The following is a 66515-nucleotide window of genomic DNA, read 5'->3' on the forward strand; positions in this document are numbered from 1 at the left end:
TCTGAAACGGTGCATGTGGCCCCCACTGGGAATGGAACCGGAACCTCTCAGTCCATGGGACCACACTCAATCCACTGAGCTGCACTGGGTGGACCACCCTGGGTTTCTAAAAGATGGGAACTGAGTGTCAGAGTTGAGGGTGGGGTGCGGATTTCTTTGACACAGAATGATGGGCTTCGCACCCGGAGATGCAGTGCGTGGTGGGTGGGGAGGAAGACCTCTGCATCAAAGCCCACTGGCCCAGTTGAATTCCTCCCCTGTCCCTGGAAAGGCCCCACTTCCAAACGGCTGGTGTTCTGCCTGCCTTACTGCACGGCAGGCTGGGGTTCTGGGAACGTGCGGCGCCACACCCTTCCCCGGAAAGGGGCGGGCCTGCGGCTCCACGGAGGGCGGGAGGCAGCGGTACCGCGCCACACCCTTCCCCGGAAAGGGGCGGGCCTGCGGCTCCACGGAGGGCGGGAGGCAGCGGTACCGCGCCACACCCTTCCCCGGAAAGGGGCGGGCCTGCGGCTCCACCGGCGGGAGGCAGCTGGTACCGCAGCAGCTATTCGTCAGCGGGGAGCTTCCGGGTGGCGGGGCAGCGACCAGGTAACCTCCCGCAGCTACAGCCGTGGTCTCCCGCGTCTGCCTTGGCACCTTACGGCGCTGGTGCCGTCCCTGCGCTCTGCTTGTCCCATCCCAGGCGTGGTCGGTTAGGGACTCGAGCTGCTGAGAGCCGGCTCGTGCCCTCCAACCGCCCTCCATCTTTCCCCCAGGTTCCCTCTGACTGCGCCACACCATGCCCTTCAGCCTCTTCCGGCGCCTTCTCCTTGCCGCCCTGCTGCTGGTGATTGTCTGGACCCTCTTTGGGCCCTCGGGCCTCTGGGAGGAGCTGCTGAGCCTCTCGCTAGCCTCCCTGCTCCCAGCACCAGCCTCGCCAGGGCCGCCCCTGGACCTGCCCCGTCTCTTGATACCCAACGAGGACGCCTGTGGTGGCCCCGGCGCCCCTCCCTTCCTGCTCATCCTGGTGTGCACGGCCCCGGAGAACCTGAACCAAAGAAATGCCATTCGGGTCTCGTGGGGCGGGCAGCGCCAGGCCCATGGGCTTAGGGTGCAGACTCTCTTTCTTTTGGGCGAGCCAAGCGGGCAGCACCCTGAAAACGACCTGGCACAGGAGGCAGCGGCCCAGGGGGACATATTGCAGGCGGCTTTCCAGGACTCCTACCGCAACCTTACTCTCAAGACGCTCAGTGGGCTGAACTGGGCGGAAAAACACTGCCCCAAGGCCCGCTACATCCTCAAGACTGACGATGATGTGTTTGTCAACGTCCCAGAACTGGTATCAGAGCTAGTCCGGCGAGGGGGCCGTTGGGAGCAATGGGAGAGGGGCATGGAGCCCCAGAGAGAGGCTGAGGCTGGAGATGAAGAGTGGGAAGGAGACAGCCCCACCTTGGAGAGTCAGCCCATGCCTCTTTTGTACCTGGGCCGTGTGCACTGGCGGGTGAACCCCTCTCGGACACCAGGGGGCAAGCACCAAATATCAGAGGAGCAGTGGCCTCCCACCTGGGGCCCTTTTCCACCCTATGCCTCAGGCACAGGGTATGTGCTATCAGCCTCTGCTGTGCAGCTCATCCTTAAAGTGGCTAGCGGGGTACCCCCTCTGCCACTGGAAGATGTCTTTGTGGGGGTAAGTGCCCGACGAGGAGGTCTCACCCCAACCCACTGTGTCAAGCTGGCTGGTGCCACCCACTACCCCTTGGACCGGTGCTGCTATGGGAAATTCCTGCTGACATCCCATAGATTGGACCCCTGGCAGATGCAGAAAGCCTGGAAGCTGGTGGGCGGCCCTGATGGGGAAAGGACTGCACCCTTCTGCTCGTGGCTCCAGGGAGTCCTGGGCATCCTGCGGTGTCGGGTAATAGCCTGGCTTCACAGCTGAGGATCTGGGCCACCGGAGGCGTGAGGAGCCGGGGTCCAGCAAACACCCCCACAACCTTTCTCCCAGGCCCAAGGCAACTGGCTGTAACTGAACAGTTCCCTCATACCAGATGCTCAGTCACTGAAGACTGAAGGATACCTAGGACCCGGCCGGCCAGCCCCAAAGATGGTCGTGAGGAAAGTAAAACAATGCTGGGGTCATCCTCCTGATCCATGGTAGGAGAGGGGCAGGAGCCCCTCAATAAATTTGTCTCTCTACCTCCTTGAGTACGGTGTGGTCCTCACCAGGAGTCCTGGCACACAAACCTGGGGAGCCCGGACGATGCCAGACCTTGCTGGATGGGAAGCACACCTCCAGGACTTGGAAGAGAGGGACAGCCTCTCTGTGGAGAAAGGCCCTAAAGAGCAAAGCTAAGGCCACAGTGAGCATTAGATATGGGGTGGGGGTAGAGGCCTGTCACTATGACCTCTTGGAGCCTAGAGTAACCCCATTCTGGACAAAAGAACAGGACAGGCCCTCAGGATGATCCAGACACATTGTCCAAAAACCTCACCTTCCTCTTTAATACCAACCCACCCCAGGAACCAGTTGTCCACCCCCAGTTGGAGAAGGGGCACCTGCCCCCTTATTCCAAGGAACAGGGTAATTCCCCCACAGGTGATCTTAGGGAGAGATTGTTCTCAGGCCTGGAGCCTGGCTCAGCGCACAAATCTGTCCAGGGCAGATGGCCGGGCCCCCACAGGCTTCGCTGCCTTCGCTTGCTTCTGTGACTGCTGCTCAAGGCTCTGCCGGACTTTGTCCTGAGATGATGAGACAGGGGCTAAGTGAGAAGTGGCAGGCTGGCAAGGCCAGAGGCACAAGCAGAAAGAGGGTACATCCCAAGGGAGACCTGGCCCATCCCAATGCTCCTTTACCCTGTGTTCCTCGTCCATGACCTTCCTCTTCCTCTTCACTAGGCTTGCTGTCGAGCTTCGGCCCTTCTGCTTTGGCTTTGGCTGGAAGGGAGCCTTGGACTCTGGGTCGTAGCCCTAAGGGAGAGGACGGGAGTAAAGTCTGTGACAGCCTCAGAGACGGAACTGTGGCAGCACCCACCTGCTGTGCCATTTCTGGGGACATGGTCAGGGAGGGTGTGCCTGGGCACTCGGGTCGGCTCCCTACCAGCCTCTCTATCCGTTCCTTCTTTTCCTGCTCCAAAGAGATGACGTCAACTTCTGCCAGGGCTCGTGGATCCAGACAAATGAGCTCTGCAGGTACCTGGAGGTGTCACAGAGGGACAGGAATGGGTAAAGAGGGTGACCCTAAAAAGGACTAAAGCCAAGGAGGCTGCTCAATGCTACTCTTCCCAAGATCCCCAGCATGGGAGCTTTCCCCACCCCAACCCCAGTCCCTAAGCCTCACATCCTCACCTTCTCCAGCAGGGCCTTCACCTCCCACTCCTGCCTCTGCTTCCGGCTCCTGTACGGGTTACTCTCCAGGCCATCAAAGTTGGGCTCAGCAGCCCCTGGAGGGAAGGAAGAGCATGGAGCATAAATAGAAATCCAGTTCAGCACTCCAGCCTGACCAGGCCCATTGCTCCTGGCTGTCTCAGGCCCATCCCTTGGCCTACTCACCAGGGACCAGCATGCTGGTGATGCCCCCACTGTGCCCCACCCCCAGCACATCTTCAAAGGGGCAGAACTGAAGGCCATGCACATGGCCTGAGAGCCGGTGGGTGAGGTAGGGCTTCTCCAGGGAGGGTGGGCTGGCCTTGCCCTGCCCTGTCCATATGTTGACTACATCACCCATTCCTGCAGCCAGCAGGCCCCGCTGGGAGAAGGCTAGGTGCCCTGCTCCCAGGGGGAGGGTCCTAGCACTCAGAGGCTGGAACGTCCCTCGCAAGTCAAAGATCTTCAGCTGGTGGTCCAAGCCAGACGTGGCCATCAACCTAGAGGAAGAGGGGGGACCAATTAATCTGTGGCAAGGGGTTACTGAAGTAGGCCTGTGGTCAAGTCCAGGCATCAAGTCTGACTGGGGAGAAAAAGACTGCATGACCATCACATCAAACACTGCAGACAGCCTCTTGGTTAGGCGTCACACAACTCTGTACTGTTTATTTCCCTTTTACAGATGAGGAAACTGAAGCTCACAGGAAGGAAAGCCGGGTGAGAGGTAGAGTTGGAATTCAAGGCAGGCCTATTTCTTCAGCATCTGCTCTCTTACCGACTCAAGACATGAACCAAAGGGAAAGCGCACATGACAGGTGTACCTAAATGTGACGTCCCACTGCACAGGCAGCACGGCGGCTTGGCAAAGGGAAGGATCAGGAAGGGTCAACTGCAATGATCAGGGAGGACTTCCTGAGAAAACTGGGATATGAGCCATTCTCGGTAATCCTCAAGAAAGCAGAAGAAGAAGTACAGCAGGTACAAATGAATGATCAGTGAAGAGATGGAGAAGCGGAGGCGGAGGTGTGTTTTCAGGACTGGAGATTCCAGGAACATCTGGAGGGGACAAGTTGCAGGGACTCTTTCAAGTCAGACTAAGGCCCTAACCCCCAGACATGCCCTCTGGCAATAACAAGCCACTGCATGGACCTGAGAAAACCTTAGGAGGTAACACGTCATGTGCCAGAGGGCCCTACCCCAGCCCCTTTCCCTGGAGGGCCAGGCTGCTGATCAGATCCTCTCAAGGAATCGGGCAGTGCACAACTTGTTTCTTCCCAGAGGTTGGAGTTTCTGCCTGTGTTCAAGTTGTTCCTCAGAGAGGGAGGCTGAGGAGGAACCAGCCACACCAGGAGGAAGGGGCAGAAGAGTTCCTAAGAGCAAAGATGCCCTATGATGGGGCCAAACAGAGGCCCACCTGGATACTTCTCCTGACAAGACCATCAGGGCCCCAGGTCCACCCAAAGGAAAGGCTGTCGGTGCAAACCAGGAATTACTGAGGGCTCCTGGGACACAGGGCTACACCCCTCAGTGAACCAACAACTCTGGCTCCTCACCCACTGTGCAAATAGCAGCCCACTGGCCAGATGGGCACCCAGGCCACACTACCATGTTACTAAACTTGTAGGAACAGTTCAGCTTGGAGAATATAATCCTAATGCAAGCTTCCAGAAAGCCTCTCAAGGAAGTTGGTAAGGCTCATCTCTGGAGCCCCTGTGGCTTGTCTGAGGCTCTTTGGGTGGACCAGAGATAAGTGGAGTTGGGCCTAAGATCAAAGACCAGAGCTGTTCAGCATCTAAGTGTTGAGCATACCTCAGTGAGTGAGCTGATTAAGCCCTGAGAACAGGAGCAGCTGACCCAGGCAGCCCCAGAAGGCAGAAAGCCTCAGGGCAGGCCTCTGCACTCTCCTACAGCCAAGCTGGCAGGGCTAGGGAGCCAAAAGGGTGGAACCAAATCACTTGACCGCAAAGACACAACTCTGGGAGTCTAAGGGGTCTGAATCTCTGGAAGGCTTTCATAAGCTGGTGGCCACTGCACTTTTCCTTTTCCAGATTTCCTTTAAAACAATTTAAAAATAAAGTTATATAGTTTATATTTAGTGTAGAAGATTCCTGAGCAGCAGTGTCAATGGAAGAAAGCAGCTTGTGGGAAAGATTATTCTGACACCCGTGGGACAAGGCAGGAGGAAACACTGGAGGCTGGAAACTGGCTACAAGCACCACACAAGCCTAAGCAAGCCCACCGAGACAGCAGGATCAGAGAGAAGCAGACCTGGAGGGACCTTTGAGGGGAAAGGCAGTCCAGACTTCACAGGGGATCATGACTAGCAGAGCCTGGGCACCCAGAAAGCACTCGGGAAACAGTGCTTTTGATTCCTGCTTTTCCCATTGCTAAGAAACATGGGCTGTGTAGCTAGCTAAAGTGTCCAAGAAGTTAAATGGTGCATGACAGGATAATGTGGCAGAAAAGGAGCAGGCAAGGAGGAACCCTGGGAGTGGGTGTCCCATCCAGTGATGGACACATCAATTCTGGCGTGACAGAAAACAACTGAATAGCAACTAAATGTCCCACCTAGCCCATCATTCCAGTAAAGAAAATGTAACTGGATCACTGCACCAGGGCAGCCTCAATGGCTGATTCATCCTTATACCCCAGAACCTTAGCACAGAGCCCAGCACGCAGCAGGTGCCCAAATGAAGGCCTGATGAATGAAAGGAATTAGAGGAAATACACAGGAATTTGTGTGAAAAGCTGTCTACCAGATCCAGACATATATACAGTCAGAAAGGATAGCTATGAAATGCAAATACTCTCTCAGGAAGAACAGAAATGCAAAGCAGACCCACCACCCTACCCCTGACACCACTAGCCAGACCCAAAGAGAACGACTGTCTCTAACCGTGACAATGAAGCACAGCGCTCCCTGTTCCCGGGGCACCATGCTAAACTCTATGTGCCTTAAGTCATTTTACTGTCTACAACAGTTTAAGCCAGGCCTTGGCAAACAAATCCAACCCGCCACCCATTTCTGCACCGCCCACAGCTAAGAATGACTTTTACATTAAGTGGTTGGGGAAAAGTCAAAAGAAGAATATTTCCATATGAGAAAATCATATGAAATTGTATCTACAAATAAAGTTTTATTAGAACACAACCACATTCATTCATCTACTGCTTTTGTACTACATTAGCACAGTAGAGGGATCAAGAGAGACACTATGTCATTGGATCACTTCACACTGCTGCTGGAGTCACAGTGACATGGTTATAACTTGACAGCACTTTGAGCACCTCCCAGACACCTATCTCATTACCTGCCTGTGTGGAAGATGTTTTCAAAGGTAAAATATGCCAAGTCTCTCTATAGATCAGTATTAACACATAAACATTTGCAGTAGAGTTGGATGACTTGGAACACTAACTTTGAATATCAGTTAAGTAAAATATCCTCAAAAAGAGGAATCCAACTGTTCCCATTAGTAGACCTGTATTTGAAAAATATTGTATTCAATTATTACATCTTGAATTTCATTGCTTAAGTTTGTGATATTGCCCTGGCCGGTATGGCTCAGCAGACCAAAGAGTCTCGGTCCACAGACCAAAGAGTCACAGGTTTGGTTTGATTCTGGTCAAGAGCACATACCTCGGTTGTGGTTCGGTCCCCGGCCCTGGTTGGGGTTGTGTGGGAGGTAACCAATGGATATGTCTCTCTCACATCGATGATTCTCTCTCTCTCTCTCCTCCTCCCTCCCTGCCTCCCACTCTTGTCTGAAAATAAGTGGAAAAATATTCTTAGATGAGGATGAAAAAAAAAATTTGTGATACTGTTTTCTCTCTTATTATTTAAGTAATAATAAATCATTACTGGCATATCTTTGCTGTGTCTTCCCCGTCCTCTCCTTCCAGAAACCTGCAAGTGAGTGTTGGGGCTGCAGTAAAGTTTCCTAATATGAAATAAGTGTACCAACATAAAAATGAGAAAGGACAGTCCCATAAAGCAGGGGCTGAAGAGGCCCAGATTAGGGCCCACTCACCCAGGTTCCTCAGCAAGCAGCAACTCAGAACGAGCAGCCTTGACACTTATCTCCTCTTCCTCAGCTTCAGCCACTTCAAGCCGGCTTCGGGTTTTGGATTTAGAATGTGGCAGCTATAACATCGATTTTTGCCTCTTGGCCAGCAAAGATTAAAATATTTACTATCTGGCTCTTTATAGAAAAACTGTGCTGACCCTTGAGCCAGACACTCATGCCTCCACTAGCAGTGTGAGGAAAGCGTGGCACACGGAGGTAAACCCAGGCAACCTGAATGCAGAGTCTGCTCCTAAAGGCACAATGCTTTCCATACCCTTGTGCCCAGCTGTGACCATCAGCACCTTATCCCAAACAAGTGACTTACATGCCTGTAGAATCTACTGCCACGGCCCGAACCCCACCACGGTGACAGAGAATCTTTGCCAGCGGCTCCTTCATGGCTGGACTCCATAAGGACACAGTACCTAGAGGTCAGAGGAGAAGAGCTAAAGTTACTAATGGGCCTTGAGGAGATTAGACTTGGGGTAGATGGAGACTCAAGACAGAAAGGTAAAAGGGCAAATTCAAGGGAACTCGTGAATTACAAATATAGAAGAAAAGCAGGTTAGGACAATCAGTGAGTCAAAGCTCAGCCAGGGACCAACCATTGCTGTGTCCGAGATGGATGACGGCATTGTACGGATTCTGGGTCATGACGTCCAGCCGTCCAGCGCGGGCATTCAGAGCTACCACGATCTTTCCCACTGACACGTCCAGGTAGGTCAGAAACCCTGTCTCTGACTGTGAGAGAGCGAGAATGAGTCCTGATTGCCCTGTCCTCCCTCTACTGGGGCCCCAGGAGAGGAACAGTCTTCTCAGGGGCTTCCACCCAGCCCCTGTGCTGCACAGCCACTCACAGATGTAGCCAGGAGGAAGTGGAAAGGCAGGAACTCAAGCCTTGTGATGCGGTCACAGCGGCGGATGCAGTGGAGTTCAATTCCCTGGTTGTCATAGATGTGAAGCCAGCGGTTCTGAGCAACAGCAAGCAGTGCCTCTGAATGCAGAAACCTGGGAGAAGGGGAGGAATGGCTCAGTGGGCAAGGGATCACAGCTGTCATTCAATCAAAAATGGGCTTCCTCACCACCACTGACCGCTGACAGAGTGGCCACTGACCGGATGTCCCGCACCGCCTCCATGACGTTGATCTCACACGTGAGCCTCTTTGTCACCCAGTCAAGGGCAGCCACATGACCGCGGCGCCCTCCAAAAGCCAAATGTCTGTTGGAGGCAGGTAACACAAGCAGGGTGTCAATGCAGGGGAGCACTCTCAGATCATTTGAGGTCTGATGCACACCAGCCCTTTCTCTCCAGGTGAGAAGAGAGATGTCACTATAGATGCTCACCCTCACATGCAAGCAAATCACAGGACACTCCCCACAGCAACAACCCAAACACACTGGTATGGCTGAGATGAACATGACCTCATCCCAGTTCAAGAATCACTAGAATTCAACCTTACCTCCCAGTCTGAGAGTAATTCAGCCTGTACGGTCCAAACTGCCTCAAGTTCAAGTCAAAGTGCTGGGAAAGGGAAGAGTTAAAAAAATGAATCAGAAATAATTGGTTCACTTCAGTAATTCCCTCTTCTAGTCCCCCTTCGTCCTTGTTCCCATCCTCGGGCTCACCTTAGCTGCACTTGCAATGTCCACAGCCTCCACGATGTCAGCCTGGCATATCTTTGCTGTGTCTTCCCCGTCCTCTCCTTCCAGAAACCTGCAAGTGAGTGTTGGGGCTGCAGTAAAGTTTCCTAATATGAAATAAGTGTACCAACATAAAAATGAGAAAGGAAAGTCCCATAAAGCAGGGGCTGAAGAGGTCCAGATTAGGGCCCACTCACCCAGGTTCCTCAGCAAGCAGCAACTCAGAACGAGCAGCCTTGACACTTATCTCCTCTTCCTCAGCTTCAGCCACTTCAAGCCGGCTTCGGGTTTTGGATTTAGAATGTGGCAGCTATAACATCGTCGATAAGGAAGGAATGGGGGGTGAGGGGAACAGACACTATGTGGGTCTCCAGGGAGCCACCTGGTCCCACCTCCATCCATCTCAACCAGATACTCCATACCTGCAACCCCAGTCTCAGGCTGGTCCTCACCTTTTTGGATTTGTCAATGCGACGGAACTTCTGAGCCACCTCTACGGGGACAGGGGCGGGGCCTGGGAATGGATCTTGGGCCTGGGGCAGAGAGGAGGCAATTCGGTGACAGGCTCGGATTGACCCCAACCTTCGCACCCTCAAACGACAGGGCGACATACCCCGCCACCCTATCAGGTCCAATGCTCACCCCAGACAAGCTCCTCTGAGGCTCCGGATTCCTCTGTTCTCGGGGTTTCTTCAGGATCTGGGGCTTCTTGGAGATGCGAGACTTCTTTGGGGTGTGAGTGTTCTTTGGCTTCTGGGGGCGGAGCTCTCGATTCCTCTTCTTGTTACGATGGAGCCCTGGAGAGGCTGCAGCACCGGTCGGAGTGGTCTCTTCCTCCCAGTATCGCCGCGGTTTCTACGGGCAGATCAGGAGCCCTGATGTTCCGCTGCCCGTGCCCCCGCCCCTCCGACCCCGAATCTGAAAACTCCCCTTCCACCCCAGGAAGATTTCTACCTTCTTCTTGGTCTGGAGTTTGTCTTTCTTGGGAGGGTCATCCCTGCCGGGCTTGGGGGCAGTCTCCATCTAGCCCACCCTGAAGAGGATCCACGTGCAAACTCCTCTCAGTTGTCCCACTATCGACATGGGACCTCTCGGAAGTCCTCCAGCCGTCATCCAATCAGCGCTGTACCAGGTATGAAGCCTTTAGTCGCCATCTTGAATGAGGGCGCGCTCGCCCTTAAAGGGCGAGGCCGACCTCAGCCCTGCCTCCCGAGTGGCAGCTTCTGTACGAGTAACGAAAAAAAGGCAAGTCCGGGACCAGGTCCCAAGAAACAGTGCGGTTGGTTTTCCATCTTCGTTTCCCCATTCTGCCTAAAACCTTCACAGTTTCTTTTTTTTAGAAGAACGCCGCTTATTAAACGCGTCTGAACTACAATTCCCGGCTTGCGTCGGAGGCTAGCATCCGGCACAATCTTTTCCCGGCATTCTTTGTTTACTTCCGGGTTTATGAATACCGGAGAGAGAACGTGTGTCCAGGGTTTCGGTTGAGAGGTTTGTGGTCCTGTTTCAACTGCCATCCGCTGCGGACCGGGTCGCAGCGACACGCGGACGGGGAGAAGCCGCTGTGCGCCGAGAGACTGCCTCTCGAGAGCGCTGTCGTTTCCGCAGGCCAGACCATTAAAGGGAGCTCGGCTACCTTCCACAGTGTGAGACCCAGCGCCCAGCGCCCGCTCCTGCAGCTTTCGTCTCCGCCATGGCTGAGCTGATCCAGAAGAAGCTACAGGGAGAAGTGGAGAAATATCAACAGCTACAGAAGGGTAAGGGAGCAGGGTCGCTGTAGCCTCGCCCTAATCCCTTTACTCACTCCGAATCCAAAGCCATCCCAAGATCATGTTTTCTTCCCCACCCCCTGACCCGCCACCCCATCCTGACTGCTTCCTCAGCTCCATTTCCTTCGGACTAGGCTTGGGGAGGGGGAGGTCAGGTAGCACATTTAATGTCTCTAATAAAGTCTTTCCTCCCACCCACACTCCCCCACCCCCAGACTTGAGTAAATCCATGTCAGGGCGGCAGAAGCTTGAAGCACAACTAACAGAAAATAATATCGTGAAGGAGGTGAGACTGGGATTTGTGGGGCAAGGAGGGACCCGTACTGGCAAGGATTCTGATGTTGTGTGTACCACACCTCCATCAGGAACTGGCCTTGCTGGATGGGTCCAACGTGGTCTTTAAACTTCTGGGTCCCGTGCTGGTCAAACAGGAGCTGGGGGAGGCTCGGGCCACAGTGGGGAAGAGACTGGACTATATCACAGCTGAAATGTGAGTCTTTGTCCCACCACCCTGTGATGTGCCTGACACTACCCGAGTAGAGGTGTTGAGGAACCACTGTGGAGTAGCTCTCTAGAGTAGCCCCTGGTTGTCCATTTCCTCCAACTCCTTCTCCTTCAACCTTTCTTCCCCTCCCTCCCCTAGATTTCAAGTTGTCCACTAATCTTTCTTGCTTTCAGCACCCTCAGTAAGTCTCACTATTTTCTTAGTTGCTTCTTTGTCTCTCTCGCCTCTCCTCAGTAAGCGATACGAATCCCAGCTCCGGGACCTCGAGCGGCAGTCAGAGCAACAGAGAGAGACCCTTGCTCAGCTGCAGCAGGAGTTCCAGCGGGCCCAGGCGGCAAAGGCAGGGGCTCCTGGGAAGGCCTGACCCCATGGTGGGGGGCAAGGGGGTAACCCAGGTAGCTCTAGGGTCTATACTGCAGTTAATAAAATGTGAAAACACCTGGCTGTTTTCTGATCAGCCATTTGTTATAATCGTCTCCATCCATCCCCCCCAGCACTTCCACCTAATATATACACCACCTGTTACCCAGGTCCAAATTCACCTCTGTGACAGAGTAATCTGTCCTTCTTTCTTGAGACTAAAATCTCAACTATCTCAAACCTCCTTGTCTGTATATAAAACCCTTAACTTAGTTAGCCCCTTCAGGGAAACTTAGTTTCTCTTCAGGAAACATGAGGGCATTCACAATGCAGCAGTTGTCGGGAAGATCAGTTTAAGAACTCAGTTCTCCAACCTGAGACCCCAGGATGAAAGGTAGTGACCCCCAGTGCTGATTTTTGGTCATCCTCCAAACAGCCTTGGTATCTCTTAGTTCTTTTTAGTATTTCTTTTCCTAGAATTCATTTGAATGTAGCTTGGACTGATTTAAATTCTAACACATACTTTGTGATGTTGTACATACTTTGTGATGTTGTAAGTCCTCCAAGTTTGTACATTGCCCACAAAATTATTTTTCCACATTTGTCTTAAAATTGTTTCTTACAAATTTGCAGCCAGGAGAGTTCTTTATACTGATCACTTTAACTAGGTGGCTAGTATTTGACATGGGTCTGTGACAACTAAGGAGAAAAAAATTAAGAGCTAATAAAGGGACCATGGATGCTGAGGTTCCTAGGGAGAAATAAACCATTCTGAGGAAACCATTTTTCAGAAACACTTCACTTTCAGATCTTCATGGGGACAGAAAACACTGGGTCCCTTCATGTTCCATGGCATCTAAATTTCAGCCAGCTCCCCACCCCCACTCCCAGCAGTTAGTTCATACACACTGTAGGGACAGGGATAGAATTCAGGTAGTGTTTTATTTTAGTGTCGTCACAGGAACAGGAACTCCTACTAGAACCTACTTCTTGCCATCCCCTCTCCCTGGGACTCAGAACCTCTAGGTCTGTCTTCTCCCCCTATCTAGGTCTTCTCCTGGCCCTTGGCATGCTAGGACATGACCAGGAATCTGACCCCTTTTCCAGCACTAGCCACATGCTACATTGATGGAAAGTGGGGAGCTGCTATATACGGGTATACAACTTGGTTACCAAGATTACCAGTTCCCACAGGGCGGGACCTCTTGGCTGTCTGACAGACCAGCAGCACTTCACTGCCCAGGGTGGTTGGCCACCTTTCTGTATTTCTTCCCAATGCAACATAACTGCCACGATTCAGCATGGCTACCCACATCTGGTGTGGTCACCAAGAGTTCTGTGAGCCAAGACAGTTTCCTCCTCAGAACAGTGCCCGGGCAATCTTCCTTCCTGTGGCCTTGATCCTGGGAAAGGAACCCCCTCCTCCTTCGCTTGGGGGAGTTCCTGAGGCAGAGGGGCCGCTGGCAAGGCCGGGTGTGGCAGCAGAGGGCCTTCGCCGCTGCCGCAGGAGGAAGTCATGTGAAGCTCTGTCCATAGCATAGAAGACATTGGCCGAGGGTGGGATGGTCAGCTCTGTAGGTTCAGAGAGGGGGTGTCAAGCACAAACACAGCGTTCCCCCAACAACCACCTGGATGTAGAATTCCCACCGAAGGGCACCATTCTCCTTCCAAGTCTGCCTCTGACCTCGCTCCCCTGGTAGCAGCTGCACCAGCTCATACTCCGAAGCCACCGCAGAATCGCGATTGTTTTTCTTAAGAACACGACTGATGACACTTGGAGCCTTGTCCTGGCTTGTCACCTGGCAGGACAGGACACCAAAAGAGCAGTAAGTTGGTCAGAATGACCTCTGCTTCCCAGCCTTCCAACCCCAGCCACTGATCTGCAACCAGAACAAGGTTACCCGTGTCCTACACTTTAGAGTGAACAAGGAAACCCAATGTGGAGGTTCCCTGTCCTCCACAGGCCAGCCCACGCGGTGCCGTGAGAGGGCTCTTCCCTGTGGGAAAGCTGCTGTTCTGAAAATCTAACACAGCCACCAAAGTTCAAGATGCAGCAGCTAGTAATGCTTTAAAATACAGCTGCTAAAACCAAAAGTCAGAATTAAAACTGTAATCATTTGGGTTCAAATCTAAGACATCTGTAGTCCCACAAGGCAATGTCCTTCACCCCCACCTCCCAGCCACGGCTCCCTCACCAAGATGCTCTTGTAGACACTGCCATCTTCCCCCAGCTCCATCTGCACTCGGATGATTCGACAATCGGAAGCCCCTGGCCCAGTCCCCCCTCCCCCAGACGTAGTCCCCCTGGAGGCCCCTTCTGCACCCCCACTGAGTGGGGAACCACAGGAGGCTGAGCGGCGGTGACCTCGAGAAGGCCTAGGGGAGGATGCTGGCGGGGAGAGGTGGCTGGGGCCAGCCGGACTGTGCAGGGATGGAGTACTCTCCAGGGCGGAGTCCAGAGATGACACAGACGGCCACTTCATGTGCTGGGACAAACAATATGGGGAGCTGGTGTGAAGGCAGGGAGGTCAAGGAAGAAACATTCACAGAGTCAGGGTCAGTGCTGAAGTCAGAGGTCAGGAGCAGAGCTCACCTGGGCCAGCCGGGTCAACAGAGGAGCAGGGGTTCCAGGCACCTCATCTCCCCCAACACTAGGCCGGTCCCAGGCGACAAGGGGGGTAGGACCCCCAACAGAGCCCAGAACCCTGGAGTGGCAGGAGATTGGGAGGGTCAGAGGTAGAAGGCAAGTCCCCAAGAGACTACCCCCCAACTGCTGACTCCCTCACTCTGTCCACTGTGAGATGACCAGCGTGGGCCGAAGCACTCGAGGGGCAGGCGGGTCACTGGCACCAGGTGGCTCCACCTCACAGGACACTCGATGGCTGGGGAGAGGGGCAACAAGCAGAGGTCAGGATGTGACACACTGATCCCCACTCTGCCTGCGCCCTGAAGTCCCAACATCACCCGTCCAGTCACCTCTGGGCCTCTGTCAGTGGCCGGAGCCCCTGTAGCCACTGCTGGATGTCAGGGTCGGGTCGGAGGTCATAGCCACGACATTCATTCTGGAGCCGCCGCAGCTCAGAAAGGACAGCAAATTCCTAGGAAGGGACCCTCAGACTATAGGAGCCAAAATGCAGGGACCTGACTTCCCCTCCCTCTCCCCTTCCTGGGATGTGGCTAGGGATGTCCAGCACCCAGGCCAAGCACTCCCCTCACCTTCCTCCGCTTGTCAAAATTGATGTATCCGTTCTGCAAGGATAAGGGGGTGGGGTGAGAGTCCCAACCCTGCCACAGGGAGAGACTGAGTCCCCTCCCAATCACGGGCACCTCCATATCCAATCACGCACACTTCCCCCCGCCTCTCTGACTATTAGGCGCCTCTCTGACGCCTCCCCCCGCGTCTATTATTCCCTAAGCACTCTACCTTACCCTCTAAACTGAGTATCTCAAGTAGAAACGGTGTCCACCTTACAGAGGAGAAAATTAGGGCTCAGAGAGGATCAGGAATTTGCCCAAAGTCCCAGTATTCATTCATATGAACTGTATATGCTTAAATTTCAAGCACGTTCTAAGCACTTGCCAAAGATTAATTCATTGAATCTTCGTAACGGGTTGACGTAGACTCCGTCACTAGCTTCCCGTTTACAGATCCCTCAGGCAGAGCACGGTTAAGCAGCTTGCCAAAGCAACAGAATCCGACCTAGCACTCTGACTGGAGCCCTGGTGAGAGCTCGGGGCTCATGCAGCCCTGTCCTGGAGGGAGGTCTGTCTGACGTGAGGCTACTCGTTCTATCATCACACTGAACACACGCACCACTGACCTCCAGCTCATCCTTGGAAGCTGCATCCAGCATCACCAGATCCTTCAAGAAGGTGCCAAGGTATGGGACCACACCCTGAGGCCAGAGGTCAGAGTCAGACACCCTGCCCCTGAGCAGAGGGCTCTCCATCCCTTGCACTTTCCCATCCCATGCCTCAGGGAACAAAGTGAATTGTCCTCACCCTGCTGTGCCTTTCCCCACCCCTCAGACTGCTCCCAAACACGCTCCCTACTGCTTCACAACCACCTCCACCAGACACTCACCCCACCCCGGGATCCAGACTTCAGGGCCTTCTTGGAATTTGACTCCAGAGAGGGCTGCCCCTTCACCTCCTGGGGGTGACAGAACAAGGAGAAATGGAGGTGGGCAGGGGCAGGGATGGCTAGGAATGCCAGGGAATAGGGCCTCACCCGCAGGAGCAGCTCCCGGCTCTGGGAGTAATTATCCTCCTCGGAGAAAATCTGACAGAGGCCGGAGAAGACCCTGAGGCTGTCCCTGGGGGTGGAAGGCAGCAGGTTTGAGGACAGGCCTGGCTCAGCACCTCTCTCCCAACCCTCAGCCCAGCCCAGTGCCCATCCTCCACACCTGGCTGCTTCCCCCCAGGCTGCCCGGAGCCTGTGGATGGGGCTGGACTGCAGGGCTGACACCACAGCATAAACTGAAGAGAAATTTCGGAGTAGACGGCACTCCTGTGGGGGTTACAGTGGGGGCCACAGCTGTGGGACCTCTCACCACACCATGGTCCCCAACAGGGTCAATCTTCTCTCTTACTTCTGCCACTCGGATCCACTTCTCCAGAAGCCGGGCCCTCTGGGGCGGACGGAGTGGCCGTACGGTCACCTGCCCAGACTCCTCTCCGGTTGAGGTAGCCCCCAGGACAGAGCTGACCACTGCCCCTGCCACCTTGTTGAACTGTGTGACAGTAGCTCGCACAGATGGGCAGAGGTGGGAATGTCCCGGCCGGTCTCTGTGACCCCACAGGCCCCCCAGGCACTGAGAGGGAACCAGATTGAGAAACAGCTCCTGTAGGGCAGAGGGCAGAGGTTAAAATTCATAGCCAAAAGAGTCAGCCTTCCAATATTAGGGGTGTGAGGATCTCAGGTGGCCAAGAAAACAGAGGGGCATAGGATTTGAAGGGTAACAACCAAGGGGAAACCGGGAAAGGTCAAAACGGAGTGGACAGGAGGCTAGGAAGGGTTGGAAGCAAGGAAAGGATCTAGAGTCAGGGAAAGGTTAGTAAGGGGGCAGGGACATGGGGGACACAGGTCAGGGTCTCACCGCATCTAGCAGGGTCAGCTGTTCGGCCAAATGGTCAGCGAGGAACACCAGGACATCCGTGGGGTCAGCAGGGGGGTCGCCGGGGAGGGCCAGGGGCTTAGGAAGGTCGGGGGCCTGGGGTTCCACCCGGGACCTGAGGTTGCGGATGAGGTCAGCGCTGCCCCCCCCAACACCCTCCCCTGCTGCATACCCTGTCCGAAGCAAGAAACTCTCAAGCCGGTCAAGCTGACCCTTGACCTCAGAGCCAAAATCCTCAGGGTGAGAGGCCAGCCAGGTTGACAGCACAGAGATGGCTACCCTGGGAGAGGGGGAACCAGCCAGGGGTCAGATGTCACACTGCAGCTTGGGCAGAGGGGACTGTGAAGTTAAGAATCAGGGGTCACTCACCCTTTTGTCCTCTCTAGTTCATCAGTAGGATGAGATTCAAGGGCTTCCAACCTGGGGAGGGGAAGAGATTCTGTCTGTCAATTTTTCCCAAACCCCCAGTGGCTTTGACTGTTTTGATAGGATATTCTGGTTTTAGAAAGTCCAGACACCTCTGTGACCCTTGGTCCCTTACCACCCTGACCTGTCGGCAATAAGCCCTAGCAGAGTGGGCGTGGAGGTGAAGGCCCGGTGGGTGGCCAGGAAGGTTGCTGTGAAGGTCAGGTCAGCCCCTGATGTGCGGACATCCAGCAGGTGTCTGACCAGGGCCTCCAGAGTGCCAGCTCGGAGCCTTCGAGAGGAACGCGGGGGAGGCGTGGGAGCCTGGGAGAGAAAGAGGGAGAGTCGCTGCCCCTTTCTTCAACTCTGCCCCTAGATTTCTGGGGAAATCCCCAGACCTAGGAGACAACGCAGGCTCACTGTATTACAATTAAGAGAAGACAGAAGATTGACCAGTCACACAGCAGAGTCCAGGTCTCCAGACCTCCAACCTAGCACTCTGGCCAGAAAGGTGGTCATTCTAGGGGTAATGGGTCAGAGGTGAGAAGCCAAAGTTATGATCTCACCAAGGGATCAAGAGACCGATACTGGCGGCTTGTGACAGTAAAGGTGGCACCATCCTCCTCCTCATGCCAGACAGAAACAGGGGCCTGCAAGAGTAAGGAAGGGGAGGTCAGACAGACCCACAACCCCCCCCACTCAGCCCTAGCCCCCCAGGATCTACTCCCTCTGTACCCCTCACCTGTGGCGGAGGGGGACAGTACCAGCGAGTACGAGGGGTTGGGGGGGCTGGTGACCCCAGGTCTGCCCCACTGGGGCCCAGACAGCCCCACCCAAACCGCCTCAGGGCCTCGTGAGGTCGAGGGGGTTGTAGTGGGGGAGCAGGTGGAATGAAGGAACCCTGATCCTGGAGACCACCGTAGCCCCTTTCCCCCAGAGCTGAACCCCAACCCAGCAGAGAAGCAAGGTAAAAAGGGTAGGAGTGGGAACCGAGAGAGACAGAAAGCCAGAGGCAGAGACCTTTAGAAGCTAAAACCTCAGTCACAGGCACAGCCGTGTGCTCCGCCCTCCCCCAAGGAACTGGCCAAGCCCTAAGAGTTAGTATTTCCCCTCAGCCCTCTCTCCCCTGGTCCCTGGTCCCTAGAGCCCCCTCCCTCAAGGTGGCGGCTCCTATCCCAATACAGGAAGGAGAAGGGGAAGTGGGGATGATGGGGAGTGGGGGAGGGGGGCAGTAGACTCTGAGAGTCACGTGGCTCCAGCCCCTCCCCCAACCGATCCCGAAAAACCAGCCCTGCCAGTCACTCTGCCCTCACCCAGCACCTGGACCCTGGAGTTCAGAGCCTCGGGGCCCCAAATCCAACTTCTGGCCCCTCCTGAGGCCCCAAATGCTGCTCCTAGCCACCACTATTAGTCCCAGAGGAAAGCAGGTGACTATTCCCAGCTCAGCCTACGATGGTCCTTCCAAGATCCAAGAACCTTGGTTTCCCGCCTCCACCCTGCGCCAGGCGGGAGAGGGGGAGGGGTCACGAAATCGAAGGGCTCCCTCCCCAATCCCAGAGTCCGAGTAGCCGGTTACTGTGGAAACAAACCCCTCCCCGCCAAACAAATACAAGGAGGGAGACGGGGACCAAGATACAATGCCCAAAGAGGCCGGCACACACAGGCACAGGCGGAGAGGGGCAGGGACGGCAGGACGGCCAGCCAGACGCTCCTGGCAGTAACAGGACAGGTTCCTGCGGGCAGGCCCTGAGTCACACTTCCACAGAGAACCACAGAAACGCCGGGGCGCCCCGCAGCGGGGGGCTAGGCAGACACCAGCAAGAGCAGCGAAGTAACTGAAGCAGGGAGGAAGAAACTCAGGGACACAGACATCGAGAGAAAGGTGGTCTCCGAAATACAGCCCCCACAACCTCCCACCACCCGAACCTCACCTCGTCTTCTTCCTCCTCCTCCTCCTCCTCCTGCCCCTCGCCCACGCCCCGGCCACTTGGGCCCCCACCCTCTTCGGGGTCTCGGCTCCGGAAGCTGCTCAGCACCACTCCCCCGGGGGTACTCGTGTCCCAGAGCAGCCGTAGGGGCCGCGGGAGCATGGCCGAGTAGTCAGCGGGGTCGGGCCATTGGGGGCGCCTGGGAAGAGACGGGAGGGGGGCCGGTGGAGAGTCAGGTGGGTGCTGGGGAGCGAGGAGGGACGCGGATGGGTGTCTAGGTAACCCGAAGGGAGTCCTGTAGGGAGGCTGGGGAGGGGGCAACGGAGGGGTGCAATATGGGAGAGCCCTGGTGCATTTGGGGGATGAGGGGTCACGAGTACGGGAACAGGCAGGGTCACAGGGTGCTCTGGCTCTAACCTGCTCGGGAGGGGTGGGGGCAGCGCGGGTCCCAGGCCGCTGTTCCCGTCGGTCTACGCTCCCCGACCGAGCCGGCACCCCCTATACTCCCCCGCCAGGCTCCCGGCCCTCCCGCCCTTTCCGCTCCCCCCTACGTCCGCCCGCTCCGAGGGCCCGAGCCAAAAAGGGAAGGAAGTGAGGACAGGAGCCAGGGCCGCGGACTAGGGGAGCGCTGGACGCTCAGGGGCCGGGACTCAGGAGCCCGGGTCCCCAGCTCCGCTGTTCTGCGCGCCCCCCCGCCCAACTCCGACTCGGGGATCCTGGAGCCCATGCCGCCCTCACTGAACCGGTGCAGCTTCCAGTCTCCAGCCCCGGGGAGGGCGGAAGCAGAATTTGACATTCTCCTCGCCCCCTAAGACTAACTTCCCGCGGGATGCGTTCTAGGACTGGGGGACCCAGCTACCCCACCCCGCGGGGTTCCACTCCCCGCTCCACCCACGCGCGTAGCGGCCGCAGTCCACTCCGGGGTTTCCCGGGAGCCCTCGGCCCGCCCTCCCGCTAGGGGCGGGGCAGGAAGCCGCCGCATCCGGTTCGAGTGGGCGCTCGGCCGCTTCCGGCGCTGGAGGCCGGGGTTGCCGCTCCTTGGGTCACCCGGGAAAGCCTGCTGCTCCGGGGCGTCCCGTCAGCCATTAATGGCGCCCGGCCCCAAATTGTTTCGCAGGGGGATCGGATTAATTCGGAAAGGACCAGAGGTGAATGGAAGAGGCATTCCTTTGGCACCGGAGCGCCACTTTATTCCACCCCTTCCGCCCTGCCGCTCGGAGGTTCCCAAGTCCAGCCGCTGCCTCCTCCGTCCAGCAGTTATTCGACCCAAGACCTGTTTTCTCTAAAAAATTATTTCCTTTTATTGACATTAGGGAGAGAGAGAAACATGGATGAGAGAGAATATCGACTGGCTGCCTCCTGCACGCCCCCCACTGGGGTTTGGCCCACAACCTGGGCATGTGTCCTAACCGGAATCGAACCGGCGACCTCTTGGTGTATGGGTCGTTGCTCAACCACTGAGCCACACCAGCTGGGCAACCCAACACCTGTTTTTGAATAATTAGAATGAAAAAAATCACAACGCTATACCAAGCGCCCTCCAGTGGGCGCCCGGCCTTGGGCCAAGGCGAGGGATACAGCAGGGGACAGACTGGTTCTTGCCTTCCAGGAGCTGCGAGTCTGAAAGCGGAGACAGGCTTGAACAACTTAAATACAACAGTAGTGCCCTGGCCAGTTTGGCTCAGCGGTTGAGCGTGGGCCTGCGGACCAGAGAGTCCCACATACCACCAAAAAAACCCCACGACAGTGGTGAACGACAGGCACAAAGGGGACACGCAGGGGTCTGAGGGGAAGACAAGGCTGACCTGGTCTGGATCCCAGGGAAGTCGAGGGAAGTCCCAGGCAGAGGAAACAGAACTGGGGCGGGGGGGGGGGGGCACAAAGGAGGAAAGGAATAGCCCTCTGTGTGGTGAGCCTTGAGAAAAGGGCTGGAGGGTATACCAGGTGGGGTTGAAGAAGTAAGCAGTGGCTCTAGGGGGAAATGCATGTGCCAAGGGCAAGAAGGATGGATTTGGCCTCTAGAGCTCAGGTTCTCCAAGTGCGGGCCCTGTCCCAGAGCTCTCTGAGAATATTTTTCTCTCATTCTCTCAAAATTGTACTGTGGAGTTTTCCAGAAGCTATGTGATGTGTATTTACATCACCCTCACAGCTAATGGAATGTGCTTGTGTATTCTGTTTTCTGTTTTAAACTCTCCCGTTTTAAGTTTAGTATGATAAATGTCTATCATTTATTTTTTTCGTGTTTTTTTTTTTTTTATCCTCACCCGAGGACATTTTTCAATATTTTATTCAGATAGAGTGAGAGGGAGAGAGAGAGAGAGAGAAACATCGACCTGAAAGCGACACATCGAGTGGTTGCCACCCACACGACCCAACCAGGGCCGGGGACAAACTGCAACCAAGGTACGTGCCCTTAGCGGGAACCGAACCCGGGTCTCTCCGGACCCCAGGCCAACGCTCTAACCGCTGAGCCAAACCGGCCAGGGCTAAATGTCTATCATTTATAACCTACATAAGCAAAAGCTCTTTAGTCCTTGATACTTTTTTTTAATCCTCACCCGAGGATATTTTTTTTCTATTTCTCTTCAGATAGAGTGGGAGGGAGAGAGAGGGTGAGAAAGGGGGAGGGGGAGAGAGAGAGAGAGAGAAACATCAACGTGAGAGGGACACATAAGACTGGTTGCCTCTGGCATGACTCTGACCAGGGCCGGGGATGAACAACAGAGATACATGCCCTTGGCCGGAATCAAACCCGAGACTCATTGGTCCGTGGGCCAATGCTCTACCACTGAGCCAAACAGGCCAGGGCGAGTCCTTGATAATTTTTAAGATGTACTGAGTCCAAAAATTTTGAGAACCACTGCCCTACAGCTCTAAGAAGGTGGATGCCATCGATTTGTGTCTGTGAAAAAAAAGCATTCCAGCCACTCAGTGGAGAAATTGAAAGGAGCAGGTGACAGATGATGGTGGCTTCCCCAGGATGGTGGTGAGTGCCCTCACTGTGTTTTCTGGAAAAGAAGTAAAAACAAGGGGAGGAATTTAGGGTTTTAGAATTCCAGGTGAAGTACTCATGATTGACCCAGACATAAAGGAACCATCATGGACACAGAGGGTGGGAGAAAAACGAAGCCAGCAGTTTCTGTTTTCTGCCTGGCAGACACTGCCAAGTGCTTCTGCTCCTGCATCTTGCAAAGGAGATGCACTCTCTCCTTTAATCCCCAGCAGCCCTCTGAAGGCTCCACTGTCCAAGGCAGTTGTCACCACCTACATGTCTACTGAGCATTTGAAATACGGCTAGTCTGAAGTGAGATTTGCTGGCAGTTTAAAATAAACACCTGCTTTTGAGGACTTAGGACAGAAAAAATAAACTAGAATTTCTTAGACTGATTACATGTAATGTATCATATTTTGGATATATCAGATGAAATAAAGTATATTATTAAAATTAATTTTACCTGGGTTTTTTTTGTTTGTTTGTTTTAGATAGAGTGGAAGGGAAGGAGGGGGAGAGCGAGAGAAACATCCAAGTGAGAGAGACACATCAATTGGTTGCCTCCCACATGACCCCAACCAGGGCATATGTGTCCTTACCCAGGAATTGAACCTATGACCCTTCAGTCCATGGGCCGATGCTCTAACTGGTGAGCCAAACCAGCCAGTTACATGTTTCTTTTTTTACCTTTTTGGATGAAAGAGGTCCTCTAGAAAGCAGCCTCACAGGGGGACCGAATCATGAATTCCTAACTGGACAGGTCATGGTAGGTAGTCATACCCCAGGCATATAACTTTACTAAAAGGTTTATCTTTGCCTTAAGCCAGCCTTATCCATTGCTTTTGTGCATCTAAGTTAACACACCTTTGAAATAATAAGCACCCTCAAGAGAGCACATAATCTTGTTAACTATCCAGTAATCCTATCCCTGCCTTGCTTTCTCCACGTTCATGTAATCTTCCTAGGTTCCCTTGTTAACTTCGAATGCATAAAAGAAGCTGCAAACTGTCATTTTGAGGAGCATTTGAGATCTTGCTTCCCAGCAATTGTCAGTTTTGGTTCAAATAAACTCTTATAAAAGATCCTCTATGGCCCTGGCCGGGTAGCTCAGTTGGTTAGAGCATTGTCCCAATAGGCCAAGGTTGCAGGTTCAATCTCCAGTCAGGGCATATACAAGAATCAACCATTTAATGCATAAATAAGCGGAACAACAAATCAATGTTTTGCTCACTCTCACCTTTCATTGCTCTTTCTTTAAATCAATAAGTTAAAAACAAAAAATTTTAAAGATTTTTAAAAAAATATCTCAACACGTTTGGATTTTTTTACATCAATGCTTTTTACTTTTTTTATTTTTATTTTATTATTATTTTTTAACTCTCACCCTAGGATATTATTTTCCATTGATATTTTTAGAGAGAATGGAAGGGAGGCAGAGGGAGAGAGAGAGAGAAACATCAGAGAGAGACACATCAATTGGTTGCCTCCAGGATTGAACCTGCAACCTAGGAACATGCCCTAGAACCGGAATTGAACTTACAACCCTTCAGTGTGTGTACCAACACTCTAACCACTGAGACACACTGGCCAGGGCACATCAACACCTTTTAATATAACTACTCGATTATTTAAATTTACATATGTGGCTTGCATTATGTTTCTACTGGACAGCGTTGCCTAAGTTTTTTTCTTATCCCTACACCCAAGGAAACTGAATTCCAAGACCAGGTTCTGCATGCCAGCAGCCTCCCTCCACAGGTGAGTTGGGGGAAGAAGATGAAATGAGAAGGGGAAAATTAGGCAAAGGTGGAGCACTATTACCTTCTCCTTTGACTCCTTGGAAGTAGACAGGCAGGAGGCAGCTGTGGAGAGATGGAGACGGGATGGGATGGCGGAGTGGTAAGGCAAAGGGATGGGTGTAAGGCTTCTGGGAGTAAGCAGGGAGTGACTCACCTATCCAGCCCAGCGTCTTCAGGAGCCCTAGCAGAAGGAAGGCAGACAGGAAGAGGCCTATGCCATCCTCCAGGGAAGGTCCAGAGAGACCTGGCAGGATGGGGGAGAATGAGCTCCAAGTATCTTCCTGGGCAACTCACCCCCTTTTCAATCCCCTTGACTCTTACCTGAAACCTCCAAGGAGACTTCAGCACTGCGCCCAAAGGCGGGCAGGCTGGGGTGGTAGATACGACAGGCGTAGCGTGCCCCATGCTGAGCAGCAGTGACTGGGGGCGGCTGCAGGTGCGCTGAGAGGCTGATGGAGCCATCTGAGTGGTGGCTCAGGCCTGACAGCCACCTTTTCCCCTCGGCCTTCTGAAAGCTGCCCTCTGGACCACCTCGGAGCTCCCACTCCACCTCCAGGCCCTCAGAGGGGTAGAAGTGGGACACGTGGCAGAGCAGTTCTGGGGGTGCCTCCCCAGGGGCAGCCCATACAAGAGGTGCTGGTGTCAGGGACACTTTGGGGGGCTCTGTGATGAGAGTAGGAAAGAAGCATGGTGTAAATCAATCTACACTGTCCTCTCAGAGACCCTCAGTTTGCTCTCTAGCTTCCCCAAAACTAAGTAGGGTTTGAGGTTTTTCTCCCAGGATGGTGAATCCACTGTCTCCCCACTGGTGAGTTATATGATTTCTCAGGTCATAATCCCAGTTGTCTGGGACCCCTATTCCCTTAGCTTCAGGAACCTTCACCCCAAAGCCCCTCAGATTCCCACTGCCCCTGACTCCCAGTGACCTCAATATCTCTCCCCATCTCACCCTGCATCCTCTTCCCCACAATTCCTCCCCCTATCCTGGTGTCTCCATAATCCCAGTGCCCACCCACTACCCACGGGGACCCCAACTCACTCTGCACAGCAAGCTCCACAGTGACCTGCCCTTGCAGGTATGACAGGTGTATGGTAGCCAGGTAGGAGCCCTCCTGGAAGGGTCGCACTGCAGGCAGCCAGAGGGTTCCATTTCCAGTCCATGGACCCCATGGCTCATTATCATCCCAGGCAGCAAATGCCACTGCCCCATCTCGGGCAGCTGGCATTTGCCCACCTAGCCCAGGAGTTGCAGCCAGGAGCAGGTGCCCTTTACCCAGGTGCTGGTGTCTCCATTCCAGCCCAAAGGAAGGGGGACCTGGGGCCAGAGATGCAGTGGCCTCTGGGGTGGGGGGCATGTAGGCAAAGCTCAAGTCCAGCAGAGCATCCTGTCCCAGTCGGATTCGAGTGATAGGAGTGTGGGTGACGACAGTCAGCACAGCTGGGGAAGATGGGGAGAGGAAGGAGTAGGAGGGGCATGAGGGAGAGAAAGGAGGAAAAATAGAGAAATGGAGTTATAGGGAGGGCTCAACTCCAATTTACCCACCCCTCAGAAGACACCTCCTTTTCTAAGACCATCTCCAGCCCTCCCTGCACATCACTTTTGCTCTGGGACTGGGGGGACCCAGTGTGGCTGAGGGTGAGCAGAGAGGTCTAGAAGGGAATAGGGGCAGGGAGCGAGTATAGCCCTTGTAGACTGCTCTGAGCTCGGGGACAGCAGGATCTGAGTGCACTCTGACACAGCCTGAGCCAGTCCAGTTTCCATGGACCACCCAAATACCCAGGCCTGTCTTGGTGAAGACAATGATGACTCATGACTATTGATCCTATGGTGTTCTACAGAGTGTTTACTGACTCTGGAAGATTCTGGTTCTGGCCTAGACCTGAACACAGACGTCTCTGCTCTGCTGCAGCAATTGTGCTAAGTGCCTGGAGCCTGGCTGCCCTGGTTAATCCCAACTCAAGCTATTTATGGGCCAGTTACTTCACTTTTCCATGGCTCTGTTTCCTAATTGCCTAAATAAAGATAATAATGATGGTGATAGTACCTGTTTCATGGGGTTTGTACAGAGGGTTAAGTTATTTTTTCCCCCTTGCTACCCAGATTTATTCAGTTCCTGGTTCTGGATAGGAAAGACATCTATATATGAAAGGCACTTCGTGCAGTGCCTGGAACACAGTAAGTCTACAGAAGTGTTTGCTGTGGTTACATCTAACCATCTGCCAGACACAACATGGCCCAGCGCTATAGCATCCCTGCAACATTCCCCACGCTGCTCCAGTGCCCATCTTCCCTGCCTTAATGAATGATCAACACTTGGAATCGCAAGACTCCTTCCTCTCATTCATTCAATTAAATGTATTGAGCAGCTAGGATGTTCAAGGTAGAGGAAAGACTGGTGAACAAGATGGGCAGTCCTTGCCATCAAATTGCTTACAGTTTAATGAGGGAGACAGATGAGCAAACTGCCTAATATAATATGCTATGTGGTGTCCCCACTAGGCCCTAGTTTTATCTCCCAAATAGATCCTACATCTGTTTCTAACTCAAGTTCTCATCAACATACATTTGGACAATCACAACAGCCTCCTCTCTGGTCTCCTTCCATTCATCCACAAGGGGTCAGCTCTCACCAGACACCAACCTTGCTAACACCTTGGTCTTCTACTTAATCTTTGACTTCTAGCAACCAGAACTATGAGAAAATGAATTCCTGTCATTTTAGCCACTGGTCTAAGATATTTTGTTATGGCAGCCAGAGCAGATACAACAACCAAATATAATACATGAAACTGTTTTAGATCCTGATTTGAGAAAATAAATTGTAAAATAACATCATTAAAACAATTGGGAAAATTTTAATATGGGCTAGGAATTAAATGATATTGATGAATTATTGTTTGTTTTGTTAGGTATAATAATGGTATTGTGGTGTTTGGTTTGGTTTTGATAAATATGTTTTGTTTTGTTTTTTATTTCAGAGAGAGAAAGGGAGAGAGAGAAGCATTGAGTAGAGAGAAACACCCATCAGCTGCTTCCTGCACAAGGAGGATCAAGCTGGCAACTGGGACATGAACCCGGACAGGTAATTGAACCTGCAACTTCCAGTTGCATGAGATGACAAGTAGCTGAACCACAGCAGTGGGGCTGCATTTTTTTAAGTCCTATTTAAAAGGAAATCTCACCCTTTCAACAGCATTGATAGACCTGGAGAGCATTGTGCTAAGTGAAATAAGCCAGTGAGAGAAAGACAAGCACCATAGGATTTCACTCATATGTGGACTCTAGTGAACAAAGTGAACTACCATGCAAAACAGAGACAGACTCATAGATACAGAGCAGGCTGACAGCTAGGGCTGGGGGACTGGAGTTCTGGGATTGAGCAAAGGGGAAGCAAATAAAAGAGAAAAACTCATTGCAAAAAATTTTTAAAAGATGCTTTCTGAATTACTTATGAGTAAAATAATCTAATGCCTGGGATCTTCTTTAAAACACTTCAAAAAAAGAAAAGGTGAGGGGAGGATGGGTGAAACAATATGATAAAATGTAATAACTGTACAAGTAGGTGATGGGTATGTGGGGGTTTTCTCTACTGTTGTGTACCTTTTAGATTTTCCATAACAATGTTTTATTTTATTTATGTATTTATTTTTAATATGTTTTTATTGACTTCAGAGAGAGACAGAAACATCACTGAGAGAGAGAAACATCCATCAGCTGTGTCCTGCACACCGCCTACTGGGGATGGAGCCCCAAACCCGGCATGTGCCCTGACAGAAATCTAACTGGCAACCTCCTGGTGCATGGGACTACGCTCAACCAGCGAGCCACACCTCCAGTTTTAATTTTACATTAAAACAACAAATCTCGCAGTGGCCGGTGTGTCGCTGGGTGCAGTGGCCGGTGTGTCGCTGGGTGCACCATAGGGTTGCTGGTGAGATTCCAGCAGGGCAGGGCAGGGCAGAGCGGGGGTGGGGGGGGGTGTTTCATGCCGAGGTGGCTGGCTCCATCCCTCCTGTAGGGGGCGAGCGGGAGGCAGCCAGTTGATGTTTTCCATTTCACACACAGATGTTTCTCCTTCTCCCTTCCTCTAAAAATCAATGAAAAATATTCTTAAAACACATTTCATTTTCTTAAATCCCCAATCAAGCAGAATGCTTGAAAAGGAAGAATAAGCACAGCAACTAGCTTTTACCCACAGTGGTCTGTGAGATGCGGAGCTGGGCATTCCCCTGGCTACACTTCTCTCGGGGTCCCCGAGACTTTGCACTCTACTACTATCCATGACAGACCTGTCGAGAACCTTCTTGAGAACAGAATCTACATCGTATCACTTTTGTAACACTTACTAGGTCCAGGACCATCCCAGAGATTCTGGTTTAATTTGCCTGGAGTGAACTAACTAAGTAAATCTGTCTGGAGTGGGACTCGGGTTAAAGCATATTTTATCTTTTAAAAAATTTGAGACAGAAACATCGATTGGTTGCCCCTCCTCCCCAACACACACACACACACACACACACACACACACACACACACACGCCCCAGCACCTGGGGAATGAACTGGTGCACTGGACCACCCTCCAACCAACTGAGCCACAACAGCCAGGGCATGGTTACAGTATATTTTAGAAACTTCCAAGGGATTCTTATTGGCAACCTGGCCAAACTACGGCCCTAATTTTTTCTTAGTGCTAATAAATATTTACTGAATCAGTGAATAAATTAACAAAGGAGCTCCGTTGGTAGTCACAACAACGGAAAGGCAGATGGGAAACAGCATCCACACTTTACTGCTGGAAAAACAGGCTCTGAGAGAAAAGGGCATTCTCGCCCCTCTCCAGTGAATCCAGTAGCTCCGGGAGACATTCCTCCGCACTGGAGAGAGCCACTGTAACCAAGGCAGTTTGCTTCTGCCCCTGCCCAGAGGTGGGGTATGGGGAGCAAGAATGGAGTTGTGCTTAGTCCGTTTCCCTGGTCCTAGGGCTTCTCATTCAGTGAGGCAGGTGGCAGGGAGGAGGTACTGGGGAAGGGAAGGTGCAGGGCTAGGTTGGGGTTGACCCACCAGTCAGGCTGTGTTGTTTACATAAAATCGCACAAAACTGAGGGAAGGCTCTGCTCTGCTCATATCCTCTCCTACTCCGCCGCTAGCAGGGCGAGGCTATGTATCCCAGTGAGATCTTCCCTGTTCTTGCTTTACCCGCCCCCTCCACTCTCAAGCCTCAGCCCAGCCAAGTGCCCGACCCCGGGCCTCAAACAGAGTTGCCCCATACAATAAGCAGTGAGAACTACTGGCAATGGGAACATCTGATTTCTCGCCATGTCCTCTGCGCCCACTCGAGCACATCATTTGGTGACCAGAGTCAGCGCGTCCCCAAGCGCCAATAGAGAAGGGTCTCAGGGAGGTCAACGCGCTTGAGCGCAAGAGCTTTCACTTTGCTGATTGCTGCAGCGGCCCGATGTGGGCGCAGGCTCGAAGGCTGTTTTTTGACACTGGGTGAACCGCAAAGTTGGGGGTGCCTAACAAGATACAGATCTGGGAGGAGAGAAAAGTTTCTGCACTGAGCCTCTCCCAACCACTGTGCCTTGCAACTTTCTCAAGGTCCAGTGTCTGGAAACCCCCCCAGTCTCCAAAGCCCCGCCCCAAACCTTAGGGGGCGCGGGTGTGTATTTAACTGGTTGGGGCTAGAAGAAGGGTAGAGATAGTTTCCTTCTAACGTAACCCACTCACTTTACAAATAAGGAAACTGAACTCTGATTGGGGAAATGACTCGCTCAAGTCTACAGTGATGGCTGGCTGATCTAGACCCTTGGAATCCACCCGCTTAGCTCCACTTCCCCTACCCAGCTACCTGTTGCCATGGTGATGAGTGCAGACTCCCGCTGAGACTCGGACTGTGATCGCAGGAGGCTGGAGAGGCTGACCACCGGGCTGGATATGCTGACCACGAGCCAAGTCCCGTCCAGGGCCCGCGGGCAGCTCTGCTCCGGGGTCAGGCTCCTGGCCCAATCCGCCGAGGCGGGGAAAGGGACGTAGTGGCCAATCTCGCAGTGTGGTGCGGGAGCGCTCCGGGGGTACCGCCTGAAGGCCGCCTGGAGGGCACCGGCAGGGTCTGGGAGTGTGGAGGAGGGGGTTGCAGATGTAGTCACTGCTTGGTAAGGGGTGAGGCGGGCAGCGTCCAGGGAATTTCAAATGTACAAACTACCGGGTAGGGAGAGATTTTGAAGTAATCCAGACTCATTTACAGAGGGGCAAACAGAGGCTCGAGGTTATTGCGCGACCTAAAAAAAGGTTTCGGTTGGAAGTGACAGTTGGAAGCGAGTCTGGGAAGACTCACCATGCACTTTGAGGTAGAGCTCGGGGTCGAGGTCTGGCCGGGGAGGTGGTCCCCCCGGGCCCTGGCGCAGCAGTAACGCAGCGGGTCTCTTGGCCAGACGGCCCCTGCCTGCATCCTCCACCAACCAGCACTCTATTACCGCCGGTCCCGCGGAGACTGCGCTCAGCAAGCCTGGGGGAGAGGGGCGCGACGGAGGAGGTGGCTCAGAAGTCAGGTGGCCCGATTCCCCCCCACTACCCAACACACGTAGGACGCGTGGTGGGGTCACCTCCCTCTGCTTTGCCCCGTTTGGTTCCAGGGCAAAGGAGTCGCGGGGTTTGCTCACCCAAAGCCACAGCGAGGAGTAGGAACAGGGGCTTCATGGCGCCGCGATCTCCTCAACCCAGAAGCCACTTCTTCCCCCTTTCACTTTCACTTTCCTCAAAAGGCCAGCAGGAGGGGCGGAGGAAATCCCCGCCTTGGTTAGGTGAGGGCGAGTGGGAGACAGGTGCTTCCTTCATTGGAGGGGTAGGGATGCGAGAACATCCTCTCCAGTTCCGATAGGGGGCCCTCTGCAGCGTCCCACACCTCCCCCACCCCCCCCCCAATTTCCCAGCACCGCCAAGCCCCAGAGCCCTAGACTCCTCCTCCGGGCTCACTGCCCCACCCCCCATCCACTTCATCTAGAACCACTACTCCGCCTTCCCCCACCTGTGCTGGGTCCCCAGCAAACACACAGGGGTTATGGGAAGCCAAGTGAAATGACCAATAAATATTTTAATCACCATTAAAAAAAATAAGATTTAAAATAAAAACCTTGTACTCCTATGATTTCCTCCCTCCCTGTCTCCACTCCCTCCCCAATGAGAATAGAGTTGAGGTGCCCCAAGGATGGGGAAGAGGGAGTACGGTAGATATAATGGGCACATCCTTGGGGGAGGGTTCTAGGACATGGATAGGGCTCCAAGGCCTGATCCCCACAACAACACAAACACAGACTTCAGATACAGACCACAACCACCTTACCCTTGACCCTGTGACTCCAGGATGCTGAACAGGTGCCCTCCCCCCCACCACCATATGCGCCCTATTCTGGAGCTGTGGCTTCGGTGTACCCTGAGGGAAAGGAAGGACTTGGTTTCGTGATACTTGGAAGGAAAGGGACAGAGGACTGGAATTGGATGGTGATGGAGCCATGTGGTTCCCCCTCCCTAATATATACAAGTCCATAGAGATAGAGATAAGGAAGACAGTAACTGTAGTGGGAGATCACCTGGGGGCCACAGCACCCCTAGCTCGTGCTCCCTATTTCTTTTACCTGAAAACTGTCCCCAGTAGCCTACTTCTTTAGTTTGCTCCTCCGCCCCCACTGAAGCCCATTTCCACCTTGTGAACATTGGGTGGGGACCAGACTCCACGGCTGGACGGGGGCGTGGTTCCACTGGCCTCTTGGCTGTTGCCCCCGCCCACCCCCAGGGACTCTCTCTTGGGTGGCAAGGCTGATCCTGTGGGCCCCCCAGGTCCCGGTCCAGCCCCACCCCCACCCAAGCGGTGCCGGCGCTCACAATGTCCTCGGTGGCGCATGAAGCTGTCCCGCCACATGAACTTCTTGGCGCAGACGCCGCACTCATAGGGCTTGAGGCCTGTGTGCGTCTTCATGTGCTCGGTCAGGTGGTGCTTCATCTTGAACTTTTTGTTGCACACAGGGCAGTCAAAGGGCCGCAGGTTGAGGTGCATGTTCACATGACGATCTCGCATGCTCTTATGGGAGAAGGCCTTCCCGCAGTGGCACAGAAAGATCTTATTCCCATCCCCGCTGCCTGTTCCTCCAGAGGTCCCACCAGCGCCACCCTGGACGCCCAGGCCCCCTGCGGATGTGCCCCCTAGAGTCACAGCTCCGTGTTCAGCTTGGTTCCCTGGCGGCTGGCCTGGAGGCTGTGAGGAGGAGGACGAAGATGGGAAGACTAGGATCTGGCTGCCCTGTACATCCACAGGAAGCAGGGACCGTGGTGGGTTGGAGGGGACATAGGACGAAGGAGTGGGCCCCCCTGAATCATCAATCCCTGCACCAGGACCCCCACCCTCATAGGAGCCAAAGTCATTGGAGGACTCACAGAAGTTGACCTGTTCCTCTCCCTTGCCTGGAGGCTCAGTCAGGGTCCGGACATCACTTATGCTAAGGGTAGCCTCAGGTCCTCCCCCAGCTGGAACCCCGGACCCACCCCCTTGCTCTTCATCTTCATCATCCTCACAGGTCAAAACCAGGTCTTCCTCCTCATCATCCTCTTCCAGATCTTGGTCTTGGGGAACCAGGGATGCTGTTGGGCAGTTTCCACCGCGCTTCACATATATCCAGTGCTTCTGTGGCACGATGCTGGGGGGTGCATAGGTAGGCCTTCGGAGCCCAGCCCCAGGAACCACTGCACCCCTGCCATCCCCACCGTCATCACATAGCTCATCTGCCTCCAGCAGCAGCTTCCCAGAGGTAGCCCCCCCACTGCCAACCACAGGGGCTGGGAATACAGGGCCACCTCCTCGACGCTCCCCGCTGCCCACTGCAGAAGCTGCAAACGCCTCTTGGGAAGAAGATGAGAAATCAGTGGACTCTCGGGGGCTGAAGTAGTTGCTGCTGCTGGGGGATTGATTCTCACTGGCCCGACTGGAGGCATGGGAGCGGACAGAGCCCATGGTGGCAGAAGCCACACTGCCACCACTCCCTGATGGGACCCCAGCACCAGGGACCGTGACTGAGGTGGCTGCAGCAGTAGTGATGGTGGCAGTGGTGGCTGAGGCCCGGCCTTCTCGAAGGAGTTCAGTGCATTTATCCACAATGTGCCACATTTGGAGCACAGAACCCACTGTGAGGAAGTTGACAATGTCAGCAGCAGCCATGCTGAGGCGACCAGTGTAAGCTGAAGCCAGGACAGTCTCGAAGGCACCAGGGTCCATGACACTGGGCAGGGAGATGGAGGTCATACCTTTGAGTAGGACCTGGTCATGGAAGTAAGGGGAGGAAGCAGCCAGGACAGCACGGTGAGCCCTGAACTCCCGGCCCTGCACTCGGATGGACACATCGCAGAGCTGGCCCTGCAGCCGCTGCTGATTGAGGGACTCCAGGAGGGCACTGGTTACCTCTGGAAAGGACACGTGTACCACAGCAGCTGCAGGCAAGGGCAGTGGAGGCGGGGCCAGCGACAGAGGCAGGGGGAGTGCTGCCCCACTTGGAGACAAAGGAGATGGCTCCATGGTGTGGAGGGAGGAGGTACCCCCCCAGCCACAGGAACAAGAGAAGGAAAAGGGCGGCCGGGGGGGTCTCTGGAAAATAAAAAAAGAGAAGAATGATAACATCTCATAATGAAACATCTCTTTACAGTTTAAAAACATGTTCACACCTATTATTTGAGTAACTCCCCACAAGGGCACTTTGAAGTAGGAATTCCTTTCAACCCCACTGGACGGATGAGGAAACTGAGGCTAAGAAATACTAAGAGATTATTCATGGTCACAGCCAGCAAGTGGCAGCGCCAGCAAATTTAGTTGTCCTGACTCCAAATCCAGTGCTCTTTCCTTGGAGGTTAGAGAAATAAGTAGTCTTTGGAAATGGGGTGCCTACCCTAGGAATTTCCCACTTGTCAGAGCGCCTGACTTTCCAAAATTTACCTGATGTTTTGCACCCTTTTCTTGTGAGGGGGCAGGTCTGCTCCGTTACTGAAAACCACCCTCTCTCTCCAGTTCCCTTTAGGCTAAGCCCCGGGCTCTTTCGCGGGCCACGCCCCTTTTGCCCCCGGTTAACTCTAGCCTCGCCCCCATCAAGAACCGCCCCCAGGTTCTTTCGGCCCCGCCCTTTTCAAGACCCACCCCTGTGGCCTTCCGGCCCCGCCCCTTGCCAACCCCCGCCCACAACGGACCCCGCCCCCCTCTGCTCCGCCCAAAAAGCTACTTCGACCTTCTCTCCCACCCGGAAGGCGCCCCCCAACCCCGCGCGTCTCCGCTTACCGGGCCGCGCGCCCCCGGGCCCCCCCTCCCCTCACTCGGCCGCCAGAGCCGCAGCCTGGGCCCCTCCCGCCGCCATCTTGCGCCGACTCCCTCCGCCCTCCGCCTCCGCTCCGCCTCCTGCCCTTCCGGCTTTAAAGGCACAGGCGCACACCCCGCCCGTGCCACTGGGCAATACTCGGCCGACGCGGCCACTTCTCCTTTAAAACACATTTGCTTCATTCCACTTTAAAGGTACCAGGTTTCCTCCGCCGCTGAGGACTCAGGACTTGGTTTGTTCGAAGCACTCATTCCCCTTTAATTCTGTAAGCCTGCCTCTTCCCATTGGCGATGGGCCTTGGCCTTGGAGCTGTGGCCATTAACGGGATCTAATCGCCCTAGTCTCCCAGCTTCTGACAGTCCCCGTGAAGCCCCGCCCCCTTCCTCCGGGCCCGGACTGGCCGAATAACCTTGAGTCGGCCTCTGATTGGCCTTTCTACTCCTACCGCTAGAAGTGGGAAAGTAGAGCCGAACGAAGCACGTTTTTTTTAGTGCCTAGCAAAGGGCAAGGTTAAAGTTTGAAGGCAAGGAAACGCCAGGAGAGCGGGCTTAGGGCAGGCTAGAAAGGACAGATCCAGGGGCTACTCCGAGGGCTGGGCTAACCCTGAGCCAGAGAACAGCTGGTGCCAACTGGTGAGAGCAGGACAAAGAAAAGGACAGGTATACAATAAGAAAAGAACTTTATTGTTTATTGTTTTGTGTAAAACTTTTTATTTTAAAAGAAACACCACCAAAAGGGGATTAGCTTATCCCATCCCTTCCTCATTCATCTGCTTCCCAACATCCTCCAAATTCTATCCCCAAACATCTGGAGTCAGGGAGTGGTGGGGAGCCAGCTAGTCAGAGTCTGAGAGCACGATGATCTCCTCTGGATCGCATTGTGTGGCCACACTCATCTGCAAGGAAGGGAGAGACAAAGAGTCAGAGAGGTCTGGAATATAGGGGGAGGAGAAACAGAGGAAGGACTTATCAACGATTAAAAATTGGGTTAGGAAAATGGAAGAGAGAGGATATGGCGAGTACAATATGCAGATGGAGCGCCTGAAAATGAACAGATACTAAAAGAAAATGAAGTCAGGAAAAACAGCCTCCTCTTCTTACCTTGTCAGTACCAGGCTGGGAGGGTTGTATCCGGGGGGCTAGGGACAACTGGGCTGGAGATGGGCTACAGAGGGAGCTGGTCACCAGGCCATGACTGGGAGAGTCCACCCTTGTTGAGGAATCAGCAACTGGGGCCATGGAAGCCAAGGGGGAAGGTGGGCTGGGCAGGGTACATATGTTCTTCCCAGTCTTCTCATGTACTGCCCTTTGCCCTTCCACGTAGCTAGGGACAGAAACATAAATGCAGGGAGTCTGAGGCTGGAGGAGAGTGTCAGTATCTCCCAACAGACTCAGTTCCTCAATACTCCTCTTAGAAAGCCCCCAGCAATCCCTCCTTGGCTTCCCTCTTCTTCCACCTTGTTGTTACCTGTTTCCTAATGGCCCTGCTCCTGTTTGCCTCTCCTTCCGAAATTTCTTGCAGGGGGGACTAGAATCTCCCCAGGTGTGAGGAGAGACACCTCCATTGAAAGAAGTGGAGGTGACCATGGCTGCTCCATTCTCCAAAACAGTGGTGAGGGTGTCCTCTGATTGCTTCCTGGAAGAGGAAATGTCCCCCTCCTCAGGGGACGGGGTGGTATCCACAGTCAAGGCTTCAATCTCTAGCTCAAAGACCTGAGACACAGGGCTCTCTTTCTCCAGGGGCAACTCCTCGAGGTATTCTTCATTACTCTCAGTATCTACACTGGAGGGGGCCAGGGGCTCTTCTGACAGTGAAGATGGTGACACTATGAGTCCTTTTTTTTGCTGCTCCCCTGAAGACCTGTTGATCTCTTTGCTAGGTTCCAGGTTCTTTTCAGTGGAAATCTGTGGTGAGGACATGGGGCTCTTGTCTCTATCCTTACCTGAAAAAGAGAAAAGAGGAGAGGAGTAGCATGAGAACCAGGGGAAAGAATACTGCCAAGAAGACTCTAGGCATCAGAGGAGGAAGGGAAGGGTCTCAAACAGGTGGCTCATGCCCAACAGAGTAAAAGGAACTGACCCATGACATACCTGCTTCCTCCTCCTCCTCTTCATCCTCCTGTATCTGTTCCAGATCCTCCTCTTCTTCGGAATCTGTAGCCTCCTCTTCCTCCTCTTCCACCTCTTCCTCATCCTCCTCCTCTTCTTCCTCCTCTTCCTCTTCCTCAGTTTCCTCATCTTCTTCATCACCTGTCTCAGCCTTGGAAGAGGTAGCGTGTTCCTGGGATGCCATTCCACTAGGGCCCTGGGGGACAAAGGAGTTTCTTTATGAAATCCCTTGCCAACGGGCAGTGTGGTTCCGTGGTTGAGCGTCAACCCATGCACCAAGAAGTTGCCAGTTCCATTCCCGGGGGCATGCAGGAGGCTGCCAATCAATGTTCTCTCTCATCAATGTTTCTATCTCTCTCTCCCTTGCTCTCTAAAATCCAGTGTGGCTCAGTGGTTGAGCATCGACCCATGCACCAAGAGGTCGCCATTTCAATTCCCACTCAGGGCACTTGTCCAGTGGGCACTTCCCACTCAGGGCCAAATTCCCAGTGGGGACATGCAGGAGGTGGCCAATCAATGTCCTCTCTCATCGATGTTTCTATCTCTCTCCCTCTCCCTTCTACTCTCTCTAAAAATAACCAATAAAGAAAAAAATATTTTAAAAAATAAGAAAAGAAATCCCTTGCCCCAGAAGGTCTGGTTCTGTGTTCCTTCTGCAAACTCCCCCATCAGTAACCCTGGACTCCCTGCTGCCCAGTGCAGGGGAAGAACAGGGTTTCTCTGAAGGATGCAGCCCTTCCACACCTCACCAGAATCCAAGGAGGCTTTGGGGGGATCTGCAGAATGGGAAGAGGTGGCTTGGGGAAGTCGGGCCTTTCTCTTCTGTCTCTCTCCCTCCTCACTCTTGTCTTGCATCATCGCATATTTGGAGATGACTTCATCCAGGCGGCTCATAGCCAAGCTCCGGTTTTCCCTCAGGCGGCGGGCTAGGGCGGGATCTGACAGTGCGGGGTCAATGCCTGTGTGGTAAGATATAAAGTCAGAGTATTCATCCCAAATCCTAGAAGAGACTAGAGAGATGCCCCCTCTACCACACACTAGACATATAAGGGTTATTGATGGGTATCTCACTAATCCCTACCTGGCCTATAATCATCTGTGAGGTGACAGCCAAAGTTGTAGATGAGATCAAGGTGGCGGCGCTCCTGTAACCTGATACCCACGTCTCGGAAGGCATCCTGAGCTATGAGCTGGAGCTGCTGTCGGGGGAGGCCAAGGCTGTGCCTAGCAGCTGCCTTCTCCACAGCCCGCAGCACATCTCCATAGTCAGGGAAAGTATCAGGCCCTGGCTTGTTGATGAGCTTCTCAATGCGCCTGTTAACCTCTGGGTAGCGGGTGCCACGGTAAGGAATGCGCTGCTCTATGACTCGGCCTGTCAGTGAAGAGCAGTCTTTCAGGTCACACAGCCGCCCAAAGAGGTGGATCAGCTTCCTCTTCAACCTTGCCTCCTGCAGGTATGTGGAGTCTGGGTCATCCAATTCTTTGAGATCCAACTCTTTTTCCTGCAGCCGCCGAATTTCTGCCACATAGAGGGCTAACAGCTGCTCCAAGCGCTGGATCTGCCCCCGGGAACCACGGGTCCTTGGGGCCTCAGAGCCAGTGGTCTCGGCATTTGTGGGGTCTGAGGAGGGGTCTGTGGGAGGGTTACTCCCAGAGGGCTCACTGGAGGTGGTGGCAGCAGGGGCCAGGTTCAGCTTTTTCTTGGCTGAGTGAGCCTTGAGAACAGTGCAGAGCTCATTAATGTACACATACAGCTTAGCTGGCCGGCTCTGGGCCCGAGTCAGAACCCGAGAGAGGATGTTGCAGAACTCAGCTGAGGCCAAAAACAGAGAGTGGGCACGCTGCTGCCGTTTACAGAGGAACGGGACCACATCAGGGTGGTCTGAAGTCTGCGCCTTACACAGTTCAAGGAACTGGAGGGTTCAGGGGAAGAAGGGAGGGGGAAAGAGACAAGGGAGGGGGTTGAGAGAAAGAAGGCAAGGTGGGATTAGTGGGGAAGAAAGGACAGGAGAGCCAGTCAGCCACCCCTCTCCCTGGGTATAAGAATCTTCTCCCCTAAAGCTCACCTCTTCAAACAGCTTCTCATTCTCCAACTTGTAGCATTTCTTGCCGCCCGAACTACTGTTCCCTCCAGCCCCATGGGGCTGAGAGGAGCCAGGGGCTTCTGCCCGGGGTGAGGCCGGATTGGGGGGTGGGTGGGAGGGCCCTGGCTGAACAGCTGCTTCATCTTCATCATCATCATCCAGCACAATGATGCTGTTATCGGTGGCCATGGGGGATCAAATCCCCCGGAGGGACGAAGTGTTGGGGATTTCGTAATTCCTGCTGGAAGGGGATGGGGCCTTAGAAAGAGCCCCTTCCAGCATAGCCCCATCCCTTCATCTCACACATGTTCAAATCTTGTCGGGTTTCAGTAACTCCCAGCCCTGCCCAACAATGTCCTCACTGCCTATCTTTAGCAATGATTAGTACCAAGTTTTTGGGGCCCTGTACGAGGGAGCCCCAAGGCACCTGAAACCTAAAGTACCCACCCCAAGCTCCACCCCTCATATCATATCCGGTCTTTCGGTTGCGTTTCCCCAGAATTTCTCCTAGTTGGCAAGTTGACTTTCCTCCCAAGCCCTGGACCACTTCCCACACTGCACTCCAGATTTCATGACATCCCCACGCACAGGTCCTAAAACTACACTCGTCAGCACCTCACATGTTTTCCCCCTTTTGCTCTCAAACACGTCAAATTCACACCTTTACCCGATCCTGAAGGATCACCCCAACTCCTGGACTCTCTGAAGCAAAGAAAATTTCCTCCCAACAATACATTCCCCTTTCTGAATTATCTCCGTATTCCACCCCTGAAGGGTCTCAAACCCGGGGGTTAGGTTGGAGGTATCTCACCTCAAGTCCCCTCCCTCTCACCCCACCCTAATTTCCCCCATTCTCTCTGTGACCTGTAACCGACTGTGAGCCCCGCACTGGGCTCTCCCGACTCCTCTCGGATCCCATCCGACATCTAGCCCCTTCCCCAAGATGAGCTTCCCGCCAAGTCCCCCTCCCCCAGTTCAGCCCCCGCCGCCCCACTCCCCTTCAGGGATAGGAGGGACAGCACCACAGCTTGCCCCTCAGACTTAGCGCCCGGGACTCCGCAGTAGCTCTCCCTCGACAGCCCCGCCCCCGCCTTCGCTCCCCGCACGGTCCGGCCCGCACCTCAGAAACGGCCTCTCGAGGCGACCCTCACCGCGGATATCAGAAGCTCGCATGGTTCCCTCCTCTTTCCTTCCCCCTCCCACCGCAGGCCCTATTCTGGACCGGAAGCCGCAGAGTTTCCGCCTACAGGCACCTAAGCGCGGCCATATTGTCGTACGGATCCCAAGCCCCCCGGTGGCCGGAAGTGACTGTAAGCCCCACCGCCGAACGCCTCCAGGGCCGCCTACAAGTCATAGTATGAGACTCCCTTCCGCCTGACCTTAGGGGCGGGCTTATCCCGCGGCCAGTCCCTAAGCTCCGGGGCCGCCATCTTGCTGTACGGCACCGACTCTGCCTTGACTCCAGAGCGCCGCCTGTGGCTCTCCTTTCACACAGCGCTTCTGCGACTCCGCCAATCAGAAACTTCCTGCGGCCCAACCGTCGGCGAGCCGCGTGCAGGGAGGACTGAGCCTCTTCCCAAGTAGGGGAGGGGCAACGGAACCGGGCGGCTAGGGAATTGGTCCCTCCGAGGCTGCGCAGGTGCAGCGAGGGCGGGAGTCTCTGGGGGAAATACCTTTTCTCTCGGATGGGCCATTGGCAGACCCTCCCGAGCTGCGGTCCTGTCTTCCAGGTTCCTGATTCCACGGCTTCCTGGACGGCGCCGGCCCCTTCCCTTCCACCCTCCGCGCCCTTCCTGGCTGTTTCTACATTTCGGTGACTACGTGTCCCAGTCATGAAATCAAAACACGTGCACACAAATGATCAGAACGCGCTAAGCGGTGTGTGGTTTTGTTGTTACTATTTGTTGATTTGCTTTTCAAGCTTCACCACAGAACTGATGACCAACCAAGTAAGTGGGACTTAGGTGTCTCCGTCCATTTCTGGAGGCGTCTCCGAGGGGAGGCGGTGACGACCCGGAAGCCGAGCCTGGGCCGGGGCTCCGGGGCCCCAGGGCGACGCTGTGGGGCGGGGCGTGAGGACGCGGTCCCGCGGCCGCGGGGAGGGCTGTACGACCGGAGCAGCCTCGGAAAGCCGTCGGGTCTCTGCCTCTGGGAGAGCTGAGGAAGGAACGGGGGAGGAGACCGGCTTGGGCGCCCGCCTCGCCGCCTGCCACCTCGCCCGCTTTGGGGAGGCCGGACGGACTCGGAGGCGAGGTTGGGTCCAGAGGTGGGCTTGTGGGGCGACGGGAAAGGCTGGCGCGGTTCCGGTCGCGGGTGGCGCCCCCGGCATCCGTGCGCACCCCACCCACAAAGGTGCACGGCTTGTCACCTTCTGGGGCCGCGGAGTCCCAACGCCCCCAAGCCTGAGCCCGGACCCCAAGGCCTCCCTTCCACGGAACGACCTCGCACCACTTCTTCCCAGTTGTCTGCGCCCACTGTCTTCAAACCGGAGGAAAGGAAAACTCCAAAGAGCACCAGGACTTAGGAGACATAAGGGATTTAACTGCCAGATCCTGGCTTTCCCAAAATTTGATTTCCTCAGTAAATGCCTGCAGTAGAGGTTCTTTTTCTTCCTTCTCCCTTTTACAATAGACTTTTTCCCTCTTTAAAATAAATAAATAAATAACACTTCTCAGCCATGAAATCTCCTGGAGATAACCTTACCTTGTCTGAAGTAAACAAATATGTAGGCACCATAAACACCACATTTTCTACTCAAAAAAAGTATATTTCTATTTTTAAAAATTATAAAAACGTGTACAACCCTCATGCTATTTGATCAGCTCTGCTGTCGTAATAATTGTAATGATAATCCTGAAGAAAATTTTTTGTAAACTAGAGTTTTGGTCACAAGAAAGAAAAATATTTTTCATCTGAGACTTTTAAGTATAAAAGCATAAAATTGTCTCTCGGGAAGTGGAATGGTAAAGGAAAAAAGGAAAAGAAGAAAAAGAATTATTCCCAACTGTTAAAGATTTCCTTATGTATTTTTAAACATTATTTTAATATGTTTTTATTGATTCTTTTATAGAGAGGAAGTGAGAGAGAAACATCCATGTGAGAGAGAAACATCCATGGGCTGCCTGTTGCACGCCCCCTACTGGGGATGGAGCCCACAACCCAGGCATGTGTCCTGACCAGGAATTCAAACCGGACCTCTCAGTCCATGGGCCCGATGCTCCATCCACTGAGCCACACCAGCCTGGCTATTCATGTATTTTTTAATGGATGATAGTAGTATCTAGTCACTCTGATGTTTCAATTCCCCTGGACATTCAAAAGGGTGATTTAATTGTTTATTTTAAAATGTGAATATTTTCAACATGCCAAGAATTACATCCTTGAAACAATTTCAATTTATGATTTAAAATACTTTTTTTTTTAGAAAGAGTGAGAGGGAGGGAGAGAGAGACACACATCAATTGACCGGGAATCACACCCACAACCCAACTCTCCAAAGACCAAGACTCTAAGCACTGAGCCAAACCAGCCAGGGCTGTGATGAAAAATTTTAGATGCTTACTTAAAAATAAGTAAGGAGTACAAACTTTTCAAAATTGTTTTCTGGAGTATAGGTGCAGAAATTTTAGACTGTTGCTCTAAGCTGTCCAAGTGTCCCCTCCATAGTCCCCAATAGTCCCACTTCCCCCATCTCCCCCTCTCACCTTCTTGGCAGAGTAAGAGGATGTTTATAGAAAAGGTGGTCACAATTCCAGCTCCTCCTCCTCCTCAGGTGTTCCCAGAAGCCAGCCCCCAAGCTTTGTCCATGGTAGTGGCCACAAGAGCTTATAAAGAGCCTCCAGCATCAGTAGTGTCAGAAAGAGGGCCAGGAAGATAAAGAAAGCTTTGTCCAAGGCCCGACGTAAGGGACCTCTGGGAGGAGAAGGACCCTGGGCAAAAGCCAGGAACACATCCTCCTCGTTCACATCACCCTCCTCTTCTGCCATCCTAACCTACACAGTATGATAGCTGGCTGGGTCTGGGAGGCTGGGATGCAAGCCTTTGCTCAGCAATGCCAGGATTAAGGGGCATGGTGGCTGCAAATCCTTCACCTGCCTGGCTTGGCCCTAATTCCTGAGAGACAGAGACAGAGCCGGAGGGAGGGAGGGAGGGAGGGAGAAGGGAGACAGGAGAGTAGAGCCTCTGAGCCTTTGGAACAATCATATAATCATCTGATGCAATGTTAATGATCTAGTATGCTACTGTGAGCTGCTGTCAGTCAATGATCTAAAGTCCATTCCAGCTTAACAGTGGGTAGCCCTGGCTGTTTTGGCTCAGTGGTTAGAGCATCGGCCCATGGACCAAAGAGTCTCAGGTTTGATTCCAGCCAAGGGCGTGTGCCTCAGTTGTGGTTCATCCCCGGCCCTGGTCAGGGTCATGTGGAAGGCAACCAATTGATGTGTCCCTCGCACATCGATGTCTCTTTCTCTCTCTCCCTCTTTCTCTCTCCCCCTCTTCCCCCTCCCACTCTATGTGAAGATATTTGAAAAAATATCCTCGGGTGAGGATTAAAAAAAAAAAACAGCAGGTGGTCAGGGGTGGGGTGGGACTCTTTCTTTTGAAACTGTTTATTACGGCTGGGAACAGTGAAACAATGAAGGGTTTAGGATAGAAGAAGCAACTGGAGAGCCGAGGCTGGGCTGCTTTGGCTCACTGGGAAGTCAGAGAAAAGGGGGCTTTGGCTATAGGTTCAGCTTGGGATGAGCTGCCACTGCCCATTGCTCCCCTGGTCGCAAGTATTTTGGGGACCCTTTGAATTTAGGAGACGCACACCTGTAGGGGAAGGAGAGGTGGGTGGGAAAGGCATCAGCGGGCTTGTGGGAAGGAGAGCCTGCCTGGTGGGACTCACCTGTGGCTGGTGGGAGTGAGAGCTGCAGGAGCCCGAGTGAGGTTTATAAATAGAAATAAAGAAGAAGGAAGACCTGACTGGGCAGCAGGGTACGATTGGGACTTACCAGTTGGGGAAATAATAAGGAAGAGTGAGATTTTTCTGTGGGGGTCCTGGTCTGAGTCACCAGTGGAAAATGTTCTCTAAGAGGTTGTTTTAGAGTAAGAGTTGAAGGCTTTTTCTGGACCCTGTTCCCCAGGCACTGACCTGAGGGAAATCGAAGACCCTGTGGAGACCTGGGGCCCCTGGGACTGGGCAGACAGCAGAGGAAGTGGCATGTGTGGTGGTGGTGGACTCGTACCTGGAGCCTTTAGGGTCCCTTACTTAAACTTCATTTCTTTTTTTTTTAATCCTCACCTGAGGACATTTTTCCTTTTTTGCTCAGACAGAGTGGGAGGGAAAGAGAGGAAGAGAGAGAGAGAGAGAGAGAAACATCGATGTGAAAGGAACACATTGAGTGGCTGCCTCCAGGGCTTTGGAGACAAACTCCAACCGAGGTAAGTGCCCTTAGGGGGAACCAAACCCAGGTCTCTCTGGACCACGGCCGACGCTCTAACCGCTGAGCCAAACCGGCCAGGGCCTAAACTTTATTTTGACCTTAACAGGAAGACCTTGTTTACTTGAGTAGATTTTGTTAACCCCAAACAATACAATTTTGTTACAATTTTGTTTAGAGTCAACTCATACTATTGTTTGCTGCCTCCACAGGGATTCACATTATGAGTCTAAATACCTGGATCAGAGTCCAAACTAATCATTTATCAGTTGTGTTATATTAATCAAACAAAGATGCCCGGCTGGTGTGGCTCAGTGGTTGAGCGTCGACCCATGCACCAGGAAGTCACTGGTTTGGTTCCCAGTCAGGGCACATGTCCAGGTTGTGGGCCAGATCCCCAGTGGGGGGCATGCAGGAGGCAGCCTATCTATGTTCTCTCTCATCGATGTTTCTATCTCTTTCTCCCTCTCCCTTCCTTGCTCTCTAATATCAATAAAGAAAAAAAAATTTTTTTAAACAAGCCATTAGATTTAGATAGCTCTCATAAAACAAACAAACAAACAAACAAACAAAAAAACCACAACTAGGCCCAAGGCCTGGCCGGTTTGGCTCAGCAATTAGGGTGTCAGACCGAGAACCAAAGGGTCTCGGGTTCAATCCTTGGCCCTGGTCAGGGTGTGCAGGAGGCAACCAATTTCACATCAATGTTTCTCTCTCTCCTCCCCCCGCTCTCCCACTCTATCTAGGAATTAAATAAATAAATGGACACAGACCTGCATACCACGAAGAACATGTGAACACGAAGGCAAAGAGGGTTGATGTGTCTACAAGTTAAATGCCAAAGATTACCACCAGAAGCTAGAGGAGAGGCACAGAATAGACTTCTCTCTCATAGCCTTCAGAACCCACTCTCCTAATAAGACAGGCCAGTAAGACAGGACAAGCAGAATAGGGAAATTGAAACAAACAAATTGCAAAATCCTGTCTTCCCTAAAGCAAGGACACTTGGGAGTAAATGGTTTGCACGCTCCCCAACCAGAGGATAGATAAATAGCTTAAATCACCCTACTCAGGGAGACAGAACAGAAATCCAATTAGTGCCATTAGCCAACCACACACAAGGACTGATGAAGTTAAGGGAGTAAATCTCATTTTAGCACATAGGCATAAAACATAAATATTCTATTGAGACCCTCCCCTAAGACCTCCCTTAAACCCCTCAAAACTAAGTTGAAGCACCCTCTCTACCTCCCAGGATCATGCCTGTGCCTTTCCTTTCTCTGTCTCTTCCCCCACAGTCAGCATCTCCTAACTCAAGGGACCCCCCACAAGGCTTGCAACCCTGGAGCAATGGGCAGTGGCAGCTCGTCCTGGTATAACCCCCGGACCCTGTCCTCAAGGCTCGCTTTTCTCTGGCTTCTTAATGAGCCAAAGCAGCCCCGCCTGGGCTCAGTTTCCCACCTACTCCCTCTCCAGTTGCTTCTTCTTTTTTTTTTTTTTTTTTTTTAATCCTCACCCGAGGACATTTTTCCATTTTTTTTTTTTTGTTCAGGTAGAGCGGGAGGGAGATAGAGGAACAGAGAGAGAGAGAGAGAAACATCGACGTGAAAGGGACACATCGAGTGGCTGCCACCCGCACGACCAACCAGGGCCGGGGACAAACTGCAACCGAGGCACGCGCCCTTAGCGGGAACCGAACCCGGGTCTCTCAGGACCGCAGGCCGACGCTCTAACCGCTGAGCCAAACCGGCCAGGCTCCAGTTGCTTCTTCTATCCTAGGCCCTTCCTTGTTTCACTGTCACTGTCCCCAGTGTGTGTGTGTGTGTGGTACGTGCCCCCAGCAGGAACCGAACCCGGGACTCTCTGGTCTGCAGGCCGACGCTCAACCACTGAGCCAAACTGGCCAGGGCTGTCCCCAGTTTTAATCAATGTCCTTTCAAAATCACCTGGACTCTTGTGAAATCTTTCCTGAACAAAATAAAAACCCTGCACACTACTGGCCAGCCCTAGGCAGACCCACTCAGGGCCAGGTCCCCTTTCTAATAACATTTTCTGGCACCCCAGATGGGACCTCCAGGTGGTGGCCCTGGAGCATGTCTGTACCTTTCCCTTTCCCTTCTTCTCCCCTCCATCCCAGGCACATTACCCTTGCCTTTCCCTCTCCTAAGCTGCAAAGGGCCCTTCTTTTGCCTCTGTAATTTTCAACTTCGCAGGTAACATCTTTGGTGCCATGACTCAGATTGTTTCGTCCCTGGTAAGCTGGTTTTCCTCGCCGCCTTGGCTTGAAGGACCTGACTAACTGCGTTTTCTTCCTTCTTGCGTCTTTCACCAGCCAAGGGTTCTCTCTCTCTCTGCAGATTGCCACACTGTGCAGGCCCAGGCCAAGCACTCAAGAGCCATCAGGTTGCTTGCTGCTTGAAGACCCCTGATGGGGTGAGTCGATCATGGACCAGGGAAATTTGCACTAGGCACCCCACCAACTGCAAGACAATGTCCATGCACCCAAGAACACTATAAAATCACACAAGGTCCTTCCCCGTGGCTCTCCCCTGTCAGGTTACTAGTTCCCACAGAGAGAGAGGTCCTTGCCTTTTGGCTGGAAAGATGTTCTTTTCTTCTCTTGTCTTGTCTTTTTTTTTTTTTTTTATCCTCACCCGAGGACATTTTTCCATTTTTCCATTTTTTGTCCAGATAGAGTGGGAGGGAGGGAGAGGATGAAAGAGAGAAACATCGATGTGAAAGGGACACATCGAGTGGCTTCCACCCACACGACCAACCAGAGCCTGGAACAAACCGCAACCGAGGTATGCGCCCTTAGCGGGAACCGAACCCTGGTCTCTCTGGACTGCAGGCCGACGCTCCAACTGCTGGGCCAAACTGGCCAGGGCGTTCTTCCTTTCTTTATGTCTGGAGTTGAATTCAGGCTGACTTTCTTCCAGCTTCTTTTTATTTATTTTATTTTATTTTAATCCTTGAGGTCAAGGCCTGAGAGAACCTAGGCTATAGATAAGAGTCAAGATAATTAAGAACAGAAGAAAAAAATAGATGGCTGGTTTTTAATTTTGATTTTTCAACTGGAATTGCTTTCCGAGGGTCTAACAAAACCCTTTACTGTATAAATAGAGCCTAAACTCCTACAGCACCAAAAATAAGGAACATTTCCTCCCTCAAGTTTGAATCTCAGGCATTCTTAGGAGACTAAGAATCTCTGTGGAGGTGTCAGAGGGTATGCCTCAAGAACTGCAAGAGCCCTCAGGGAATTCCAACTCACCTGTAGTTAAATAATCCACTTGTCCAGAGACACGTAAATAAATGTTGGTTACCTGGCGCTCCAAGTCCTCACAGTTGTATTAGATAGCCGAGGAGAGAAACCAAGACACATAAGAGGGTTTGAGATGACTTGAGAGGTGACAGCCCCTTGGAGTACAACCCACAAAAAGCACACTTTCAACCCACTACACAGTATCCCTAGAAATTTGTTTAGATTTTACAGACCCCAAAATTAAGCTAAAATCGACATGAGAAATCATGCCTCTAAGGCCAAAAACTCCCAACCCCAAACCCCCATTAATACTATGCAGATATAGAAAGCCTTTACTTGCAAGTACTTACAGAAATGGGAAGATTTAACTAGAATGATAGCAACTAAAAATGGCCAAAATGTAATTCTTTTGATACCTAAATCAATTTTGAAGTGAATTTATATACTTAATTGTAGGATTTCTGTTCAGTTAGATTTCAGGCAGTTCTGAATAATGGTCGTTGTGTAGTTTAGTTGTAATTTTGGTGTGGTTGTGGGAGGATTTGAGTACAATGTTGAGTACACTGCCATCTTGACTGGAACTTCTAATCATAACAATGTTTAAACTGTTCTGGATTGAACTATTAGGGGTATCACAAATTGATCAAAATTACATAAGTATATTGTAACTTTTGATAGATAATTATTGAATAGAAATCTAACATTTTATTTGAAATGCATGTTTTAATGGAGTTATAACTAGCTTATATATCATTAAATCATGTTGCTAGAATAAGACAGCATTCAGTATGAATTCTCTTTCTAGTTTTTTTTTTTCCATTAAAGTAAGAATTGACAAAAACGAAAAGCATTTCCCTTAAGAACAGGAACTAGACAGGGATGCCCACTCTAGGCACTCTTATTTAACATAGTACTGGAAGTCTTAGCCACAGCAATTAGACATGAAGAAAAAACAAAAGGGATCCAAATTGGAAAAGAGAAAGTGAAACTGTCATTATTTGCAGATGACATGATATTATACATAGAAAACCCTAAATACTCCATAAAAAAATCTACTGGATTTAATAAATGAATTTGGCAAAGTAGCAGGATACAAAATTAATGTCAAGAAATTGACAGCATTCTTGTATAACAACTATGAACTCACAGGAAGAGAAACTAAAAAAAAATCCCATTTACCATCGTGGCAAAAAAAATTAAGATACCTAGGAATAAACTTAACCAAAGAAGTAAAGGATCTCTTCACAGAAAACTACAGGTCATTGAAAAAAGAATAGAGGAAGATATAAAAAGTGGAAGCACATACCTTGTTCATGGATTAGAAGAATCAACATTATTAAAATGTCCATACTACCCAAAGTGACCTATAGATTCAGTGCAATCCGCCCTGGCCGGTTTGGCTCAGAGGTTAGACTCAGTGCAATCCCCATTAAAATACCAACAACATATTTCACAGAACTAGAACAAATACTCCAAAAGTTTACGTGGAACCAAAAAAGACCTCAAAGAGCCACAGCAATCTTGAAAAAGAAGAACAAAGTAGGAGGGATCACAATAACAGATATCAGGTTATACTATAAAGCCAGCGTAATCAAAACAGCCTGGTACTGGCACAAGAACAGGCAGATAGATCAATGGAACAGAACAGAAAACCCACAAATGGATCCAAGAAAATATGCTCAATTAATATTTGACAAAGGTGTCAAGAGCATACAGCGGAGTCAAGACAGTTTCTTCAATAAATGGTGTTGGGCCCTGGCCGGTTTGGCTCAGCGGTTAGAGCATCAGCCTGTGATCCGCCCAGACCCGGGTTCGGTTCTCGCTAAGGGCATGTACCTTGGCTGCAGTTTGTCCCCGGCCCTGGTTGGTTCGTGTGGCTGGCGGACACTCGATGTGTCCCTTTCACGTCGATGTTTCTCTCTCTTCCTCTCTCTCCTTCCCGCTCTGAGTAAAAAATGGAAAAATGTCCTCGGGTGAGGATAAAAAAATAAAAATAAAAAAATAAATAAATAAATGGTGTTGGGAAAATTGGACACCTACATGCAAAAAATGAGGCTAGACCACAAACTTAATACCATACACAAGAATAAACTCAAAATAGTTGAAAGACTTAAATGTGACTTGTTACAGATATCACACGGAGCAGAATTTTCACTGATACAATACCTAAGGCAAGGGAAACAAAGGAAAAAATGAACACATGGGCCCTGGCCGGTTTGGCTCAACAGTTATTGCATCAGCCCATGGACCAGAGACCCGGGTTCAGTTCCCGCTAAGGGCACATTGTCCCTAGGTTGCAGTTTGTCCCTGGCCCTGTTTGGGGTTGTGTGGGTGGCAACCAGTTGATGTGTCTCTCTCACATTGAGTTTCTCTTTCTCTCTTCCTCCCTGTCTCCCTCCCATTCTAACTGAAGAGAAATGCAAAAATGTCCTCAGGTGAGGATGAAAACAAAAATGAACACATGGGACTATATCAAACTAAAAAGGTTCTGCACAGTCCGGCCAGTATGGCTCAGGAGTTGAGCATCAACCTATGCACTAAGAGGTCGCCGATTCGATTTCCAGTCATGACATATGCCCAGGTTGTAGGTCCCATCCCCAGTAGGTGGTATGCAGGAAGTGGCCAATCAATGTTATCTCTCATCGATGTTTTATTTATTTATTTATTTATTAATTTTTGTTACAGATGTTTCTCCTTTTTTCCCCCACTGATTCCCCCCTCCCCCTCCCTCCCTGCCCCTTCCCCAGATTGTTGTCCATGTCCACTGTTCATGCATACATGCGTATAAGTTTTGTGGTTCATCCCTCCCCCACCTCCCACTTTTTAGGGGATTGTCAGTCTGTACCCCGCTTCCGCGTCTCTGGGACTACCCCATTCCTCAAACTGTTATGTTCATTATATTCCACAAATAAGTGAGATCATATGAAATTTGTCTTTCTCTGTTTGGCTTGTTTCACTTAGGATGATACTTTCAAGGTCCCTCCATGTAGTCTCAAAGGATAAGAGATCTTTCTTTCTTACCGCTGCGTAGTACTCCATTGTGTATATGTACCACAGCTTTTTGATCCATTCATCTACTGATGGACACTTGGGCTGTTTCCAGATCTTAGCAATTGTAAATAGTGCTGCTACAAAGATGGGGGTACATATATTCTTTCTGATTGGTGTTTTATGCTTCTTAGGGTATATTCCTAGAAGTGGGATCACTGGGTCAAATGGAAGATCAATTTTTAATTTTTTGAGGTGACACCATATTGTTTTCCATAGTGGCTGCACCAGTCTGCATTCCCACCAGCAGTGCACTAGAGTCCCCTTTTCTCCACACCCTCGCCAACACTTGTTGTTTCATGATTTGTTGATGGCGGCCATTCTGACAGGTGTGAGGTGATACCTCATTGTTTTGATTTGCATCTCTCTGATGATTAGTGATGATGAGCATTTCTTCATATGTTTCTTAGCCATTTGTATGTCCTGTTTGGAGAGGTGTCTATTCAGTTCCTCTGCCCATTTTTTAATTGGATTCTTTGTCTTCCTTTTGTGGAGTTGTATGAGCACTCTATATGTATTGGAAATTAACCCCTTATCTGATATATCATTGGCAATTATGCTTTCCCATACAGTGGGTAGCCTTTCCGTTTTGATGATTGTATCTTTCGCTGTGCAGAAGCTTTTGAGTTTGATGTAGTCCCATGTGTTCATTTTCTCCTTTGTTTCTATTGCCTTAGGTGATGTGTCAGTAAAAATTCTGCTGCATATGATGTCTGAAATTTTGTTGCCCACAGTCTCCTCTAGGATTTTTATGGATTCATGAGTTACATTTAAGTCTTTTATCCATTTTGAGTTTATTCTGGTGTAGGGTGTAAGTTGATGGTCTAGTTTCATTTTTCTGCAAGTAGCTGTCCAATTTTCCCAGCACCATTTATTAGAGAGGCTGTCCTTACTCCACTGTATGCCCTTGCCACCTTTGTCAAATATTAATTGAGCATATTGCCTTGGGTCCATTTCTGGGTTCTCTATTCTGTTCCACTGGTCTATATACCTGTTCTTGTGCCAGTACCAGGCTGTTTTGATTACAGTGGCTTTGTAGTATATCCTGAAATCTGGTATTGTGATCCCTCCAACTTTGTTCTTCCTTTTCAAGATTGCTGCGGCTATTCGAGGCCTTTTTTGGTTCCATATGAACTTTTGAAGTAATTGTTCTAATTCTGTGAAGTATCCCGTTGGTATTTTGATGGGGATTGCGTTGAATCTATAGATTGCTTTGGGTAATATGGACATTTTAATGATGTTAGTTCTCCCAATCCATGAACAGGGAATGTGCTTCCACTTTTTTATATCTTGCTCTATTTCTTTTTTCAATGACCTGTAGTTTTCTGCGAATAGGTCCTTTATTTCTTTGGTTAAGTTTATTCCTAGGTATCTTAATTTTTTTGCCGCAATGGTAAATGGGATTGTTTTCTTAGTTTCTCTTTCTGTGAGTTCATCATTGGTGTATAAGAATGCCATCGATTTCTTGATGTTAATTTTGTATCCTGCTACTTTGCCAAATTCATTTATTAAGTCTAGTAAACTTTTGGTGGAGTCTTTGGGGTTTTCTATGTACAGTATCATGTCATCTGCAAATAATGACAATTTCACTTCCTCCTTTCCAATTTGGATCCCTTTTATTTTTTCTTCCTGTCTGATTGCTGTGGCTAAGACTTCCAGTACTATGTTAAATAGGAGTGGCGAAAGTGGGCATCCTTGCCTTGTTCCTGTTCTTAAAGGAAATGCTTTTAGTTTTTGCCCATTGAGTATGATGTTGGCTGTAGGTCTTTCTCATCGATGTTTCTATCTCTCTCTCCTTCACACTTCCTCTCTCTCTAAAATCAATAAAAAAAATATATATTTAAATTATTAGAAAAAAATTGAAAACAAAGAGTTAAAAAAAAAAAACTAAAAAGCTTCTGCACAGCAAAAGACACAACTGTCAACGTGGAAAGGGAACCTACTATATGGGAGAGCATAATTGCCAACAATACATCAGATAAGGGGTTAATTTCCAAAATATATAGAGTACTCATATATATAGACAACTCAACAAAAGGAAGACAAAGAACCCATTTAAAAAATGGACAGAGGACCTAAAAAGACACCTCTCCAAACAGAACATACAAATGGCCAAGAGACATATGAAAACCATCAGAGAAATTAAAATTAAAACAACAGTATCACCTCCCACCTGTCAGAATGGCTATCATCAACAAATCATCAAACAAGTGCTGTTGAGGGTATGGAGAAAAGGGGACTCTAATACACTGCTGGTGGGAATGCAGACTTGTGCAGCCACTATGGAAAACACTATGATGTTACCTTAAAAAATTAAAAATTGAACTGCCATTTGATCCAGTGATCCCACTTCTAGGAATATACCCAGGAAACACCAATCAGAAAGAATATATGTACCCCTATGTCCATAGCAGCACTATTTATAATCACTAAAATCTGGAAACAGCCCCAATGTCCATCAGTAGATGAGTAGATAAAAAAGCTGTGGTACATATACACAATGGAATACTATGCAACTGTAAGAAAGAAAGATCTCTTACTCTTTGAGATGACATGGAGGGACCTGGAGAGTATTATTCTATGTGAAACAAGCCAAGCAGAGAAAGACAAATATCACATGATCTCACTTAATTGTGGAATATAATGAACAAAACAAAATGATAAACAAAATAGACCCAGAGACATAGAAGTAGGGTACAGACTGACAAACCTCAGAAGAGGGGGAAGGGAGGAGAGAAGAGATAAACCACAGAACTTACATGCATGTATGTGTAACCATGGACATAGACAACAATGCTGAGGAGGGGCAGGGGTTGGGAGGTTCGGGAGGGGGGTGTCAATGGAGGGAAAAGGAGAAACATCTGTAACAAAAATCAATTAATAAAACATTTTTTTTAAAGTAAGAATTGAAATGCCCTGGCTGGTGTGGCTCCGTTGGTTGGGCAGTGTGCCATGCACAGAGAGGTCACCAGTTCATTTTCTGGTCAGGGCACGTGCCCAGGTTGTGGGCTCAATTCCCAGTCGGGAGCATGCAGGAGGCAGCCGATTGATGTTTTGCTGTCCCATTGATGTTTCTTTTTCCCTTCCTTCTCTTTCTCTCTAAAAAATCAATAAAAATATTTTTCAAAAAGAACTGAGAGTCACATAAATAAGTAAATAGGAGTGGAAATTCCTTTATTATAGCAATGACACACACTTCTTTGAACTCCTTCTGAATTATATGCCAAAAACCACATAATGAGCCATAATTAAAATTATTTGTAATGATATTCAAGCTCACAACTCAATTAGATTCTCTTTTAATTTTGTTTAGAGTGAAGAATTAGAAACTGCCTGACTTGCTAAAGGATTCATCAGTCAATTATTAGTCATGTACTTTCAGAAACAGTATTTCAAATTGTACTTTGATTTGGCAGCCCAGATGTTTTTACATGTCCCTCCCTTGGGAGAATGATAAGTGGGCAATGATAAACGTGTTAGATAGGACAAGGGTCTCAAGGTCAGCATGGTTCTTACTAAATGCTACTCTTGCTAAATGTTAAAATGTAACACAGTATTTTGCAGACCAGTTGTAAACAGAATAACCTTGACAGGAACCCAAACTGATAAGTGTAGCCAACTGCAGAAGAAGAAATCAGAATGTAATTGACCAAATAGTGTCTATGAGCAATGACTAAGCCTCCCTTCCAGGAGACAGAGCTTTCGGTGTCAATCTGTCTCCATTACTGGCTGCAAATGAATACAAGTACCCCACAACAACCATGCCTCGTTTTTTGTTTTTGTTTTTGTTTTTTAATCTTTTTAAATATTTTATTTTAGAGAGAGAAAAAGGGAGAGAGAGAAAGAGAGAAACATTGGTTTTTTTGTTCCACTTGTTTATAAATTCTTTGTTCAATTCTTGTATGTGCCCTGATGGGATCAAATCTACAACCTCAGCAAATTGTGACAATGTTCTAACCAACTGAGCTACCAGGCAAGGGCCTCTTATTTTTATTTATTTATTTTAAACATTAATTTTTATTTTCTTATATGTATTTTTTATTGACCCTCCAGAGAGAGAGGAAGGGAGAGAAATACAGAAACATCGATGTGAGAGAGAAACATGGATCGGCCTCCTCCAGCACGCACCCCCCCTCCCCCAACTGGGTATGGAGCCTGCAACCCCAGCATGTGCCCTGGAATCAAACCGGAGCCTCTCAGTCCATGGAACGAGGCTCAATCCACTGAGCCACACCAGCCAGGTAGGCCTCTTATTTTTCAATAGAACACCCCAGTGGCAAACCCCTTGCATTTGGTGACAAAAGGGGAAGAGAGAAATGAGAATCTACAAACAGGAAAAGGACATACAGAAATAGAAGATGTGAAAATGGATACCTTCATAACTAGCTATGTCTTAATACCCCTTAGAAGGTCTATGTGTAACTGTTGGGGTCTGCACACTCTAGAGTGAAGACCACTGGATTATGGAAGTGTAGTGTGATCGTCAGCCAGCACTGAGGTCTACCTGAGACTTACCATAAATTCAAAGTGAGACCAGCCAGCCTGGTTGTGTGGTTTTCTTTCCCTCTGGGTGTGTCCAGCTGTGTGAGTGCAGTGGCACAGTTAGCAGAGAGTGAGGGCTTTGCCAAGAGCCCTGGGGAAGGATGAAGTAGCCAGGCAGTCAAGGCTGTTTGCACAAATAATATCAGGATTATTGGTGAAGTCCAGACAGGAAGGTGACATTTTTAATTCTTTTTTACTTAAAAAAAAAATTTCTTTATTGATTTTTAGAGAGAGAGGAAGGGAGAGGGAGAGAGAGATAGAAACATTAATGAGAGAGAACATCAATTGGCCACCTCCTGCACGCCCCCCACTGGGGATTTGGCCCATAACCTGGGCATGTGCCCCAAAGGGGAATCAAACTGGCGACTTCCTGATGCATGAGTTGACACTCAACCACTGAGCCACACCAGCCAGGCAAATTTTTAATTCTTTTTTTTTTTTTTTAATATTTTTTCTTTATTGGTTTTATTGAGAGAGGAAGGGAAAGTGAAAGAAAGAAACATTGATGAGAGAGTTTCTATTGATTGGCCGCCTCCTGCATGCCCCCCACTGGGACCAGTCCCACAACCTGGGCATGTGCCCTGACCGGGAATCGAACCTGCGACCTCTTGGTGCATGGGTCGACGCTCAACCACTGAGCCACACTGGCCGGGCCAAATTTTTCATTCTTAAGGATCAGATCTCCCAGGACTGTAAAGTGGGAAAGGAACAGGGTCCAAGACCAAGCTTCAGGCAGCTCCAGTATTTAATGTTAGAAGGCAGTGGAGATCAGGAGTGATCAGAGGATGGGAGGGGTATCAGAAGTGTTGGGTCATGGAGGCCAAAGGACAAGTGGCCCGAGACAGTGGAAGTCCACTTATCATCTGCTGCTGGCAAATCAAGTAAGAGGAGGTCTGGAAAGTCTGCTGTATTTAGTCATATGGAAGTCATTGGGGAATTTAGGGAAAGTAAGGGGCAGAAGCCCAACTGGAGTTGGTTGTGAAAAAAATGGTGGGAGGTGGGGATGGGAGCAGCCAATGCTAACGACTTTTATTTGGATGTGAAAATGGGGAGGGTGATAAGGTTATTCTTTACCTCTGTATTTTATTTGTTTTCATCACAATGTTTGCTACAGTTTATAATGTTTACTTGTTGGTTTTCTCTTCTTTATCTGCGGCTCTTGTTTCTTGAAACCGAAATCTGCACTCTATGAGGGTGAAGACCGGCACTGTCTTTTCCAGTCTATGCAGTATACTGAACAGGTGGAAACATATATATTAAATATTTTTATTGATTTATATTTTAGAGAGAGGGTAAGGGAGAGGGAGAGAGAGAGAAACATCAATATGAAAGTGAAACATCGATCAGCTGCCTCCTGCACACCCACAAGCAGGGCTTGAGCCTGCAACCCAGACATGTGCCCTGACCAGTTGCTGAACCGTCCACCTTTTGTTGCATGGGAAGATGCCCAGCCAACGGAGCCACACTAGCCAGGGCTGGACTTTTTTTTTTCCTGTATCGATTTTTAGGGAGAGGGAGGGAGAGATAGAAACATTGATGAGAGAGAACATCAATTGGCCACCTTCTTATGCCCCCCACTGGGGATCAGGCCCACAACCTGACCAGGAATCAAACCGGCAACCTCTTGGTGCATGGGTCAATGCTCAACCACTGAGCCACACCTGCCAGGTGTGGAAATATTTTTGAATGAACTAATACTAAATAAAAGGTTTACAAAAGTAGTCCTTCCTATCGTCCTCAAACTATTCACAAAAATCAGAAAAAAGGGGAGACTTCCAAACTCTGTTTTATGAGGCCAGCATTATTCTAATTTCAAAATCAGATAAAGACACTACAAAGAAAGAAAATTATAGGCCAATATTGCTGATGCTAAAATCCTCAACAAAATATTAGCAAATTGGATTCAGCAATACATTAAAGAGTTCATACACCATGATCAAGTGGGATTTAATCTGGGGATGCAAGCTTGGTATAATATTCACAGATCAGCCCTGGCCGGTTTGGCTCAGCGGTTAGAGCATCGGCTCGCGGACCATAGACACCCGGGTTTAGTTCCCGCTAAGGGCACGTACCTGGGTTGTAGTTTGTCCCAGCCTCGGTTGGGGTCGTGCGGGTGGCAACCAGTTGATGTGTCTCTCTCACATTGAAGTTTCTCTCTCTCTCTCTTCCTTCCTCTCTCTCTCCAACTCTATCTGAAGATAAATACAAAAATGTCTTCGGGTGAGGATAAAAAATTTAAAAAAAAGAATATTCAGCCCTATTCATTTGGTGTGAAGGCCAATGCTCTAACTGCTGAGCAACACCAGAAAGGGTTATTTTGGTACATTTTTATGCACCAATAATGATCTATCAGAAAGAGAAATTAAGAAAACAATCCAATTTACTATTGCAACAACAAAAAAAATAAGGTACCTAGGGATAAACTTAACCAAGGAGCTTAAAGACCTGTACTCGGAAAACTATAGGACAATGAAGAAATAAATAGTGAAGACAAATACAAGTGGAAGCATATACTATGTTCATGGATGGAAGAATTAACAGCATTAAAATGTCCATACCTTCCTGGCCTATTTGGCTCGCGGTTGGAGCATCCGCCTGTAGATTGAAGGGCTGCACGTTCAGTTCTAGTCAAGGGCACGTACCTGGGTTACAGGTTCAACCCTCCACCTGGTCGGGATCATGCAAGGGCAACCAATCAATGCGTCTCTCTCACATCGATGTTTCTCTGTTTCTCTCTCTTTCTCTCTTCCTTCCTCCTTGAATCCCTCCCACTCTCTCTAAGAATCGATGGAAGAATATCCTCAGGTGAGGATTAACGACAACAACAAAAATATATTCATACTATCCAAAGCCATCTATAGATTAAATGCATTTCCTATTAAAATACCAAAGGCATATTTCACAGATCTAGAACAAATATTCCAAAATTTTATATGGAAACAAAAAATACTCTGAATAGCCACAGCAATCTTAAGAAAGAAGAACAAAGTCGGAGGGATCACAATACCGGATATCAGGTTATACTACAAAGCCATTGTAATCAACACAGTCTGGTACTGGCACAAGAACAGGCATATAGACCAATGGAACAGAACAGAGACCCCAGAAATCAACCCATGCCTTTACAGTCAATCAATATTTGACAAAGGAGGCAAGAGCACACAATGGAGTAAAAACAGTGTCTTCAATAAATGTGTTGGGCCCTGGTCGGTTTGGCTCAGCGGTTAGAGCGTCGGCCTTTGGACCAGAGAGTCCCGGGTTCGGTTCCTGCTAAGGGCATGTACCTTGATTGTGGTTTGTCCCTGGCCCCGTTGGGGTTGTGCGGGAGACCGCCAGTCGATGTGTTCACATCAGTGTCTCTCTCCTGCTCCCACTCCATCTGAAGATAAATGGAAAAACAAATAAATAAATAAATAAGTTTATGTGTGCTATTAGATAAAGCAAAGGTTGAAAACCGCTGCCCTACAGTGAGGACTACTAGTTCCAATCAAAGTTAAGTCCAGCTTGTTGGTGGCTCTTCCTTAAATATGAACGTTTGGTTAAGGACCACCAGTTATTTGAGGAAGACACTGGATGTGAACAACAACAACAACAAAAAGTAAAAGTAAAAATGAACATGAGGAAACAGAGACAGAAAAGAGGAAAACTTCACATAAACTATAATAAACTTTCTCATAGAGAAGATGGAGTATTTATGAAAGAGGATGCTGTAAAAAATCAACAAGAAAGAGCTGTAAGATCAACAATATATGAAAAATAAAGACTAAAGGCCAGTTTTAAGATCCAAATAAGACAGAAAGAAGCATCTGGCTGGTGTGGCTCAGTGGTTGAGCGTAGACCCCTGCACCAAGAGGTCACCGGTTCTGTTCCCGGTCAGGACACATGCCCAGGTTGTGGGCCCGATCCCCAGTAGGGGGCATGCAGGAGGCGGCCAATCGATGTTTCTATCTCCCTCTCACTTCCTCTCTCTCTAAAATCAATAAAGGAAAAAAAATTTTTTTTTTAATGCAAAAATAGACCGAAAGAAGCTGTTGGCATTTAGGAAACACTTGTGCTTATATTAGCTCAAACAGCACACTTAGCCTTTTTTTTCTTCTTGAAAATGACAATCTAAGAAAGAAATGCACCTTTCTCTTGAGAAATGACTGTTCTGCCAGTCCTGGTTGTTTACGAACTATATTGATTAGACACTGCAATTAATTTACAGAAGAATCCTTCTTCTTAAATAGATAAGAAATGTGCCAAGTCCAAAGGGATAAAGGTGCATCCCTTGTTTTCCCCTGTCCCTCAGCCACCAGGTTCACCTCCCAGGAGCCAAATTCGGTACTGGTTTCTCCTGCATCTTTCCAGATGGAAGTGTTTGACAGACACAATGATGCTTCAACATCAGAGTCCCCCTGTTTGCTCAGGCCCCTCCCTAGGCCCTGAACCTAATTTTGTATTTGTACTTTTTGCATTCTTCTTCTTCTTTTTTTTTTTTTTTTTCAAATAAAGCAACCACAATTGCACAAGTTTCAGGGTCCCCAAAACATTGTTCTTCCATGCTCCCAGAGATAGTGTCTTTATATACAAGCATGTATTTATATATGCTTTTGAAAAATGCACAAATAGTTGTATGCCGTACTCACTGTATGGCTTGTATGTTTGTTTGTTTTTTAAACATGGTGGGGCAAAAAGATGACACTGCTTTGTTTTTTTTTCCTTTATGGTTGAGAGAGAGAGAGAGAGAGAGAGAGAAACATCAATGAGAGAACAAGATTGGACACTTCCTGCATGCCCCCCACTGGGGATTTGGCCCACAACCTGGGCATGTGTCCTGACTGGGAACCAAACCAGCGGCCTCTTGGTGCATGGGTCAATGCCCAACCACTGAGCCACACTGGTCAGGCTGGCTTTTTTTTTATACTTAATATTTTGAAACCAATATTTACAGAGTTGTCTCCTTTGAAAAAAAAACACTATTATTTTATTGATTTTAGAGAGAGGATGGGGGTAGGTGGAAAAAGAGAGAGAGAACATCACATATGCACCAACCGGAGATCAAACCTGAAACCTGGGTATGTGCCCTGACTGGGAATCAAACCCACCACCTTTTGGTTTATGGGACAATGCTCCAATCAACTGAGCCACACAAGCCAGTGCTGGAGTTATTTCATTTTAACTACTGTGTTGCTCTATTGTAGGGCTAAATGGTGCTTTTATTTAACCATTCATCTACTGATGAATAATTGAGTTTTTCCAATATTTTACCAATGCACACATGACAACAATGACTACCCTTGTACACACTTGATGGCTACAGTGACTATGCAGCAGATCTCAGCATTATTCCTTGTTTGCACTTGGCTCCCTTAAGATTCTCAAAAATACCCAGTGTAGCCCAGCTGGTGTGCTCAGTGCTTGAGCATCGACCCATGGACCAAGAGGTCTCGGGTTCGATTCCTGGTCAGGGCACATGACTCGATTGCAGGCTAGATCCCCAGTGGGGATGTGCAGGGGGCAGCCAATCAATGTGTCTTTCTCATCGACATTTCTATCTCTCTCTCCCTCTCTCTTCTTCTCTCTCTAAAAATCAATAAAAACATATTTAAAAAAATATCCGGTGTAGGTGTATGTCTTTGAAGTGGTACTGCCAGCTGGAAGGGTGTGTATGTGTTTCATTTTGGTAGCTGTTATAAAATTGCTGGCTGCAAAGGTTGTACCAGTGTCCCCTCCCAACCATGTGTGACAGCACCAATTCCTGGCCCCGCCCCTGCCAACTGAGTGTGTGAGCAAACTTTTCATCCTTGTCTATCTGATGGGAGAAATGTACAATGTTACTGTCATTTTGATTTACATTTCATAAGTTATGAGTAAAATTGAGCATGTTTCAATTTCAAGCAAATGGTTGAAAAATGCCGTATAAATAGCTTATGTCCTTTGCTCAATTTCTTTTGGTTGTCAGTCTTTTTATTATTGATCTGAAAGAGCTTTTTGTATATTGGAGAGTGCTGCCTATTATTTCAAAATAACTTTGGGGAAGTAAAGGCTGAGGTGTGGTATATAGATACCTTATTTTAAACCGATGTTCCTCAAACTGGTTTACATATATCCCAGGAAACAGTCATCAGCATGACATGAACTGAGTAAGGATGTTTAATAGCATCAGAGGAGGAACCAGACTGCCTGGGCTCACATTCCAGCCCTGCCCCTTGCTAGCTGGATGACTTTGGACAAATCTATTAACTTTTACTCAATTAACTGTAAAAATAGGATAATAACCTCCACCTCACAAGTTTGGAGTCAAAGAACCTATGCCAAGAAAAAGACAGCATGGAAGACCAAAACAAATAATAATCTCCTGTTATTTGGCTTAAAAAAATAACCACAAGGAGCCTTGGCCAGTGTGGCTCAGTTGGTGGAGTGTTGTCCCAAGCACCGAAAGCTTGAGGGTTCGATTCCCAGTCAGGGCACATGCCCAGGTTGCGCGCTCAATACCTGTTTGGAGTGTGTTCTGGAGGCAGCTAGTCGATGTTTCTCTCTCTCTTCCTTTCTCTAAAATCAATTTTAAAAACAAAAATGAAACATTAAAAATAACCATAAGGACACAAAAAAACTTAAAATAAAGCCATGCACCTAATGAATGAGAACCCAGCTGGCACAGAGAGCTTCTTACAGATTGTACCGATAAGCTAACTGCTATGTATCCAACGACCCCGAAACTCAGTGTTTTAAAACAACCATTTAATTAGCTCATGATTCTGTGGATCAGCAGTGTGGGCTGGGTTCGTGTATGCAATTCTTTTAATTGCAGCAAGGCTCACTCATAACGTTTGCGATCAGCTGCTGGGGTGACCAGAGCTGCCTGGGCCACACATCTTGTCATCCAGAAGCCTAACTTGTGTTTGCTTGCTGGCAGGATTCCAGCACTGAGCCGAGTGTCCTGGAGTTGAGACTAAGGGCAGCATATGGCTGCTTCCACCTTGTTCTACTGATCAAAGCAAGTCAGCAGGCCAGTCCAGATTCAAGAGTGTAGAAACAAATTCCACCCTCCGTTGGAGTTGCTGCCAAGGCACATTGCAAAGGGCTGGGAGTACAGGAAGTGGTGGAGAATTGCAGCCAGTTCCACATGTAGACAAAGGGATTGGGGGCCATACAGATCCACAAACATGCAAGAGCTAAAGCCAGTCCGAACACCTGCCGGGCCAGAGGACCCAGACCCACGCCTGGTCTGTGATGACTGAGCGTTTCCTCTCTGACTTCCCTGCCTCTGGGTCCCGGGAAGGACAGGATGGAGTGACCCGTCCCGCAGGTCGAGCAACGAGGACTCTAGAGGGGGAGTGAGGATGAGGAGGGACAAGAGACACGAGAAATGGAGACAAGACAGGAGTCTGATCAAGTCTCAACTTTATTGCAGATAGGTAACAGATTATATACTTGTGGGAAGAGTCAGGCAGGAAGGGAGGAAAAGGGTGCATGAGCAGAGAAAACAACTTTTAATCATCAAAGGCATTTACTGCTCCAACACTAACGAGGGGCCTAATCTCAGGAATACTCCTCAAGGCGATACTTCAAGGACCTTCAGGCAATAAACTGCAAGCAGGCAGACAAGTTCTGCACATACAGCCAATTAGTTCTAAAAAGGGCCCTTGCTTGACCCCAACAATGGAGGGGGGCTGGCAAGAATGCTCCGAGGAGCCAGCTACATGCCCGCTTCCCCCTTTCCATGTCAAGCCAGGCTCAGGCTGGCTGAGAAGAAACTGAATTTATAACTAGTTTGAGGACTTTAAAAAAAAATCCTCACCGAAGGATATGTTTATTGATTTTAGAGAGAGGAAGGGAGAGAGAGAGAAAGGGGGAGAAACATCGATGTGAGAGAAACATCCTCACATCGGTCAGTTGCCTGCCATAGTGCCCTGGTGGGGAATCAAGCCCGCGGTGTTTTGGTGCCCAGGACAGCACCAGAACCACTGAGCCGCACCAGGGCGAAACTATTTTACCCTTGCCGGGCGGTGTGGCTCAGGGGACTGAAGGTCATCCTGTGGACTGGCTCCACTCCTGCTCAGGCAACATGCCCGGGTTGCGGGCTCCATCCCCAGTAGGGGGCGTGCAGGAGGCAGCCCCTCGATGTTTCTCACACTCATGTTTCTATCTCTCTCTCTCAAAAAATAAATACAATGAAAACAGATTTTGAAAAAAAGTATTTTCATTCTTTCCTGGGGGGGCTTCTGCAGAGATTGAGCAGGAGTGAGAGGCTGTGAGGAAGCAGCCCCAGGCCAATCGAGGGGCAGTGGGGCAAACGAGGGCGCTGTTACTTCATTGCAACCTGCAGGTCCATAGATTCCATATACTCGTCAGAAGGAAAATATGACAGATTGCAAGTGGTGTGGAACCGCGGGAGAGAGAAGGAAAGATGCAGGAGTGGGAAGACTTGAGTTGCTTGACAGAGTGGCCTGGAAAGGCCTCGGAGAGGCAACCAGAAGTAAGAGAACGGACCGGTCGAAGCATTTCAGACACGGGGCGCAGCTGATGGGAAGTCCCAAGGCAGAATTTTTCCTGTGTCTGTCTAAAAGTTTATGGATTTCTTTGTTGTTGTTGTTGTTGTTGTTGTTGTTAATCCTCGCCCGAGAATATTTTTTCATTGATTTTTAGTGATGGTGGAAGGGAGGGAGGGGTCAGAGAGGGAGAGACACATCTATGACAGACAGACACATGGATTGATTGCCTCCCGCACACACCCGACCTAGGCGGGAATCCAACCCGCGACCCCTTGCGCGGGGGGTGTCGACGCTCTAACCACTGGACCCACTGGCCATGCCAGGGGTTTATTGATTTTAAAGATCTTTTTAAAGAACACATTCTTGGTTTCATTGATTTTTCTCTATTGTTTTTCTGTTCTCAATTTCATTGGTTTCTGCTCTAATCTTTATTATTTCTTGTTTGCTTTGGACTTAATTTTTTTTTTTTTCTGATTTCTTAAGATTTCTTTACCGATTTAAATTTTTTCTTGTTTTTCTAGTTTAATGTTTAAATTTTCGTTTAAGCACAGCTTTGACTGTCCCACAATTTTTAAAAAAAGATTTTTAAGCCCTGGCCGGTTTGGCTCAGCGGTTAGAGCGTTGGCCCGCAGACCAGAGAGACCTGGGTTCGGTTCCGCTAAGGGCATGTACCTCAGTTGCAGTTTGTTCCCGGCCCTGGTTGGGGTTGTGTGAGTGGCAACCATTCATGTGCCTTTCTTACGTGGATGTTTCTCTCTTCCTCCCTCTCTCCCTCCCACTCCATCTGAGGATTAATGCAAAAATGTCCTCAGGTAAGGATTAAAAAATAATTTTAAAAAAAGATTTTTAAAATTGATTTTTAGAGAGAGAGGAAGGGAGAGGGAAAAAGAGAGAAACATCAGTCAGCTGCCTCCAGCATGCCCCCTACCCTGGGATCAAGGCACAACCTGGGCATGTGCCCTGATCAGGAATCAAACCAGTAACCTTCAGGTGCACAGGCCAATGCCCAACCAACTAAGCCACACCAGCCAGGGCTGTGCCCCACAAATTTTGATATGTGGTGTTTGTATTTTTATTCAGTTCAAAATATTTTCTAATTTCCCTTGTGACTTCCTCTTTGACCCATGGGTTATTTAGAAGTATGTTGTTTAATTTTCAAATATTTGGGAGAGTTTTCAGATATTATTCATAATTGATTTCTAATTATATTAAGTTGTGGTCAGAGAACACACTTTTGATTATTTCAATTATTTAAAATTTGGCCCAGCCTATGTGGCTCAGTGGTTGAGCGTCGACCCATACACCAAGAGGACGCCAGGTTTATTCCTGGTCAGAGAATATGCCCAGGTCGTGGGCCCGATCCCCAGTGGGGAGTATGCAGGAGGTAGCCAATCAATGTTCTCTCTCATTGATGTTTCTATCTTTCTCTCCCTCTCTCTCAAATTCATAAAGAAAAAATAAATAAAAATAAAATTTGTTGTCCGGCTGATGTGGCTCATCGGTTGAGCGTTGTCCCATGTACTAAGAGATCGCCAGTTCGATTCCTGGTCAGGATACATGCCCAGGTTGTGGGCCAAATCCCCAGTGGGAACATGCAGGAGGCGGCCAATCGATGTTCTCTCTCATCGATGTTTCTATCTCTCTCTCCCTCTCACTTCGTCTCTCTCTAAAATCAATAAAGGAAAAAATTCTTTAAAAAATAAATAAATAAAATTTGTTGAGGCTTGTTTTATGGCTCAGAATATGATCTGTCTTGATGAATACTCCATGTACCCTTGAAAAGAATGTTGGTCTGCTCTGGCCAGGTAGCTCAGTTGGTTAGAGCTTTGTCCTATTGAACAAATGTTGTGGGTTCAAATCCCTGGTCAGGGCACATACAAGAAGCAGTCAATGAATGCACAAATAAGTGGAACAACAAATCAATGTTTCTCTCTCTCTTTCTTCCTTCCTCTCTCTCTCTAAAATAAATAAAATTAATAAAAGGAATGTTGGTTTTCTGTTGTTGGGTGGAATGTTCTATAAATGTCAATTTGGTCAAATTTGTTGACAGTGTCTTCAGGTCTTTATATCTTTGATGATTTTCTATATACTTGTTTTTATCAATTACTGAGACAGGAGCGTTGAAATCTCTAAATGATAATTGTGGACATACCTATTTTGTCTTTTAGTTCTATAAGTTTAGTTATATGTATTCTGAAGCTGTGTTTGATGCATGAATATTTAGGACTGTTATGTCTTCTTTATAAATTGATTTATCATTATGACCATCTTTATTCCTCATAATATTCCTTATTTTCAAGTCTAGTTTATCTAGTATTAATATAGCTCATCTGCTTTCTTTTTTTTTTTATCCTCACCCGAGGATATTTTTCCATTTTTTGTACAGATAGAATGGGAGGGAGAGAGAGGAAGGGAGAGAGAGTGAGAAACATCGACGTGAAGGGACACATCGAGTGGCTGCCACCCGCACGACCAACCAGGGCCGGGGACAAACTGCAACCGAAGTACGTGCCCTTAGCGGGAACTGAACCCGGGTCTCTCCAGACCGCAGGCCAACGCTCTAACCGCTGAGCCAAACTGGCCAGGGCTCATCTGCTTTCTTTATGTTTGATGTGATTTTTGTTTGGTTTGTATTTTGGTTCTTGTTTTTATTTGTGTAACATAGTTAAAAGTAAAATACATAACCCACAGAGTGAGAGAAAATATTCACAATATATATAGATAACAAAAGACCAATATGAAAATAAGTGAATAATTTGTACAAATCAAAGAGAAAGAAAACAATGGGAAAATGAGCAAACAATTTGGAGAGATAATTCATGAAAGATGATATTCAAATGGCCAATAACCCTATGAAAAAGTACTCAACTTCATTAGTCATCAGAGAAATTTTAGTTAAAATCACAATGCAATGATACCAAATCTTTCTAGAATGACTAAAATGAAAAAGGTTAACAATAGCAAGAGTTGGCAAGGACGTGGATCAGCTGGAGCTCTCACGCACTGACGGTGGGAACATACATTGGTACAAGCACTTTGGACAGTTTTCTGGCAGTTCAAAAATTTGAGCAGGCAATTCTCATCTTAGGTATGTACACTCAACAGAAATATGTATATAATGTCTACCAAAAGTATTTATTAAAATGTTCTCAGTAGCACTATTCATAGTAGCTCCAGACTGGAAGCTACACAGACGCAATTCATGTTCGAATGGATAAATTGGGGCATATTCTCACGAAGGGACAGAGCAGAAGTGAAAGTGGATGAACTACAACTACACAACAACTAGATGAGTCTC

The 66515-nt window shown here is 49.8% G+C and overlaps 8 protein-coding genes across 15 annotated transcripts; 2 read left to right on the forward strand and 6 right to left on the reverse strand.

The window, feature by feature from the left end:
• Positions 1–545: 545 nt before the first annotated feature.
• Positions 546–6958, forward strand: B3GALT4 (beta-1,3-galactosyltransferase 4). Of its 2 annotated transcripts, XR_004957611.1 has the most exons (3): positions 546–588; positions 756–2133; positions 4025–6958. XR_004957611.1 is itself a non-coding variant. In XM_036248310.1 (2 exons), the coding sequence occupies exon 2, from the start codon at positions 779–781 to the stop codon at positions 1916–1918; it is 1140 nt and encodes a 379-aa protein (XP_036104203.1). In that variant the 5' UTR covers positions 546–588; positions 756–778; the 3' UTR covers positions 1919–2421. The 2 variants fall into 2 exon arrangements, 1 of the variants encoding a protein (XP_036104203.1); XM_036248310.1 differs by lacking the exon at positions 4025–6958 and having other exon boundaries at positions 756–2421.
• WDR46 (WD repeat domain 46) lies at positions 2458–10234 on the reverse strand. The gene is made up of 15 exons (XM_036248309.1): positions 10005–10234; positions 9693–9905; positions 9503–9583; positions 9248–9360; positions 9036–9123; positions 8870–8931; positions 8524–8628; positions 8267–8417; positions 8015–8150; positions 7735–7834; positions 3529–3842; positions 3325–3419; positions 3077–3172; positions 2833–2946; positions 2458–2718 (listed from the first exon to the last, which is right to left on the reverse strand). The coding sequence occupies exons 1-15, from the start codon at positions 10071–10073 to the stop codon at positions 2617–2619; spliced, it is 1839 nt and encodes a 612-aa protein (XP_036104202.1). The 5' UTR covers positions 10074–10234; the 3' UTR covers positions 2458–2616.
• Positions 10235–10407: 173 nt separating this feature from the next.
• PFDN6 (prefoldin subunit 6) lies at positions 10408–11766 on the forward strand. Its single transcript, XM_036248311.1, has 5 exons — positions 10408–10541; positions 10659–10807; positions 11035–11105; positions 11185–11309; positions 11559–11766. Exons 2-5 carry the CDS (start codon positions 10744–10746, stop codon positions 11686–11688), a joined length of 390 nt encoding a protein of 129 aa, XP_036104204.1. The 5' UTR covers positions 10408–10541; positions 10659–10743; the 3' UTR covers positions 11689–11766.
• An 820-nt stretch (positions 11767–12586) lies between these two features.
• Positions 12587–20045, reverse strand: RGL2 (ral guanine nucleotide dissociation stimulator like 2). Of its 2 annotated transcripts, none has more exons than XM_036248899.1 (18): positions 20030–20045; positions 19138–19333; positions 17773–17856; positions 17352–17530; positions 17171–17221; positions 16784–17081; positions 16277–16528; positions 16091–16194; positions 15916–16000; positions 15769–15837; positions 15506–15580; positions 14901–14933; positions 14661–14782; positions 14471–14566; positions 14278–14389; positions 13880–14170; positions 13369–13483; positions 12587–13256 (listed from the first exon to the last, which is right to left on the reverse strand). In XM_036248899.1, the coding sequence occupies exons 2-18, from the start codon at positions 19294–19296 to the stop codon at positions 13045–13047; spliced, it is 2337 nt and encodes a 778-aa protein (XP_036104792.1). In that variant the 5' UTR covers positions 19297–19333; positions 20030–20045; the 3' UTR covers positions 12587–13044. The 2 variants fall into 2 exon arrangements, with proteins under 2 accessions (XP_036104792.1, XP_036104791.1); XM_036248898.1 differs by lacking the exon at positions 20030–20045 and adding an exon at positions 19552–19595.
• A 1805-nt stretch (positions 20046–21850) lies between these two features.
• On the reverse strand, positions 21851–30826 carry LOC118621851 (TAP binding protein). Of its 2 annotated transcripts, XM_036249249.1 has the most exons (8): positions 30587–30826; positions 30262–30432; positions 29776–30036; positions 24965–25363; positions 24247–24588; positions 24080–24169; positions 23948–23988; positions 21851–22142 (listed from the first exon to the last, which is right to left on the reverse strand). In XM_036249249.1, exons 1-8 carry the CDS (start codon positions 30621–30623, stop codon positions 22131–22133), a joined length of 1353 nt encoding a protein of 450 aa, XP_036105142.1. In that variant the 5' UTR covers positions 30624–30826; the 3' UTR covers positions 21851–22130. The 2 variants fall into 2 exon arrangements, with proteins under 2 accessions (XP_036105142.1, XP_036105143.1); XM_036249250.1 differs by lacking the exon at positions 24080–24169.
• A 168-nt stretch (positions 30827–30994) lies between these two features.
• Positions 30995–34246, reverse strand: ZBTB22 (zinc finger and BTB domain containing 22). Of its 2 annotated transcripts, none has more exons than XM_036249374.1 (2): positions 34237–34246; positions 30995–33555 (listed from the first exon to the last, which is right to left on the reverse strand). In XM_036249374.1, exon 2 carries the CDS (start codon positions 33484–33486, stop codon positions 31588–31590), a length of 1899 nt encoding a protein of 632 aa, XP_036105267.1. In that variant the 5' UTR covers positions 33487–33555; positions 34237–34246; the 3' UTR covers positions 30995–31587. The 2 variants fall into 2 exon arrangements, with proteins under 2 accessions (XP_036105267.1, XP_036105266.1); XM_036249373.1 differs by lacking the exon at positions 34237–34246 and adding an exon at positions 33901–34067.
• A 728-nt stretch (positions 34247–34974) lies between these two features.
• On the reverse strand, positions 34975–40473 carry DAXX (death domain associated protein). Of its 4 annotated transcripts, none has more exons than XM_036249337.1 (8): positions 40412–40473; positions 38448–38706; positions 37463–38294; positions 37126–37340; positions 36364–36577; positions 35741–36215; positions 35374–35596; positions 34975–35168 (listed from the first exon to the last, which is right to left on the reverse strand). In XM_036249337.1, the coding sequence occupies exons 2-8, from the start codon at positions 38652–38654 to the stop codon at positions 35109–35111; spliced, it is 2226 nt and encodes a 741-aa protein (XP_036105230.1). In that variant the 5' UTR covers positions 38655–38706; positions 40412–40473; the 3' UTR covers positions 34975–35108. The 4 variants fall into 4 exon arrangements, with proteins under 4 accessions (XP_036105230.1, XP_036105229.1, XP_036105227.1 ...); XM_036249336.1 differs by lacking the exon at positions 40412–40473 and adding an exon at positions 39586–39653 and having other exon boundaries at positions 38448–38703; XM_036249334.1 differs by lacking the exon at positions 40412–40473 and adding an exon at positions 39586–39653.
• An 18-nt stretch (positions 40474–40491) lies between these two features.
• Positions 40492–42467, reverse strand: SMIM40 (small integral membrane protein 40). Its single transcript, XM_036249338.1, has 2 exons — positions 42170–42467; positions 40492–40622 (listed from the first exon to the last, which is right to left on the reverse strand). Exon 1 carries the CDS (start codon positions 42449–42451, stop codon positions 42209–42211), a length of 243 nt encoding a protein of 80 aa, XP_036105231.1. The 5' UTR covers positions 42452–42467; the 3' UTR covers positions 40492–40622; positions 42170–42208.
• Positions 42468–66515: the final 24048 nt, after the last annotated feature.

Source organism: Molossus molossus, unplaced genomic scaffold (genome assembly GCF_014108415.1).
Source record: "Molossus molossus isolate mMolMol1 unplaced genomic scaffold, mMolMol1.p scaffold_m16_p_8, whole genome shotgun sequence".
Taxonomy (NCBI): domain Eukaryota; kingdom Metazoa; phylum Chordata; class Mammalia; order Chiroptera; family Molossidae; genus Molossus; species Molossus molossus.

Excerpts from the sequence above, each read along its gene's own strand:
- PFDN6 (XM_036248311.1), top strand. The coding sequence starts at position 10,744 with ATGGCTGAGCTGATCCAGAAGAAGCTACAGGGAGAAGTGGAGAAATAT. Across the intron at positions 11,106-11,184 it reads AAAATAATATCGTGAAGGAG|GAACTGGCCTTGCTGGATGG; the intron begins GTGAGACTGGGA and ends CACCTCCATCAG. Across the intron at positions 11,310-11,558 it reads GACTATATCACAGCTGAAAT|TAAGCGATACGAATCCCAGC; the intron begins GTGAGTCTTTGT and ends GCCTCTCCTCAG.
- DAXX (XM_036249337.1), bottom strand. The coding sequence starts at position 38,654 with ATGGCCACCGATAACAGCATCATTGTGCTGGATGATGATGATGAAGAT. Across the intron at positions 38,295-38,447 it reads ATGAGAAGCTGTTTGAAGAG|TTCCTTGAACTGTGTAAGGC; the intron begins GTGAGCTTTAGG and ends TGAACCCTCCAG. Across the intron at positions 36,216-36,363 it reads AGAGGAGGAGGAGGAAGCAG|GTAAGGATAGAGACAAGAGC; the intron begins GTATGTCATGGG and ends TCTCTTTTTCAG.
- SMIM40 (XM_036249338.1), bottom strand. The coding sequence starts at position 42,451 with ATGGCAGAAGAGGAGGGTGATGTGAACGAGGAGGATGTGTTCCTGGCT.
- WDR46 (XM_036248309.1), bottom strand. The coding sequence starts at position 10,073 with ATGGAGACTGCCCCCAAGCCCGGCAGGGATGACCCTCCCAAGAAAGAC. Across the intron at positions 9,584-9,692 it reads CTCAGAGGAGCTTGTCTGGG|GCCCAAGATCCATTCCCAGG; the intron begins GTGAGCATTGGA and ends TCTCTGCCCCAG. Across the intron at positions 7,835-8,014 it reads CCATCTCGGACACAGCAATG|GTACTGTGTCCTTATGGAGT; the intron begins GTTGGTCCCTGG and ends TCTGACCTCTAG.
- B3GALT4 (XM_036248310.1), top strand. The coding sequence starts at position 779 with ATGCCCTTCAGCCTCTTCCGGCGCCTTCTCCTTGCCGCCCTGCTGCTG.
- ZBTB22 (XM_036249374.1), bottom strand. The coding sequence starts at position 33,486 with ATGGAGCCATCTCCTTTGTCTCCAAGTGGGGCAGCACTCCCCCTGCCT.
- LOC118621851 (XM_036249249.1), bottom strand. The coding sequence starts at position 30,623 with ATGAAGCCCCTGTTCCTACTCCTCGCTGTGGCTTTGG. Across the intron at positions 30,433-30,586 it reads ACTCCTCGCTGTGGCTTTGG|GCTTGCTGAGCGCAGTCTCC; the intron begins GTGAGCAAACCC and ends CCTCTCCCCCAG. Across the intron at positions 24,170-24,246 it reads AGTCTCCTTGGAGGTTTCAG|GTCTCTCTGGACCTTCCCTG; the intron begins GTAAGAGTCAAG and ends CCATCCTGCCAG.
- RGL2 (XM_036248899.1), bottom strand. The coding sequence starts at position 19,296 with ATGCTCCCGCGGCCCCTACGGCTGCTCTGGGACACGAGTACCCCCGGG. Across the intron at positions 16,195-16,276 it reads AGTGGATCCGAGTGGCAGAA|GAGTGCCGTCTACTCCGAAA; the intron begins GTAAGAGAGAAG and ends TAACCCCCACAG. Across the intron at positions 14,934-15,505 it reads CTTCCAAGGATGAGCTGGAG|AACGGATACATCAATTTTGA; the intron begins GTCAGTGGTGCG and ends TTATCCTTGCAG.